The sequence below is a fragment of the Stigmatopora argus genome, chromosome 17, assembly GCF_051989625.1.
Source record: "Stigmatopora argus isolate UIUO_Sarg chromosome 17, RoL_Sarg_1.0, whole genome shotgun sequence".
Lineage (NCBI taxonomy): Eukaryota > Metazoa > Chordata > Actinopteri > Syngnathiformes > Syngnathidae > Stigmatopora > Stigmatopora argus.
In genome coordinates, this window is record NC_135403.1 from 7,776,442 (window position 1) to 7,839,815 (window position 63,374).

Genomic DNA, 63,374 nt, shown 5'->3' on the forward strand with positions numbered 1-63,374 from the left:
ACCAAGATTAATCTCAAAGAACACCTTTCGAGACAAGAATAACACGAGATTATCTGCGCAATTGCAAACTGCCAACATTCTTCGGAACATTAACTATCACAATTTTTCATACCCAGATAAAGAAATGTTGCAGCCAAAACTGTACTTATTTTGGACGTCATGAAGATTTCCAAAAAAGAATGCTAACCTAAGATACACGTGGAAACCAATCAAGACATTGTTTTGTTTTAAACATGTGGCTTTCACACCAAAGACAGAATGAACAGAAATACTATCTCCTCCCTCTGTCTATAGTATGTGGATGATAAGGTCACCCTTCACACACCTTACTCCAAACCCAGCGGCCATCCATATGAAACCAATTAACTGTTGTTCACTACTGCTGTGAAATGACAGCTAGGGGGAGAAAGGTAGTAGTACTTGATGATTTTCCCAGCCTCACGGGCCCACCGCATGCTTTCTCTCTTGTAGCCACTAGCTTGGAGGGCGAGTGTCAGGTCTGTAACACAGTAGGGGTGACCTGACACCTGATGGGTAAAAATGGGAAACTTTTCAAAGAAATGTGAACACAACAACAATAGAAGCACAAGTGACTATCAACCTGTGACAAGGGACAAGTGCCCACCCTTGCCAACACCGTCCAACACAATCAGAATGATAATGAAATTGCACACAGCAATTTTCAGAATTGACTCAATTTGACAAGAAAAAAACAATGTGTGTACAATTATCCAAGCAAATATAAAAAATCGCTTCCTCAAAAGAACTGCCTAGATTACCCACAGAACTGCCCTTTAAGTATTGCAAAAGTTTATGACTCAGCTTGCGATTACCCTGACAAGCAGATGTTTCAGCAGATGTTTTTTTGCCTTAATAATGGACTTTCACTTGTATACCCACAATCCCAAGTAGGTCTGACCACTAATGGTTTACCTTGTAACCCCTAAAATCCTTATGAAGTCCATCCAAGGGTTAAGAGGAAAGCCCAGGCTTTCCTGTCTCTGGTCAAGTCTTCAAGCTCCAACGTGACAAAGTCAAGACATTCAGAAGTGTGCTTTTAAGTTTCTCCAGATTGTGGTAACCCTGTTTAGACATCCCTGCTGCCCAGGAGAGACCAGTACTGGAACCACCACCTCAAATGACTCCTTTGAATCTAGAGGTGAAGTAGGGCTGTTCTATTCCTCTGTCATCTTCCTTGGCTACAAATTTGACCTCCTTTGTACTTCCCGACAATTTCGCTCCTCTTTTACCCTCCACCTTCTCGTCCTCCGTTTCTGTCTTGCAACCTTCGGTTCCAAGGCGTTTAGTCAATCGGTCCCCCAGTTCTGTAGCTCTCTACCCGAGAATCTTCGCCATATAACTTCTGGCCCACTTTTCAAACCCGGACTCAAAAAGTGTCTGTTTAAATTATCATGTGCAGGTTAATCATCTGATCGGTTCTTTCCTATTATACTTTAATTTAGCTTTTAATCTGCCCTTTTGTTTATTTCACTCTTGATCTAAATTGTCATGAGCCTAAAAGTGTCTTGTTTCTTTCAGTAACTTCCCATTGTTTATAACGTTCCTTTGAGTTGTTCGGGGTATTAATTCCCTCAAGGTAATGATGAAGTTGCAGTAATATTGTCCTCCTTAGTAGTGAAATTGCAACACAAGGAGGCCTTATTCTGTGAACTAGCAATCCTGTTTTTGTTTATGCACATTCATATTGAGTCTTTATTGTTCCTTGGAGAAATGATTGTCAACAGCACCGACTTCATTTAACATACAGCAAGTTTTGTTCAGGAATGCTATGGCAGTACGAACTAAGCCCAATAAAGTACGGCCAAAGAACTTTCTTTAAAAGGTTTTAAAAGACAAGTTGAAATTGTTCCAGTTGTTTCAGACATACCTGCATTTGATTCAACCCTAGTTGTATTTCATTCACACACAGAAAGACAAGTCTGCTTTTATGATAAATGCTAAGGAACAGTAGTCTCATTGTTTCAAAGACACGGGTTGACTTTGTCAGTTTTGTTGAAGGCATAGACGTTTCATAGTAGATTTTCACAAAGAACTGAAATATTATTGAGGTAGTGTTGTTCTAAGGCTTCAGTTGAACGAGTTGATTCAACTAAGGCAGGTTATTTTGGTCTAAGTACTGTTAAAAGTATGCAAAGAATACCTTTTCAGATTTCAGGAGTTTCTAGCTCTATTTTTATCATAACATTCCACAATACTGGAATTGGTTGATTATATATGAACTATTTTAAGTAACTTTCTGGCCTGATCAATCTACTGCTAAGCGCCCAGTGTTGATGACAAACTCAATCCAGAATTTTCAAATTTAAAGTAATTACTTTTACAAATGTTAAAGGTGTTATTTGAATCTCAGGTGTGTCACATGACATCTGCGTTTCATTTTGCTGAGACTATTGTGTAGATGTTCCTTGTCGATGACATACGTATATCCCTGAGTGTATCTAGACGCTTGTGATTAATGCTCTTTTAGCAAAAGCTGACAGCGGATATAAAAACCTCACACACAGACGCAATCATCTTAAATATGGTTATCATCCAGTAATGAAAGTCTTGCCGACTTTTTCTCCAGATGACAAAGATATTGTCCCATAGTGGAATAGTTTCCTCCAAAGACTAACAAACCTCCTTCCCTTCCCAGTCATCTTTTTTGTCTCACCTCATCATCCTGTCATCCTCTGAATATGCAGTAGTTTAACTGTTATTTTTACATGGCTGATTTAATGCTTCTGAAGTTCTATTAATGTTTTCCTTTCAGGGAACGATTGGTATGTTTCACAAGGTTCAACCTACAGAGTCATCACCATAAGCTACCAATTAAAATTGTATTGTTTTGTTATAAGTCTTTTCAGAACTCTCAACACATTATATACTGAACTGTCGTATTTACTTTTAGTGGACAATTTACATGAACTAATATAAAATATAAGGAGACGGAACAAAATCCAAGCAATCTTTTAATCTTTATATCTTGTACTGACTCAAGAAATACCTCAATCCCAATGTCGCAAATGCACAGTACTTTCCTTCGTGTGCGGTCGATTGGTCGCCGGTCTTTTGGTCGCCGTCTTTTGGTCGCAGTCTTTTGGTCGCCCCGACCGCAATAACGGACGACCAAAAGACCGGCGACCAAAAGACCGACGACCAAAAGACCGACGACCAATAGACCGGCGACAAAACAAGGTAAAACAACACGGTCTACGCATCAATAAAAGCCAACAATGGCCATGAGCAGTTTCACTGAGCCGACGTGTGAGTGTATAAGAGTTTGTATGTAGTACATGCGTTGTCCTTTTAAGAAGCTACGTCAGTCAGGGTCTTAACAAGTTCTCCAACAAAAAACAATAAAAGTCCGGGAAATTTGGAGCTTTTCTTTAGCCTAATAATTACTAGGGCATTAAGTATGACTAAATAGTAATTCGCAGTTTGTATTTAGGGAATTTGAGCAACGATTTAAATGGTAATTATCACTTACCTTCCGGGCGACCAAAAGACCGGCGACCAAAAGATCGGCGACCAAAAGACCGGCGACCAATCGACCGTGTACCCTTTCCTTCCCCTATTCTAATCTTAACAATGAGTGGGTTCATGAAACAAATGTAACATGATAACAATGGATCTAGACAGCATTTTAAGTGAACATTACATTTTCAAAATGCTTTGTAATGTCACAATTTAGTATCTGAACATGAAGGTGGAAAATGATCATGTGTCATGTTTCTCATTTGCTGCCCTTGAGTGCCACTCAAGTTGCACTTTACTTCACTAAGTTTAAATTTCAGAGAAACCCCACTAGGTCCATCTCTCAGCTTCCCCACAGAGTTTTAGTCTAAAATTCACTTTAACGTAAACAGAGCTGACACCGTTCATCTTGTAAATGGTAAAAGAAAACGTACATTATATTCCCGTCACTCGCCTGGCGTCCATCTGCATTCAATCTAGAAAATACAATAAATATTTATCCTCTCAAATTATCTTGTCATTCATCTCAATCTATTTTTAAACTGAATTTTAGTTTAGGACTTTTTGTTGATGTTGTTTTTCTTTTTGGGGGTGAAATCCTTGACTTAATAGATGCAAGGAGCAGATTTATAGTCTACTAAAATGCCCACCAGGGTATAAAGCAGACCCCTGTCTGATGAGTCCCCCCAAAGAAGAAAATCCCCGCACTTGTCACTAGACCAACTCGGGTTGTCTAACCTTCACATTTCCCCTTTTCACAGTGCTTACTTTGATGGCTGTGTGGATTGTGAAGGGGGGTAACTGATGAACTCAGTGAGGAGGAAGTTGAAGAGAAGGTCAGGAGAAGGTAAAAACACTGAATTATTTATACTTCATTTCATATTCTTGCTTTGCTTTTCATTTATACTGTGTTCCCAATTAGGATAGCAATTATCTTCTTTAGGATTTAATTCGTTCATATGTGGCACTTGTCTTAATATTTCAAAACATTAAAGAAACATTTTGTTGAATTAGTTCTAACACATATCCCAACAAATAAGATTATATTTTTCCATTTTAAAAGACAATTGTCGACGGCAGGAGATATTGTTTTGATTCTGTCATGTACCAATAGAGCAAATACATCTTACTCCAACATATATGTATATATTAATATTTTAATGCAATTAGAGGCTCATTCATTTGAAGTTGTCTATGCAAACCATAAAACAAATGAGGACCATTACTCTCTGAAATAACTTGCTTCTGAGACAAATGTTCTTCTTTCTTTTTCAATGTGTTACTCCTTAAAGTGTAAGCAAGCGTGTGCGTGAAGCTCAGGAATAGATTCTCCAGCTCAGACATGGATAGCAATGCTCATCCAATCAAAGAGCAACGTCTGCCCATTTCTCTTTCATTCCAAAGACTCAAATAGTCCAACATAATGCCTTCTGTATTTGAAGATTTATGTTAAGTAAAGTTAAACCTTAGTTGCAGATGCTGGAGTTTTATGTTACCCGTCTCAAACTGCAGAGGGTCTCGTAATCCGGGGGCACCTATGCTATTTTTGCAACAACTAAATCTATTGTTTAAGGAGTGATAAAAGACAAGAATAGGATTGGTCGAAAAAAAGGCTCAGTGGCAAAGTTTTTCAGGTAAAACACTACAGTATTGTAGTATATTAATTACAAAACATGACTTTCCTTTAAAAGAGAATAAAAAAACATGTCTCTGTCTTAAATTGCAGTGTATTTAGGGGATAAAATCCAACATTGATTACAATTACAAAAGGGAGCATTAGGCAATTATCTCAACCAATCAAAACCTTTAACCTCTGTCAAATTCATTTTAATTAATACACACACTCTAAAATGTTATTAAATTTGCTTTCCTTTGGAGGTCGGAAACTTGGTCTCATGGGCTTCAGATCAGTATATGCATTCACCGCAGACGATAGAAAAATGTTTCTTCTCAGTGGTTTTGAAAAGCTTTCACTCTGATAGGTTTCCATCAGGGCTTCCATTGGAACATCTTTGTGCAACTTCAAATCCAACACATGCGAATGTAAGTACCAAAACATTGTTTCTCCATCATTGAGCTCTACGCCATACAAATGGAATGTAGTTGTATGTCCAACAAGGCTATAATAGTCCAGCAGCAATGTCCCTGTTGACCCAGTGTCTAATGACAATAAGTGGATTACAAGGAGGCCCAGGTCGCTGGTCACTAATATTTAGTCCACTAAAGTAACCTCCATGTGGTAGCAGCTATACCACAAGGAATAGAGTGTTGCGCCTAAGGACAACCGAGTAGCCATTTTCTTTACAGAGTTAGAGAAGTCAATGGTAGCCAAGATCGAAGAACTAAAATTCAATTATTTTTCATTTTCAAGTGTGTGACCTTCTGTTAACAACATCTTGTATGGAAAATATGCAACAGTTTTGATTTAATCCGTGGATAACTATAATACAACTTAGAATCATCAAATATTATACAATTTTCTGCTATGAATTTTTCATAGAATTGACCTGATTACATTTATTTTTACCATCATTTTAACCACTACCTCACTATATTGCTATGATAATTAATTTTTTGCAATATGTAGGTTTATACTCAGTACTTTATTCTTTTTAATGGAGAAGTGAATTTTTGAAATATGTATAAATCAGATATAGTGTATCAGGGGTTTCAGAGGTTTCTCAAGTGATTTAAAGCATTTTAATCAATAAAAATAATAGCAGACTCCTTTTATTAATCAAATTAATGTAGTAATGAATATGGTATTTATCTTGGCAGAGAGCCTTTTTAGCGTACATGCTGTTGTCACTTTGTTTTTGGCATGTTCAGGGAAACATCTTGACACATCAGTTGGAGGGGCTTGTAGAAAATTTGAATCATCGCCATAGGGGGGCTGACAGGGGCTACAACTTGACCATGACAGTTGCAGATGTATTCGTTAGACCTGGCCTCCCCTATGATCGGGCCCATGAACCTACATATCTCATAAACAATGTTTTGACACACTGTCAGTCAGTCAGTACACCCCCCTCCCCTTTTTTAAAAAATGTAGTTAAGGTGGGGCCATGTTTAGATATGAGATGGAACACCAGGTGGCTGCTCGTGTGTAAAACCTTCTGTGGCTGTTTATGTTTCTAATCAAGCACTATTTAAGCCTTGATAGCCTGGATTTCCCACCTGGGGTCCGAGATGGGACCCCATGCGATTCACAGAATAAAGCAAGCTAAATTATGATTAAAAAGGTTTCATTTGGGTCCCAAGACTCAGTTTGTGATGATCAAGAAATGGCTTGATGGCAAGGTGATGTAATTTAGCAAGCCAAAGGTGACATTAGGATGGCAGTGCTATGACCAATCACAAGTCGGGCCCAGATCAGGCACGTTGGATAGAAGACATATCTGCAAAAATGTCCACACAACACATTAAACTGTCAATGTGGTTGTGACTCATGAGAAAGAAACCATGTGGTGGGGCTCTAGGCAAACAAACTATAAAGTGGTTCACCTTTGCCAACTAATAACAGTTAGTTTAACACTCAAGGGTGATTATTTTGGGATATAGAAGTGATTTTTTTGAGGAAATGCAGTACAAGGTCATAAAGAAATTGTGAATAGATATGCTTCTGACAAGTGCTGAGGTTTTTCTAGAGAAAATGGTCCAACCTAAGTTCTCATCTGAAACTTTGCTTCATACAATATGTTAACAGGTGTTGATGGGTTGGAGTGTATTGGGGGGGCTATGACGATACAGAGAGCAATCTGAATTGGACTGCAAACAACAGATCCTAATGAGTGATGATGGTTTACAGCCAGACAGGGGCCCAAGAGAAAAGATCATCTCCAAACTGAATCCATCTGAGGAGAGGGAAATGCCCACAGGTCCCAAGTCTGCTTGGATGTCTGGCACAGTGTCAACACTCGCCGTCCTCTGGGAACACCCTGCCTTGAAGTTGGATCAAAACCCTCTGTCTGCACGGCGGATCTCACACGCAGGCTGCAGACAGACTGATTAGTCTGCCGGCCAATATAATTTGACTACACAGTTAGCCTTGGAACAGCACAGTTGCTGCTCTAACTCATTGAAAAAAGCCCACTGAGAAAAGATTTCTTCAAATTAATGCATCTCAATGAAGGATATTATCCGGCAGATGTCATTTTCTGTTGGGAATGCTACTGTTTCGTCATTTTGGGCTTTTCTTCTAGCCCACATGTGTCAAAGTGGCGGCCCGGGGGACGAATCTGGCCCGCCGCATCATTTTTTGTGGTCCGGGAAAGTAAATCATGAGTGAAGACTTTCTGTTTTAGGATCAAATTCAAATGAAGAGTATATATGTACATTTCCTGTTTTTAGTTCAAAAATCATTTTGTAAAATCGAAAAATATATATAAAAATGCTAAAATAAACATTGTTTTAGATCTATAAAAAACTGAATATTCAGGGCTTTTAATCCAGTTCTTTTAATCCATTTATTTAAAAAAAATCTAAATATATCTAAAATGGTCAGGCCCACGTGAAATCAAGTTGACGTTAAAGCGGCCCGCGAACCAACCCGAGTCTGACACCCCTGTTTAGCCTATGAGCCCACCAACCACCTTTTTTTAAATTCATTTTGACCTTTAAATGACCATTATGTGAAAGCTGGTTGCTGAAAGAATCGAAAAATTAAAATTGCTGTTTTTTTTACAACTATGTTAACAGTGGAAAATATAACAAGAAAATGACACTGATTGCGGGTGCACCCACTGTGTGGCAAATGTAACATCGGCCACACTCAACACAGGTAAGCAGTAGCTAAGATAATAGACATACATGCTTTTTTTGGTACCTGTTCAATACAGCAGCCAGAGTGAACAATATTTATGAATAAGAAATAATTGGCACATCTGGTCTAATTCAGCATATGGATTATAAAATTAAAGAAAACTCATGACTTAACATAATCACTGGCACAGTTAATTTTTTATAATGTAAAGAAAATAAACACTTAAAGACCGCTTTAGCGTTCAAACAAATGTGGTGAGCAGTGAATTTTATACTAATAATATTTTTCGCTTTGCAATTATATCTGTCCTAGGTACCTTTCACAAGGGTGTGTCATCATTTCCAAGAAAGGGTGTTCCTCTGGAGTTCTATTTTACGGGAATGGTAGCAAAGATGTCAGAGTGGAAAAAGGTTAGAAACAGTGCCTCCTCAAATAACAGGATCAGCACCAAACCAATTCTAACTCTGCTTGCAGGAGCCAATCACAACCACCCTGACAACCTTCCGCTTAGTCCATTATGTGCCCCCATGTGTTTGTTCGCTTTTTTCCCTTCAATCCTTAACGCAAGCCCACTAGTCTACACTCTGTTTCTTGGGTTGTCCACTCCTTTCTCATCATCATCCCATGACAAGGGAGTGAAGAACAAAGAATCCCTGCGGTCTTCCCGGAGAGAGGTTAAAATGTAAAAGTCAAATTCTGTTACAGGTCCCTCGGTTTCACCGAGTGAGTCACTGCAAAACGTGGAAAGTCTCTCAAATAATTGTACACTGTTGGAGATGAAACAAAGGAGACAGATGAGCAAGGAGGTGAAAGCAACATGGGGAAAAGATAGATTTTCTTAAAGGTGCTAGATGTTTAAAAAAGTAGAACCAGCTGTTATCTTAAAGTGACGAGGAGTGGGAGCTGAGGCGATGTAATGCATTTGGTAACACATTTTGAGTACATTTTGCTTTTTTTTAAGAGGCCTTATCTGTTAGATAAATGTGTTTTTTTTCTATACGAACAACATTAGGAAGGAGTATTCGAGAGAAGAAAAAATGGCATTCAAAATAAAATAATCTGAATCCACTCTAGAGCAGATTTTGGGGGGCTTGAATAAAGAAGGCGTTAGTTATGAGTCACCACATTTGTTCACATATATCTCACAAACTGATGCTCACCAAATGTATGCATTATGACCGCGTATCAGGTTTTAAAATAACCGTTGGACCAAACAAATACATCCATTGTAATCAATGTTCCCTCTAAGCTGCGCGCGTGCGCAATTGCGCACTACTCTCGTCTTCTCTGCGCACAGCAAATCATATGGAGCGCACAAAATAAAATCCCATTTTTTTATTTTTTTTAGCTGTGAGGCCGACGCGCGAACCACTCATCCGCCGGGCCACCCATTCATAGATATTAATCATTACATGTTATGATTACTAAATCATTTACGGGTAGTAGACATACACCTGCTTATAGCAGGTGTGATACTGGTGTGTGCCCATAGCCAGCAATGATGATGTTGCTCACACCGGTACTCAGTGTGCTCAGGGAGGTTGTCTTTCTGCCCAGACAAACAAAAAATTAGAGGGAACATTGATTGTAATTGTCATGGAAGAATTAAATGTGCACAGAGAAAGGGGTATGCATAATATATGAGGAGAGAATGTAGATATTTTGAGAGACAATCATCTATCAGGTCTATGATTGCAAAACAATGTTTTTTTGCACTGCTGTCTGTTACATATTTCTATTGCGCATGTAAAATCTTGACATATATGTTTGACTGAGAGTTAAAAGTGGGTGTGGGTAAGGATATTATTAGCCTTCTTGTCTAAATGTGACTCCTCTATTTCAGTATGACCTGGAAATTTGTAGCTACATCATTTTTTTTTCATTTGTAAAAATAGGAAACTTGTGCATATGCAAGATCAGCAGAAGTGCGTCCATGTAAAAAGGCAACTGTGCGTTTCATGTCTTATATAAGAGACTGTCATTGGTTTTCTACGATGGCTCCCTAGTCATAAATCTTGTCTGTGTTCTATATTTGACAGGCATCCATCCACTCCAAAGAAAGTGCTGGCAGTAAATGATGGTAATTTGAAATACATACACTACACTGGATTTGAAAGCCACAATTGCTGGTTCATACCCGTGCCAGCCTCAGGCTAGTTTATTCCGGCAAAAAAGATATATAAATTTAGCACTATCATGTTTTTATCTACAATCATTGACTATAGATGTTGCTTTAATTAAATATAGTCTTTGTATTGACTATGATGATGAGGTATATTTACAATTTTAGATAACATATTTGAATTAATGTACTGAAAAGCAGTGGCGGGCCGTCAGGGCCTTCAAAGCCTTCTCTGCTGGCCTAAGAAATATCTGAATCAGACTAATGTTAATTATATTTTGTCCATGAATACTTATTAAATAATTCCAAATCATCTGTTAGCTTCCTTTCATTGCTTTTCCCCTGGTTGCACTGCTTACAGATGTGTGTTTTCATATTGAAGCATTTAACCAATCACATTTCAGCTATTATTTGTTGCCAGGATCAGAAATCTGCCTCAAGGCCTTCACAATCAGTTCTGCAGGCTCTGCTACATTAAACAAGCGTCGATAAGACTGTTGCTTTAACCAATCAGAATTAGATTTGGTGACACCAGGCCTTCTCGCAGGCGTAGGGATACGTCATTGCCTTCTCGCAGTCGTAGGGATACGTCTTCGCTTTCACCAACTATGATTGGCTAGTGATTAGCCAGAGCTACCAAACTGTATTTGGAAAGAGCTGCACAAGCAAATATATTGTTGTGTTGATTTAAAGCCATTTTCAAGACGGACTATGCCAGAAATACGACAGGACAGGCTCGACTTTCAGTATTAGCTTCAATGGCGATAGAAAAGGAGGAAAGAAAGGAGGATGGATATTGTGTACAGTTAAAAATGATTTTTGGTGAGTAAAATATGGCTATATTCCTAAATAATATTTCAATTGTATGAGGTTATTATTGATGATTTTTTATGTGTCACAGCTGTAGCTGCAGTAGAGGTTTTATAGCCATAAAATAGTTTTTGAGGGTTGGATTGATTCGTTGAAGGCACTACAAGAAAATGCTCGGACCGCCACTGCTGAAAAGAAATTGTGTGATTCCAGAATGCTGCAACAAGGTAATTGATAAACTACTGTTTCAAATGATATTTAACTACTATTTAATTAAGTAATGAACCAGATATTTCCCCTAAAATGAAGTTATCTCCATTTAAAAAAAAACCTAAGTTTTAACCAGAATAAAATGTTTGGAGTTTTTAGGCTGCATTTTAACAAATAGCAACATGTTCTTTACATCCTAACAGAGAAAGATAAAATGCACATACGAGTGCACATCCTTTTTCGCCTATGGGTATGTTTATTCTTAGTGTTAATAGCCTGTTGTGGAAGTTTATAAGTGGATGCAATCATGATATTCCCTAGTAGGGATGTTAGCATCCTTTGTGTGCTGTTTAATCAAGGACTGAACATATAAACATCACAGAACAGTTTTGTTTATTATGTTGAATTAAGTTGGAAGTTACAAAACATCCAAGGTGCTTCAAATGAATGGATAAATTTGTTTGAGTTTGTAAAAGATCAAAGGAGGGGAAGCGTTTAATTCTTTAACAAACACCAGTCGGGCCTTAATCACTTGCTAATTAATCACTTTTTGTCAAGCTTTTCCCAAACTTTTCCTGTGATTTTCCAAAACAGCACATATCCTAAATTTTCTCTCAATCAACCTGCGGTGCAACCCATGTTCATCTTACTCATAAATAGGGCCCTAAACTTTTTTTTTAATTGCATGATGCAAGTATAGAAAGCTCAAAGTTGTATGCAAATGTTCCATCTGTGTCTGTTTGAATATGAATATGTATGTGAAGATGTTTGTTTATATGCCGTATGTCCAGCCACGTGCTTTGGGTGAAAATTGCAAATTGGCAAAATTCAGCTGGGATAGCTCAACCATGACCACAAAGAGGACATGTAAAGAAAATGTATGGATGATACTCAAGCTAAAAGGACCATTTGGGATTCATGTTTTATTTGTTGACAAAAAATGATTTAAATAAAAAAACATCATCCATATCATCATCCTCCATATCGTCATCATCATCATCCATATCGTCATCATCATCATCCATTTCATCATCATCGTCATCCATATCATCATCATCATCCATATCATCATCATCATCATCATCCATATCATCATCATCCATACCATCATCATCATCCATATCATCATCATCCATATCATCATCATCATCCATACCATCATCCTCTATATCATCATCATGCTCATCCATATCATCATCATCCCTATCATCATCATTCATATCATCATCATCATCCATATCATCATCATCATCATCATCCATATCATCATCATCATCCATACCATCATCATCCATATCATCATCATCCTCCATATCATCATCATCCATATCATCATCATCATCCATATCATCATCATCATCATCCATATCATCATCATCATCCATATCATCATCATTCATATCATCATCATCATCATCCATATAATCATCATCATCATTATTACTATTATATTATCATTAATAATAATATTAACAATACTACTACTACTAATAATAATAATAACAATAATACTAATTCTAGTAATAATAATAATAATAATTGATAATAACGAAAGTTGTACATAGGGTACATAATGCAGCATACTAGAATAGATACACAACAGGCATAGGATAATTGTGAACACTAAACAGCCATCATCCACACTACACATGTAATGGAATAACGCTTCTTTATGACGTCAGATGAAGTCAGTCCATGATCATGTTAAATCCGGACTCCAGTTGCGTACCTTTACTCAACCTTACGGTAAATCCGTCACCTGCGTCTATGGTGACTGAACGGTAACAGGAAGAAGTGCTTGAGTCAATGTGAACGTGTTTGTCTCAAAGTAAGCAATGTTTGTTTTTAGCATCGTCCGTGTTCCTATAACTTAATGCATGCTAGATAATAAATGCATAACTTTGCACGTCTTCGTTTTAGCTATACGAAAGCTATACGTCGATATCTTTCGAAATGTTTGTGCTGTTCGCCATTGAAAAGTTTGCTCTTGGGCTCATTCACGTGCTTTTAATTAAATCTACGGTGCCAATCGATAGATTCTCCATTAAGTATCATGCAACGTATGATGTAATTATCCTCCCTTTTTCTCTTTATTTACCTGTATCCTAGCAACGAGGGTCCCTACACTTGGGAAATGTTTGGATGATGGTTTGTTTCATTATCATATAGACAAGACATTTAAGGTAAGTGTCCGCTGCCGTATATGCACATCAAAATATATTTTTTCCTTCTCATTGATGCATTTGTTTATTTTAAAATATATTCCACAGGATAATGGGGTTGACACTGACAAGAGCAGCGAAGTGGTCCTCATCGGGCAAACTAGATTCCACGCCAATAAATAGTCTGGTGCTGAAAGAATTATCGGCCTTTGTAGAGGACTTTAGTTCCCTGCACGGTCAGGAGGCTGAGCACTTGTTTGAGGAACCCCTGGAGTGGAAAACGTCTTTAGAAGCATCCGAATTTGAAGAAGATTATACAATCAAGTCAGTCTGATTTTGAGCCTTTGAAATGTGCCTCTATAGATCAGCTATTGCTGTATGTTTGTGTATGTCAGGGGTGGGCAAAGTATTCCACAAAGTGGGTGCAGGTTTTTATTCCAACCCATAATGAGGACACCTTTACACTACCCCTGGGTTAAAGGGTCTGTTCTGGATCGGTTGCACCAAAAACCTGCACCCACAGCGAGTGTGATTCTCTATTGGATTTAAAATGTGAAGCTAGTGGTTATATAAGATGACTAAAAAAATGAAAAATACTTTTTCTGTCTCATCAGAGGCTCAGGCGAAGTGGAGTCCAATGAAAAAGATGAAAACGGAAAACCTACATTAGTGCTCTCTCCCCCAACTATTTCTGTCCGTAACTTCAACCAGCTATCAAATATAGTAAATCTGGAAAATGGGAAGAAATTACATGAAGTTCAGGCATGTGTTGAAGGTAAGTGCTTCCACAATCTGTTGAGGTTTAAATTGGATTAGTACACAAAACATTTGGGCTACCAACATAGATCTTGACCATGGATTTTATTCATCATCTAAAATCATGTTATTGTTTTTTCATCAATCTTAACGGAATATTTACTTAAGGTCATGTTTATAGATTATTTGAGCTTTGAAAAAAATTAAACGGATGGATTGAGAGCATGGGTGGCCCGTTCTGGGGTCGTGGGTTCAATCCCAGGTCAGTCCTCATCGTGTGGAATTTGCATGTTCTCCATGGTCTTGTGTGGGTTTTCTCCAGGTGCAGGGTAGGGTGGTTGACCACTCTAAATTGCCCCTAGGTATGAGTGTGAGCATTAATGGTTGTCTGTCTGCCCTGGGATTGTCTGGCCACCTGTTCGGATGTCTCCTGCCTGGCCTGCCTTAGCTGAGATAGGTACACGGTCGATTGGTCGCCGGTCTTTTGGTCAACCGGAAGGTTATTGATAATTACCATTTAAATCGTTGCTCAAATTACCTAAATACAAACTGCGAATTACTATTTAGTCATACTTAATGCCCTAGTAATTATTAGGCTAAAGAAAAGCTCCATATTTTGCGGACTTTTATTGTTTTTTGTTGGAGAACTTGTTAAGACCCTGATTGACGTAGCTTCTTAAAGGGACAATGCATGTACATACAAACTCTTATACACTCACACGTCGGCTCAGTGAAACTGCTCATGGCCATTGTTGGATTTTATTGATGCGTAGACCGTGTTGTTTTACCTTGTTTTGTCGCCGGTCTTTTGGTCGCCCGTTGTCGCGGTCCGGGCGACCAAAACACCGGCGACCAAAAGACCGGCGGCCAAACGCCGGCGACCAAAAGCCGGCGACCAAAAGACGGTGACCAAAAGACCGGCGACCAATCGACCGCACATGGATGAGATAGGCTCCAGCACCCCACTCAATCCTTGTAAGGATAAGCGGTCCAGAAAATAAATGAATGGAAAAAAAAGATTGGAAGCATAAGTATACATCGTTGAAGGTATAGAGTTTTGGTGCTTATTACAATTCTTGCAAGAAGGACAGAAGGAGTAACCTGCATTCTGCATTTCATTTCTACTTTATGTTCAGAAAATAGAACTCCTGTCACAAAGATTCTTGGTCCCAGTTATGCCAATATGAAAAAGGCTGCAAAATGTGACAAAGATAAATCTCAAAGCGACCGTATTCCAGACCTCAAGATGCAGCTACTTCGCGTTCTACTAGATTTTGACAAGCAGGTTCTTTTCAAGCTCCTCAAAGAAGTATCAGAGTGTGTAAACCCTCTTTTCGTTGTTTTTGTCAAGTTTAGCCAAATGATGGAAATGGAAACGTTTTTAATTTGCCTTTTTCAGAAAGTTCCGCCTCAATCCTGCCTATGTTGACAATGAAGTTGAATATTTACAGAATTTCTGCGGAACAGGAGACAATATGGTGTTAAAGTCAGTTCAATACACATCAGGTTTGAATTACATTCATATTTCACTTGGACTCAATTGCTCTTAACAGAAATGCCAAATATAACATGTCTCATTATATCTGTGAAGTTTTTTTTTTCAGTTTCTTGTGCATGCAACTTTGACATGTAACCTTTGTGTCTCACCTCTCAGAATATGAATATCGAAATAGATGTCGTGCCCCTCTTTGGAGACAGTTACAAGGTGAGATGTGTTACCTTGTGATTGAGACTTATGACACAGAGACGCTCCACGTCACCTGCAGCAGTGCGGGAGTTTTTCTCAACATGGTAAGACTAGTATCATTTTCAAAATGTGCTAGAATTAAATCTAGGTACATCTTACTAAATATGATAAAGAATCGACTTTCTTAATATATATAAATATGTATTAAGAAAATATATTTCATAAGAAAAATATATATGTTTATAGTGTATATGTATGTGTGTATGTGTATGTATATATATTATATATATTATATATTCTATATATATATATATATAATACACATACAATATATATACACATATATATATATGTGCGTATATGTGTGTATATATATATGTATATATGTGCATATATATGTATATGTGCATATATATGTGTGCGTATGTATATATATATATATTATATATATATATTATATATACACATATATATATATGTGCGTATATATGTGTATATATGTATATATGTGTGCATATATATGTATATGTGTATATATATCTATATGTATATATATATCTATATGTATAGATGTGTGTGTATATATATATATATATATATATATATATATATTCTATGAATAAAAAGCCTTAAAATCCTCGATACAATGAATTTGACTCTACAAAATTAATTCAGAGGACGATAGAGTTACGCTGATGGTTTGTTTTGGAAAAATAAAATTAAAAAATCATCTGCTTTTTTATGTTTGACACTAGTCGCGCATTAGACAATGTGGGCTCATGTTATAATGATGACTTGACAATTTAAAAGTACTATCAGGAACCTGAAAGCCTTCCACACACCGAACGTTGACTCCCTTCAAATCTGTTTTCAATCATTTTCAAAAGTTAATTTGCACGCTCGCTGCAGCGTTGACTTTCTCTCTGTGACTCTGCTGACAAGCCAGAGGTTTCCTGTCTCTGTTTCTACACCTGGAAATATTTCAGTCAAAGTAGAGGGGTTGGGGTGTAGAAACTCCAGGCTGGCACCAAACGGGTGACATTGATGCAAATGAAACCTCAAAATTCGGTAGTGTCTTAAACCTAATTTAGCGGTTAACATGGCTTTACACTTCCCTTCGGAGGCTGCCTGCAGATTCTCTAAGCGTTCTTGGCCCCCGCGCTACTCCACAACTGGCATGTGGGTTGGATTAGGATTGTGGGTTTTTAGTATTAACAAAAGTGTTTTTTTTCCACTATGTGCTCACACAGGGTGTCACAAACGAAAGGGACGATGATTCCTATCAGCAAACCAGTGAAATTTTCAAGAACCTGGTTGCTCTCCTGAAGAGCAAATCTCAACAGTTTGCCGATTGTATGAACGTACAGGTACGGACGACACACACCTGTTAGAATATCTGGTTTTCCATGGTCAAATACAGAGGAATAAGGATCAATTTAGGACCCCCCCCCAGAAAAAAATCCCATGTGCGGTCAATTGGTCGCTGGTCTTTTGGTCGCGGTCTTTTGGTCGCCCGGACCACGACAACGGGCGACCAAAAGACCGGCGACCAAAAGACCGGCGACCAAAAGACCGACGACCAAAAGACCGGTGACAAAACAAGGTAAAACAACACGGTCTACGCATCAATAAAAGCCAACAATGGCCATGAGCAGTTTCACTGAGCCGACGTGTGAGTGTATAAGAGTTTGTATGTACATGAGTTGTCCCTTTAAGAAGCTACGTCAGTCAGGGTCTTAACAAGTTCTCCAACAAAAAACAATAAAAGTATGGGAAATTTTGAGCTTTTCTTTAGCCTAATAATTACTAGGGCATTAAGTATGACTAAATAGTAATTCACACTTTGTATTTAGGGAATTTGAGCAACGATTTAAATGGTAATTTTCAATTCCAGGCGACCAAAAGACCGGTGACCAATCGACCGTGTACCAAAAATCCATCCCTTTTCTCTTGCAGTTTTCCTCTAGCTTAGTGATGTTGCTTCGGCATGGCAGTGTTACCATCAGCCAGAAACAGTCGCATTTTAAGTGCATTAACAGCAAGTGTGTTGTCATGGTGAAGCAGCCACCAATAATGTGCAGTACCATTTTTTTTTAATATACATTGGTACCTCGACATACGAGTAATTTGAGATACGAGTAAAAAATTTAGCAAATATTTATCTTGAGATATGAGACAAATTTTGATTTACGAGCAAACAGCGGACGCGAGAGGCTGCTCATAAGAACATCATGGGCACTGTCTTTCTGGTCACAACTCCCTCGTGTAATATCTCTGCGAGCACTGGGCGGAGCGTTGCATTTTTTCCGTGTTTTTTTTCCCGTTGGTCAGTGCGAATGGTGTATATACTACTTCTCGTTGGCAAGTGGTCGTGCGTTATCCTATTGTAAGGACATTTGTGTGCATCATTTTGGGAATATTTTGAAGGGAAGATAAAAGCAAACAACCCTCGATAGGTTACATCTAAAAGTCAGGGTGGAGGCGGGGTAAATAGAGGTATCAACATTTAAAACAAAATTAGAATACAGTTTAGTGTAAGGTTAGATTACATTTATTTTTGAGTGTGTGCATCGTAATCCAAGTTCATTTAAATTTGTTTATGTTATGTTACGAGCGCGTTGCCGTGCAAAAAGAAAAAAACGAGAAAAATCAGCATACGAACTCAGTCCCGGAACGCATTAAGCTCGTATCTCGAGGTACCACTGTATATAAAATCAGACATAGATGGTTTTTGTTGACACTGTAGGAAAAGAATGACCCATTTTCTTGACTTTTGTCTCTTAAAGCAAACATGGTCCATTGACAAGGGCCTTCTCTGTAGAACTGATTCTGTGTGACTCACATGTACAGTATAAACAGTGCACATTGTGTAATCAGTGTCTGTGCTGCTCTATGCTGGTGAGCTAGTGTCTACTTGTCAGTATGTTGAAGTACATTTGATCCAACATCAAACAGCTTCACACACTGCACAACCACGCGCACACGCACACAATAGGGCACGCTTCCAGACATAAAAATCGGCATGATTTATTCAGGAGTACTGCTTCCTGCTATAGTAATTTGATGATATAACAAATTGCCTCGGTATTCAACACCATCTTAACTCAAAAATCTGTTAATAATTTGAGGATTTTTTCTCACCTCATTTTTCTTATTCTAATTTTTATTGGAAAATGTGTCATCATCGCAAGTTTTTCAGTGTGTTTGCACCATTTCCAGCAGAGTGAAAGTCTGTTTTTTATCAAAGTACATGGAAATAATATTTAGGAGTTTGGCTAATTTTTTGACTCTTTTTTTGTCATTTACATCTACACTGTGCACTTGTTGCCCCTTATCTAAGATAATTGAAATTATATAAATGATAGAATATTAAGTATTATACTGTTATGACCAGTAAAGTATAATCTGGCCCATAACGTTACTTTATCAAAATGAACATTTCTAATCTTACTAGGATTGTAGTGTTACACTTTCTATTATATGTTTGTATGTTCTTTGCAATTGTACGCATGTAAAATGTAACGAAACAACAACAAACATAATCATTATGGTGAATGACGTTATAACTGAATGAGCAAATATTTTTATTTTAACATTTCTAAAATAAAAATCCATCAATTCAGTGCAAAATCGAATAGTCCTACATATTTGCAATCTTTTGACATTTAACAAGCTTGGGAAAATGTTAAATACAATTTTCAGAGTAAAATGATGTTCGAGCTCTGAGCAGGAAAATAAGTTGGTTTGGCTTTACAGCTATTGGTTAAAGTATAATCCAAATATTTCTATCATGATGTGTCCATGTTTCATGTTTTCATTTAAAAAAAATAGTGCAACTAAAGAAATTAAATTCCTCCATTTTCCCTTTAGCTCAGATTTGCACTAAACCATTAATGTTTTATCGTTGGCAAAGTTTGTGAATAAAGATGAATAAGCAGACAGTAACAGACAGACAAATATTATAAATGACATGGAGCCCTGAAGTAGGAAACAGATTTTCCCTCTACATTTAGTGTTTTGGATTCATTTTGACATCTCAGCAAGATTGGAAATTGGGCATGCTGCGTATTTGCAACCCCCAAAAAAAAATCTCAAAATTAATACCAACTGTTGCATGCTGGAATCTGTGGTAGGAAAGACTCACAGTTGTTTTCTGTTTAAAGGCAGTCAGAGGCCTGTGATTTACAACCATGCTGATTTTGCATCAGTGAAGTAGCCTTTGAATACTACAAGAAAAAAAATCTGTAGAAAAAAAATGTCAACAACTACATTTCACCTGCTAACAATGTATAGATTCACTGTTGCAGGCGTCAGTACTGCTTCATTTAACTTACGCCTCTGGACTTCTACTGTTGTTTTACTTGCAGTAAGTCACTGGTAATGGTCCTTTTTATTGAGGCATGTCAAAGAAATTTGAATGTTCCCTTCTGTGAGAGCATATGGACTTTGTCCATTACACATATAATGGAATTAAAGAAGGTCAATTAGTTTGAATAAAGTCAGAATGCAAGTCTGTGGTTAGTTGGATTGACTTGGATATTTCCAATAGCTGGTCACTTTATGTTTAAGCAAAAACAGGTCTTTGGAAAAGTGATTGGGCATGCTTGGCTCCAGCTCGTAGGTGAACGTAGTTCTCTAAAATACATCTTAATTCTTTTCCGCAGCCCTTTAAAATGTTAAGACCCTAACAACCGGTGACAGTCTGAGCTATTTCTGCTGGGCAGGTGTCTGTGATTAAAACTTTTCAGCAATTCACATGTGTCTTACTGGCATGCATTCGTGCATGCATGTGGTTTTAAATATATTTTTGGGGAATACAGACCCTCCAAATTTAACTGAAAAATAATAACGGAAAAACTGTGACACACGGACTCTTGTTTTCTGCCAAGGCAAACCCAGTTTTTTGGTGTAAAAGCATACTAAAACAATAACTTGTGATATTTTTCTCATAGAAACATGTTAATTTCTATGCAAAACAGACAATATTACACTGATTTATCCGTACTCCAACATTTTAATATTAGTTCGAGAGGTCAATAAACTGCTTTAGGCTTCACAATAACACATAATTTCAGTCATTATATAATACATTAGTATCTTTATGTATGATGGAGGAAAAAGGCTTGTTTAAATCATCTAAAATATTCAAGGGTTGATTCTTCATTGTGATGATTGACAAAATCCAAATTGTCTTTTTGTTTATAAAGCAAATCCTAATTTTGTTTTAGCAATCAAAAGTTTCATAAACTATACCCAACAAATGTATTTTCCCTTTTCTCTATTAAAAAGGATATTCAAGAGGCTCCACGTTCCAGAAAATTAGTGGACGCTACGACACAACTGTCACTGAAAAGGATTAACAAAAGTGCTGTGTCCTCGCAACGGTAGGATTTTTGTCCTCAACTGTTCACGTGCTGTAATTGTGAACGTCCTCAAAAAAGCAGTAATCAACTTTTTGGAAGATATTGTGTGAGCTTGAGATAAAAGTCATGCTTCAATCCAGGTGCGCTGTGTAGCTTCTTAAAACGGTTTAAGGGCAAGTGGAAATACCCATGATTATACAGTCATTAGGACTAATAAATGCAGTCGCAGCATGGAAACCCTTTCTGCCTAATATGACCCGCAGTGAGGAAATAGTTTTTAAAGTAACACTGTGTGCTATTCAACTTGAAAAAAAATCGATTCTAAAACAGTTTGATGGTACACTGGGTTCAAAATAAGGATTCCCAGTCATTAAAATGCTGACCCAAGATCACGTACCAAAGGCTGGACATGTCCTATTTTGATATTTGAATTATTAATCACTCTATTTTCCATATCTGGAAATTTTGAAGCAAAGCATTAGTATAAAAAAATTGCGATACATTAAGCAAGAGATGTTTAGAGATTTTTTTTCCAAAACAAAAATTAAAATTAATATAACTATCTGAAGGAGTCTGGCCAACTGAAAGTCATTTTGGAAGGGTCTCCGTTGCCATCAATAGTAATTCATGGACAATGATAATTAACTGTAACATTCCAATTTCCTAATAAATTTGCATTGAGTTTACTTGTCAACACGAAATCGTGTGTTATTAATGTGTAACATTTAATGGAAATGTTAGATTTTTTTGTACTGATCACTTTGGTTGCAGCATTGCTTGCAAGATTAAGTTTAACTTTTTAATTTACAGTTGAGCATAAGAAATCTTTTCATGTCATTACAGTGAAGAAGACAAAACATCTGAACTTGATGCCCAGAAAGGAACTAGGAGCAAGAATATATCACGTTTCTCCGAGTCCACTTATGCCGACCAACTATCCTCTTTGAGACTGTGAGCATCTTTTTTTCATTTTTCTTCATAATAAAGTCAGATCATCAAACATAAGTCTTTCTCTCAAAGAAAACAGAACACTGAACGCAGAAAACTGAGAATTGGGCATCAAAAAGCACAGTATTTGAGATCCCAACGTTGGACAGAAATAGTATGGCTGCCTTCGCTGGTGACCTTTTCTCTTCCAATCTCATTAAAATGCAATTAACAGTTCAATTATTGTACCACAACTATTTAGTGAACATAATAAAGTACATCCAGTTAACAACTGGCTTGTGACTGATGGAATATTTTGTGCATATAAAGTGCAAACATAGTTTGGGATTTTGTATTGGTGTTTTATCCACTGTGTTCACTGCTAAAAAATAAATAAACTCATATTAACAAATGTAATACATCTTTAGGTACTAATTGCTGACAAACTCTTAACTTACATTTATCCCTTTCCAGGAATAATGCATAGTTGTGAAGGTAAACGTCACTTTGGTAAATTAAAAAATATATAGTATGTAATACAGGTCCATTCCAAAAGCATGATCCATTTAAAAAAAAAATCCATCTGTCTTCTTGGACTTATGGCCAAAGATGCATGAAAACGCCCCCATTAATCCCATGATATCATTTTCTTCTACATTTTCCTTCTGTTCAATTTTGTGGAAGTTCCTGACCCTAGCACGTGGTCTTTGGAGGTCAAAATGTCATATTTTCTGCTTGTTTCCTTTTCAGCAAGACTCAACTCCATCCAGGGGAGGTTTTCAGCGAGACGGAATCCGATAGCAATGAGAGCTATGAGGAAGAGGAGCAGCCGACGCGTCGCACACGAAACACAGATCAGCCATCAGAATACTGGCAGATACAGAAACTGGTCAAGTACCTTAGGGTAGGGGAAAGTCACACCACACATCACTCATGTCTTCTTCCGATAGATTTCAACCTCAAATGGAGATTAAAAAAAAAGAAGATGGGCAGGCACACAGACACAGTTGACAGGTAACAGATGATCTGTTCTTTTTTCCCTGTCATCTGTGCAAGAACTTTGATGCTGGAGTTCCAGTTCCTAGCCACAAGGTCGTATTAGAACCCAGCAAGATTTTGGAAAGGGATGAACATCCTTTCCTATAATCTGATCTGTCTCAGTCAAATTCAAACTGCTGATCAGGAAGTAATGAGGATGACGTATAAAATTAAAGGCGATGCTTCTTTCAGATTGAAGTGGTTGGCTGGGCTTGTGGATTCCTAGTGTGTGAGACAGGCCTGTTCAGTTGCCTGTGTGAGTCAAGGCAGAGGGGAAAGAGCTGTCTAACGGCACCAGCTGTACGCAGTGTTTGCCCACACCGCACAAGTTTAAAATGAAGCGCGCTTGAGACAAGCCTGACAGGGCATATGGTGAATATTAATGTGTCAGAGGGGAAATGAAAGGAAAAGAGACAAAAACTGCAGGTTACCCAATCCGGGTTAGAATCCCACTGAATACTTGAGTTCAGAGATTGCCCAGCCGTGATTATTAGATTTTAATATTTGCTTATCTGGAGCAGAGGACAGAGAGATTGCAGGCATTTTATTCAAGTGAGATCGAGGTCTGAGGCTTGTATTTTGAAAAAAACAACTCACCCTTTACACAGTTTGATAGTAATTATTATTCACTTTGGCAATTGCATTCCACTTATGAACTATGCGGTACACGGTCGATTGGTCGCCGGTCTTTTGGTCGCGGGTGTTTTGGTCGCCGGTCTTTTGGTCGCCCGGAAGGTAAGTGATAATTACCATTTAAATCGTTGCTCAAATTTGCTAAATACAAACTTTGAATTACTATTTAGTCATACTTAATGCCCTATTAATTATTGGGCTAAAGAAAAGCTCCAAATTTCCCGGACTTTTATTGTTTTTTGTTGGAGAACTTGTTAATAACTGACTGACGTAGCTTCTTAAAGGGACAACGCATGTACATACAAACTCTTATACACTCACACGTTGGCTCAGTGAAACTGCTCATGGCCATTGTTGGCTTTTATTGATGCGTAGACCGTGTTGTTTTACCTTGTTTTGTCGCCGGTCTTTTGGTCGCCCGTTGTTTGGGTCCGGGCGACCAAAAGACCGCGATCAAAAGACCGGCGACCAAAAGACCGGCGACCAATCAACCGCACACGCACTCTGCAATTAGAAAAAATGCATAACTGAGTGGTATTACAAATTAATTTGCAAGTATTTTTCATTCTGTAAATTTGACTAAATAGTTGATGCAAATGAGTCAGCATAATTTGCAAGTCATAAAACAATCCACATCCAAACAACATTTCTTGGAATAGTGCCAAGTACCAATTTCTGAATTTAGCAAATACAAAATCAAGTCAGCACGAAGGAAATGTCCCAAAAACGGGATGAAATAAAGTTCCAATCCAATCAAATCTTGCAACTTATTCATCAAATCAACAATGTGTATATATGTTTAAGATTCAAATATTATTTTCAAAATAGCCAGTGTTGGATTTGCGCCTGCTTCAACCATTTACACAGTGGATTGGCCAAATAACAGTAATGAGGAAAAATACATACTGCACAGGTCTATTCAATGTATACTCATATTTTAGTATATTGTAGTGACAGGTCATGCTCACTGTAAAATTAGGAAGTTGCTTCATTCAAAAGAGAGGCAACAGGAGGTGTCGATAAATGAAGAGAGGAGAGAATTCAGTCAGGCAAAAATCAATTTCAAAACCCTAAGTGGGTTTGTATATTTTATACTTTCAGTTGTATTTTGGTTTGCGAGCTTTAAGGTTGTATCCGTGTGTGTGTGTTCCTGTGTCAACAAGCAGCTATGCAGCAGGAACCAACACACCCCAGCTATCTATCTGTCTTTAAACCACACTGGGTAGTTATTTATGGGCTTTGTCCAGTACTCATTTTTATAATATCATTACCATCAGACGTTGAAACCTACCAAGAGCCAAGTTAAATATCTGTTTTATTTTAGGGAGATCATTCTGCCCTGCATTATAGACAGATGTTTGTACTGCAGGAAGTTTAATACTTTCTTGAAGCCACACACTGTTGGTCTGTTTTGTATTTTATGCGATTTTTGTTGGATCGTTTCACCACAGATTTTTTTTCTTTACAACCACACGACTGCACGCCAATCCATGTCAAATGATTACATGGTTTACGCAAAATCCAGTATTTGAAGTTTGTAATGATAATGTACAACTGTATTAGTATTTGTTCTATGGGGGAAAAATGCAATATTTGGAAGAAATCCTTAAAAAAATAAATCAAGGGTGTAAGTGCTTTTATACACCCGTCATTCATCCTGATTTGAACCACAATGCCGCGTCGATCTGATCAACATTAAGTTGGTGGAATCCAATAGATTTAAGGCATGTGAAATGAGCATTGTAGTCGGCATAATGGACCTCATAAAATACTAGTTGTATTATATTAGTATTAATTACATGAGTAAAAACGAACAAACAAAACAGGCCAGACATTTTAAACCTTTTGTTCATAAAGGCCAATACATTTACTATTTTGGCCTTTTTTTTACACTTGTTGAAACCTAGATTGTTTTTGGTTATCCTGCAATGACTTTGCGACAAGAGCTTTTAGTCAAATTCGGCTGAGTTGGCCGCTTAGTTAGGAAACATATTGTGACTCTCAAATACCGAATGGAATTATATTTTCCAGGCCGGTGACCAGACAGCCACTTTGTTGACACTCTACGCCTTGATGGACTATGACCTGACACATGAGACGTATCATAATGCCATCCAGGACTCAGGTGGCCTAAAGGTTCTCACTAACATTCTACATTTGGATGAAGTCAATCTCCAAGTGAGTCATAGACAGTCAAGTGTTTGGTGCAGTGTCTCGTCTTAATGTTTTTTTGTCCTGCAATTTTACTCCAGTTTGTCCTGTATAAATGTCAGTACTTCTTCAATTGTTTTTAGCTTGGATCTCTGCGAATCATGAAAGAGATCAGCCACAATGCCCAAACCCGCCGAGCCATTGTTGACAATGGAGGATTGCGAAGCATCGTTAATGTCCTGGACTCACGTAACAAAGACGTCAAGGCCTTAGCTGCTGAGACGATTGCTAATTTGACAAGCTTCCGCAGGGCAAGGAGAACTGTAAGAAAGTACAACGGCATCAGTAAACTGGTAAGGACAAACAAAGCTACTGGTCCTTGTACATGATTGTGATTGTTTGCCACATTTATGATTTATAGAGATTTTTCTCCGTTTAACGTAGCCTTTCGGTATCCAGTCTTCCCCAAACACTAGATTGCGTGCTAAGGCCAATCAGAAAAAGAACACCCCCTAACATTCTATGACCTGCATTTTTGTTTGTTGACAGAGCACCCTGTGATTAAAGCCTGTACACCTTTGTATATTTTCCTCAGAGCCAAAATCGGATGTTTTAAAGTGCAGGTCACACAAACGGGGAGATTAATTTCATGCGATAGTCCAAGACCACCTTTGAACTGGACAGGGAAAGCTTTGCCTGCTCTGTAGAGATTAAGAGTGAATGTTGGTCAGGAACTAAGTAGCGTTCAGATCTAACAGTATCCAGAAGATTTTTTGAGAAGTAAAACACAATACGGCTCAGCTGCGACATTCACTTGTTTCGTGTATATGTTCGCTCAAACTACATGTCTTTCTTATATTCTGTCTTTGCTCAGACAAAGCTGCTGGACTGTGCCCCTGATTTATCAAATGTTGATCCAAAGCATGAGAAAGATGTTGAGGTAGCCCGCTTTGGTGTTTTAGCACTCTGGAGCTGCAGTAAGAGTCCCAAAAACAAAGAAGCCATCCATAAGGCTGGCGCGATTCCTCTACTAGGACGTCTCCTCAAGTCCACCCAAATGAATATGCTCATCCCTGTTGTGGGAATTCTGCAGAACTGTTCTGATGAGGTGAACAATTTATCTTCAGATTTGCAAATTATTGATATGAATTCGATTTTCTTGTGGCTCTTTCATTGGTTTTTGTTTTTAAATCACAGGAAATCTGCAGAAATGCAATTCAAACTGAAGGCATAATTAAAGATTTAGTCCACAACCTCAGCAATGACAATGATGAACTACGAATACATTGTGCAAATGTCATCTTCAAGGTAACCATTTAATCTGTTTATAAACTCACACATACCGTATTTTTGGACTAACAGTCAAAATATAGACATGAAAGAGAATATATAGGTCGCACTGGAGTATAGGTCGCATTTTGGGGATTTTTTTTTAATCTTATCAGAAACCAAGAATAAAAATACATTAAAATAACTATTGTAAAATGGAGGACAACATGTTAAATAGGCATTTGGCAACATAACAAATAACTATAGCCTAAAATAATAAACTGTCGGTGGTCAGAGAGAGTGAAAAAAAGTGGCTCTTGAGTATTAGTAAAATAAAAAAGTGCAACTTATAGTCCGGAAAATACGGTATATAAAATACAAAATGTTTACTATTAATTTTCCTAATCCCTTTGTTTTGCAATGAAATATCACTAATATATTTTGAGGTTCCTTTTTTTTTTATGTTTGTTTAATTGCAGTGCGCAGAGGACAAGCAAACCCGCACCTTAGTGAATGACAACAAAGGTCTACCGTCCTTGGTTTCACTTCTGGGCAAGACAGAAAATAAAAAGCTCATGGCTGCCACCACTGGAGCCATTTGGAAATGTTGCCTGAGCTCAGAGAACCTGGATGTGTAAGCTTAAGACAAAGTGTCTTCTTATTTTCTCCCACTAGTACACACTTCCATATACACATGCGTTATTGTCATCATCTCATGGCATTTAGCTTTCATAATAGTGGCCTAGATGTGTCACTATTTCCACAAGCATGGTGATTTCTTTACTATTTTACCCGAAAGATGTAATTTGCTGAATAGTGTTGTTCTCTGGTCGTAAGCACCATGAACCGAACATAATTTGGCCTTGTGTGAGAATGATACAAACTTTAACTATCTCAGTTTTGCTACAAAAGTAGGCACATTCAAATTATAATCAGTGCAATTAATTATTATAATGGCCGGGACCTGACGCACACTCTTTTGTTCCATTGCTTGTTCCTTGGTCAGCATGACATCATTACTACTTTGCCAATACTTGTACCCTTCTGTGAAGGCTCACACAGAAATATATGAATAGATATATATATAGATATAATAGTCAAACTTTGATAAGAATGAATAATTTTGTATACTAAAAGGCCATTAATCTTTGAAGTGACATTATCTGAATATATTTTTCCGGCTTCCCAAGAGAATAGTTCAATGGGAGAGAAGAATTTATAGAAAAAAAATGAGTTGCTCCTAAATACATCTTTCTGCACTTCATATATCATACGTGACAGAATGATATCCTACATTTAAAGTCTAATTTAAGTCTTCCCTCAGTGTAGTTGAGTGCATCCTACCAAGTGCACAAAGCTTGCTTTACATAGGGAAAAAAGTCACAACATGCTTCAAGCTATTTTGAAAAGTTCTCAAAAGTTTAAAATGAAGATGGGAATAATTTTAATTGCTTGTTGCTAAGCAATGTTTTAGGAAAGGGCTTGCCAAGTCTGAATCCCCTGACCACAGTTTAGAACACTGTGCCAAGATTTGTCTTGTGCCATCTGGTCTTTCTTTTAAAAATAGGATGTAGCTACTATTGATAGGAGCAACAGGAAAAAAATCAATTTCTTCCCCATTTCACTTTCTACAGCTCATTTAGTAACATGCATAAGTACAAACACCAAACTGCCTGTTTGCCCTCACACTAAATCACACTGTCACAAAGTTATCTTAATGATGGTGCCACAGGACCAAATATGAATTGACCCCTCATTTTGTAGCTTTTGCGGAGAGTTGGGTGTGAATAAAGGGTCATGAGGTCACCCCTTCACTTGGAAGTCAGCATGGTGCAAAGCAAATATTTTTAGGTTTCTTTTTTTCCCCTTTTTTCCTTTTTTTTAACTGCCTGGGTCATTTAAATTACTTAAAATGTTGAGGTCAGACAAGAGTTTCATGAACTCAGGTGACCAAGCCATTACTGTCAGAGGGAAAGGCTGTTTATGGGAACCAGGCTAGAATTAAGTCATTTTTTTAGTTTGTTTTGCAACTGCAAACATAAAAGGAATATATATATATATATATATATATATATATTTTATATATATATATATATATATATATATATATATATATATGCATATATGTATGTGTATATATATATATATGTATATATGTGTGTATATATGTGTATATGTATATATATGTATAGACATGTATATATGTGTATATATGTGTATATGTATATATGTATATACATGTATATATATGTATGTATATATATATATATATATATATATATATATATATATATATATATATATATACATATATGTATGTGTATATATATGTATATATGTGTGTATATGTATATATGTATATACATGTATATGTGTATATATGTATGTATATATATGTATGTATATATATATATATATATATATATATATATATATATATATATATATATATATATATATATATATATATATATATATATATATATATATATATATATATATATATATATATATATATATATATACTTTTTTTAATTTATTTTTTTACTTTATTTTGGTGCTCATCTTTTTTTAAGTGCATGCTCAAGGGAAACAGTCCTTGGTCGTCACTTTTTTTTTTAACATTGCTGATGTTCCCCATGGTCTGGATAATGTACTAGTCTAGGGGAATCACACTTAAGACAAGAGGAAGCATGTGTTAGCTATTTTGTCTGATTAATGTTTCATCAAAGTGTTTATTTTAAGACAATATTGTCTACCATAAGCTTATGATTTTTAACGAACCTGCCAAAGCACGGCCAATGTGGGCCAAGATTTTATGTAGTTTGGGGAAAGGTTTCTTCTGCCAGTGATGTGTGGAAACAAAGGAACCTCATTTGATGCAGATTTATGAATGCGTCAATATGTGACCCAGTCAGGCTGTACACAGAGGTGTTAAAGACACGTGTGAATCTGTTAACAAAAAATGAGTGAAGGACCGTACTAATGGAAAATTAGGACTGCCAGGTTTCGAAGTAGAGTCATATATGATCTCTTAATTGGTAATCAGAGGACTTTGATTGCAACAAATTTTAACCCTAAATATTTCCCAGTTGTCACCATATTACATAATTTTGTCACTTGGGATTGTTTTGACAAAAATAAACACACTACGCACATGGCTACTTTATGTCCATTGTTATGCACGTGATTACATGATATACTGCAGTCCGTTGTTCACACTTGGCTTGTCTCAAAGCCGAATTTCGCCCAAGTTAGCTTTGGCAGCTTGTCTGTTCATTAGGCATGTTTTTTCTTGCAAAAATAGGTTATGCGTCTATGGACCTTGACCAAACCGAAATGACCTTGGCCCTGTACAATAGCTTAAGCACCGCCATGCCAGCAACCGTAACTGTGAATAAAGATAGTGAAACTTAACTGTACTTTAAGGGGTTTGTTGAGGTTTTCTTTGACCACATTATATCTCTCTTAAATGTGTGCTGTAGTTTACTTCTCACTCCCACTGGAAACAAAGCACAACGTATTAAAATTGTGAAGGAAAGTTTCCACACTTTGAAATTAAAAGAACATTGGGAGGACGCCTGGCGAGAATGTGGTCATGATCAATTATTGGCAAATTATTATCTCATTTTCACTTCTGGTAGTGTTCTGAATCATACTGTGGTCATAAAAGAATGATGTAACTTTTGAACACTCTTTGACCCCTTTTAACGTGATTAATAAGTCGTAAATGTTCTGCCCAAATTCCAAAGACTCATACAAATTCAACTGGGATAGTGATAACTGGGATTAATAATCTGAACGAGAACCAAAAAAAATGAAGGTAGTATACAAGTTACGTGATCGAACCCCCCAAATAAATTGTTCTTTTCTTTAACCTTAAAAGGTTTCAAGATCACAAAGTCCTGGAGACCCTGATTACCCTGCTGACCAATCAGCCTGAAGAGGTGCTGGTTAATGTAGTGGGAGCTGTGGCAGAATTCTCTCAAAGACCCGCAAACAAGATCACCATCCGCAAGTGTGGAGGCCTGAAACCGCTGGTGCAACTTCTTGTCGGAAGAAACGAGGCATGTAACCTTTTCTGAAATTTATTTTACCTTTTAAAGTCTATGAACTGATCACAACTTCCCCACCAGGAACTCTTGGTCAACGTAACTCGGGTCGTGGAGGCTTGTGCAACCGATATGGACAATATGGCGTAAGTAACCGAGTTTATTTTCGTATACCGAATATCCTAATCATCTTATTTGATGTGGCCCCATTGTTCACGTGAGGTGGTGTTACCCAATGAATCTTTTTAGCAGCTTACTCATGTCACCACTGAAATAACTACACTTTTGGTCATTCAGTTCCGATGACAAAAGAAAGACAAGAAAATGCTGGAAGGAAACAGTGTGTCATTATCTCGTCACATGTTGATGTTTGAAGAAAGCTATGGAGCTTTAATTTGTATTTTGCAGATATATTTCTCTTTGATCCTCAGTTTAATAATAGTTTTGTTTAGGCTCTGCTTATTTTACCTGCTGCTGTAAATACAGCTTGGTTTAATTCCTGGTGTTTTACTGTAGCTTTGTGGCCACTGTCAGGACAAATACATGTAAAGCCTTTCCATTTCCAAGACAACATGGCCAGGAATGCACAGCGACCCACAGTCAAATGGAGTATTTACTCGCTTTTCATTTAAACAGGAGCACACTGTGGCCCTTGCATGGGTGCCTCATTGCTTTTACAAGCTCGGGGGGGACCGCAGGACACTTCTGAATTAGGACACAAATAAAACTCCCAACTCTTGAGTTCACATCGTTAAAATCTGGCATAATTGTACTATTATCCATTAGTATATGCGTAAGATACTGTAGTTATTTTGAAGCTCAAGCCAAGGCACTAAAAAAGTGGATTGGCTAAAAAAGGAAAGGTTCATGGTTCTCCATGTTGTTTTCTCACAGTGCACATATTTAGGATTTAATGATCATATTTGATCTAATTTACTGTTAGAAATTTAAACAAAATGCTAGCTGTGATTTATATTTTAATAAATGAATAGACAGTATTTTGCAGACCAATTAACATCAATTCAATTTGTTAGTTTCCAATGATAGAGCCAGAATATAGCAAAAACGGTACTCGGACGTTTCGTCGAAAGACGTTTGGTCCCCGGACGTTTGGTAGAACGGACGTTTGGTCGCCGGGTTGTTACTGTTGAAACCAGCTCTCAAAATTATAATCATAAGAGAGAGAGAGAAATAATTTAATATCTAAATATCTAATATCAAAATATCAACAGTAAACTCTGTCATAATTTGACAGCGAGCGAACCCGGCGACCAAACATCTGTTCTACCAAACGTCCGTTCTACCAAACGTCCGGTCGACCAAACGTCTTTTGACGAAACGTCCGGTCGACCAAACGTCCAGGGACCAAACGTCTTTCGACGAAACGTCCGGTCACGAGCAAAAACTACCCCAAGCTACCTCTGTTTTTAGAGTTTGTGAACAGGATTCAGGAATTCGTGTTCCTGTCATGTTGACACTTTCACGCAAATCTATAGTTCAACAGCAGAGATATATCACTTTATTAAACCTTGGTTTAAAAACACAAAAATAAACATTCAAGTGATTTGAATTACTTCTGTTGCACTTTCCCCTTGAATACTGTGTTGCTACAAGAGAGAACACACACTGTTTGATACCTCCAGGGTCTGCGGTGGCCTCCTCTAATCCATCAATGTCAATTGCAACTTCTAGGCTAATCTCTTTCATACCTGCTTCACAAGCAGACAGTTGTTTTGGCGAATGATATGAAGCTTCCTATTTTGTTTTTTGGTACAGATTAAGGAGGCCCTGCAGACTGGTATTTAAAGTTATGATCATATGACACTAATTTATTTGCAAACAGAAGGCAGATGGTGCCAGGAATGCCTCTGATGAGAGGTGATTACAGAGTGTTCAAGTCATTTTGATAACATGATAGCACGGGATGCATCTGTTATTTACACCATACAACGGGTCCACTGTGATGTAAATTCAATGCAGTAGGAACTTTGACTATGAAACAGAAAACACAACTATTGCCAAAGTAAACTACACACAAGCGCCATGAAATATAATTCAATCTGTACTATCCGGTTTGGTTTGATATGGAAAGGGATTGTCTTTTTTTGTCTGGTTAAAATGCATCGTAAGAAATATTTTCTGTGTCTATATCTAAATCTGTGTATGAAGTTCTTCACACAGATGTCAGTTGACCTCTAACCTGAGCTTTTCCGTAGAGTGGGATTTGGTAGAAGCGCAGATGAGTGAGTTTTACCCCTAGGGAGGAAGTCAGTAGGACTGGAAATGTGTTGTGGTGACTTAACGATGCTGAAATTGATCAATTTTTATGGAGTCTGCAGCTAGACAGGTGAAGAAAGAAGTAAATGAAGTGTACGTTTACACATTCATATTATTAACATTACATTAGCTTCTTTTTGGGTGTCTGCCCAATGAAATTAAAAATATTTTATTGATGTACATTTTACTAAATTATGGCTTTTAGTGTATTTTATTTGTCTATAACCAAGAACAAGACTTTGGGACAGTGCCACCTTAACTAAAGCATCTCCTGACTGTGACTAAGACATGATTCATCATTTTCTTTGTTTATTTTCTTGTTCTATTTTCTCTTCTGTACTTCTTACACTTGTGTTTTCCTTCCTAAGGATCATTCAAGAGCTTGATGCAATCCGTTGGGTATGGAGTTTGTTGAAAAACCCAAGTCCACAGGTTCAGTCCAGTGCTGCATGGGCCCTTTGTCCATGTATTGAGAATGCAAAGGTACAGTGACTATAATATCTTCTTAATGCAAATGTATGTTATAACACTTTCTGTTAGGATTGGTTGCTTTCTTCGTCGTATTATTGAAGTACTACATCGCATGTTTCCATGAAAAAATGGATAGAAAATATGGAATTTTATGGTGATTTTACATCATTCCCCCATAAACACATGTAGGTCAAAATGAGTACTTAAATCCATGAATTTATTGTGGTTTTCTGTAATACTGGCCAATTTCCAGTGTTTATTTGTCCCTATTTTTCCATCCTGTCACCTTGGTAGTCGCATCAGGTTGGTTACCAACTCACTTTTTAAAATTCAAATAATCTGTTCTTGCATAATAAAATATTATGTGAGAATTAAAGTACACTCACATATTGAAGCAGCAGCTCCTTTTTTATCACAATGCATGTTACACTGCTGCTGGGAGATTAGTAAGGCCACGGCGGTATCAGACAGGGCTTACATGAACTACAGCCTAATAAGAAGCAGAACAGTTTCTTTGGCACGCTAAAGTTTTTAGAGTGGGGAAATATGGCGAGAGTAAAAGACCCAAGTTGTTGCTTCTTATTGTCGTGCGTCCTGTTAATCAGATGCCTCTACAGCATTGCACTTTGAATTTGTTTTGAACTTTAAATGCTCCACATCATATAACCTGCATATAAAATACTATTTTATAATGTCTAGCTGCATATTTGCTTAATGTTTTTAATGAAACTTTACCAACAATACTTCTTACATACTTACGTACTTTGCGTGCAACCCACAGAAGTATGTAATCTCTTTTTAATGAATGTATGTTGTGAATGCTACCTTTTGAAGCTCTCAACAGACATTAATTCGATTATGAGCCAATGAATAATTAAATTGCATTTCATAATTAAGTGTATGGTAAGTCCATTAGCCACATGATGCCTATAGCGCAATGTTAGCTGTTTTTGGAAGAAACCAGTGCACACAACAGATCGTCTTATCTACTCCACTTGGTGTTTGGTTAAAAACCTCATTATACAGCATCTAGGGCTCCCATGAAAGAGCTTCAAGGGCAGTCCCATTGCAGCTGGTGGTTTGAGAGTGCTTCCGCTGTCGCCGGGACTCCCAGCCAGCCATCATCAGTATTCCTGACGGAGTGCTTCCTGTGTGTATTTAGAACCGTTAGCTACTGGCCTTGGACTCCATTACCCGCTCCCCACTTTTCTACCCCTGACTGCACACATTGCTCATCCCCTGGCAAAGCATTAGAGGGCCCATAGACGGCATTCTGGACAGAATTCAACTAAAACTGATGTTGGGCTCGAAAACAGCAGCACCACGCGCAATGATCTTAATGTAACTAGACACGACAGTGATTTAGATTAGATTACATTAACCTTTATTCATCCCATATTCTGGAAATTCACTTTGTTGCAGTAGCAAGATAGTATACAGACACAGGAAAAGACATTGTAGACCTAGATAAAACTGGAACCACACACAGAAAGCCTGCATGGCTTATTTTCTTTTTAAAAAATGACCATGTATAGTAAGGCTTTTTTCTTTAAAAATGACTAAGTATAGTAAGGCTTTTTTCTTAAAAATGACTAAGTATAGTAAGGCTTTTTTTTCTCAAAAATGACTAAGTATAGTAAAGCTTTTTTGCTTTAAAAAATCACCATGTATAGTAAGGCTTTTTTTTAAATGACTAAGTATAGTAAGGCTTTTTTTCCTGAAAATGAGTAAGTATAGTAAGCCTTTTTTTCCTTAAAAAATAACCATGTATAGTAAGGCCTTTTTCTTTAAAAAATGATCATGTAAAGCAAGGCTTTAACAATAGCACTTAGTATGATCATGTAAGTTGAAATAGATATATGCAATTTCTCCACCATATTGACACATCTTAATTCCGAATTGACATAAATAAATGTTTGCGGAATATTCAATGTTAGGCTTATCTGGCACCAGTGGATAATAAAAGCAATTAATTGAACGGGTTGGCTGGCAAAGACTTTTAGAACTCTGGTCTCCCCTTCGGAATGAGATTTTGAGCCCCTCTCAACATGTTAAGAATGAATGAGTAAACGTCTCCAGGAACACTCTGAGACACTGTTCTACGACAATCTAGCGAGTTGTAATTTTAAAAGCTTGCCCTGATCTGCCAAGCTCTACACAAGTCTATGCCCCTGCCAACTCTTCCGCTGTGGTTCTTTTTAGTACTCCCTACCAGACTCTTGTTTGGGCAAAGTATTGCTCCATAAGTGGGTAAGAGCCTTTGCGGTACCTGCCAAGGCCATGAATTTGAATAGTGACGCTTCTCTCACAATTCAACAGTTCTCTGGGGGAATGATCTATAAATGTCACCTCTAAGCTTTAAATTCCATGTGGCAACTTGTGGAGAGTGCTAAACAATTTGCAGAATATTTCGGACTAAAACAGTTCTATCTAAAGAATGCAAACAAATGGTGTGGTGGTGAGTGATGTATTTATTTAGAGGGGAAAAATGGCAACAAAACATTGGAGACTTTTTTTAAAAAAATGGAACATCTAATAACTCTAAAGGTCGCCATCAAATATAATCACTGTTTGTCTTTAGGAGGCAGGCGAAATGGTGAGCTCCCTGATGGGTGCCATGGAACTGGTCATCGATTTGCTAAAGTCAACCAACGATGATGTCCTGGCAAGCATGTGTGCTGTTATAGCCAAAATCGCCAGAGATAAGTACAATTTGGCAGTTCTCTCTGATTACGATGTGGTCTCGCTGCTGGCCAAGCTGACTGACAAAGTAAGTGCAGGCTAGTTTGTGTTCTTTTCTTAACTTGTGTAATTACTCTCAAATAAATCACGGCTCTCAGGACCATTGACGGTTGCTCTTTTGTGTCCTGTATCGCATCAGCACAGCTAACAAGACATGCATTAGTAAATGTTACAGAATGTGTTGCTTGGCAGTGACTGGCTTTGTGTTCCCTTGACTGATGTTGAAGTGCTAATGGTTCCCCACACAGCCCAGTGACCTACTTCGCTGCAACCTGGCTCAAGCCATCGCCCAATGCTGCACATGGCGCAACAACAGGGCGGCCTTTGGAGAGGCGGGAGTCGTGCCACAACTGGTGCATTACTTAAAATCACAAGATACGCAAGTCCGTTACAGTACGGTGATGGCCCTGCACCAGCTGTCCAAGGAATCAAACAATTGCATCCTCATGCATGGTGAAGGAGTGGTGAAGGTCAGTCACAAGATGTTTGGGGCATGGTTTTCTGTCGGGAATTTTTTTGCCAGTCCAATTGACAGGATTTCATGACAAAGTACGAACGAGTCTTTGCACCACACTTGTTTTCAGTCATGTGGGAAAAGTCATACACTAACACCGTGACTATTTCTCTATCCTTGGGCTGACGAACCAGAAACAAAAGTGTTTTTTATTCAGCAGAGGAAACACAGCGAAACTTTCTAACTATCATGGGAATTCAGTAATGCAAACATCCCAGTGTGTGCAAAGTGTCATTTCTCTGGTAGAGCCTACATGCCATTACAGCACAAGTCAAAGGCTTGTAGTTGGTGGCAACGGTTGTTAAGGCCGGTTCCTGGACATCAGGATAGAATGCCACAGCTTTGGCTTTGAAAGACAACACTATTTTCTTTTGAAATATTTGGTTCATCTCATATGGTTCCAGAAGTTGAAACATAACATAGTCAACATAAAGATAATTGTACAATCTCATGACTTGAATATTAAAATTACATGTCAGCATTTTAAAGCTTATGTTTCCAGCCTAACACTAATCCAAACTTCTTTTTTTAACCATTAAATATATCAAGTTACGTTACACATGTTTTTTTTATTTTGTTATAATGTTAGTTGGGGCATTGGATTTCAATTCAATAAAACAGCAAAAAAATATTCAATGACATGCAGGTTGTTTTCAAGACTTCCCATACACACAGTATGTGGCATACAAAGGTTTTTCATTTAGAACATTTAACATTTTTTTTACTATTTACATCCTTGCCAAGGTTAAACATTTTCCCTACATTCATAAAATTGCTGTACTTTATGCTGTTAGTGTCTTTAGTGGTTACGCACTTAACTATAATTGGTTTACCTACTTCTTTGAACATTTCGTGTGCCGAAAACAATTCTGTCCAATTTGCAAATTTATTTGTGATTTTATTACGCACAATATGAATTGGGCACAGCTTTTTCTTCATTCTGTCCGTACATTTTGTAGAAAAGTCTCTCGGCAAGTGTGCGCAATGCAATCCTTTGCAGTTGCAGAATTTGACCTTATTAATGTACCGGTGAATGATTGCTACAATGCCCCATAATGTATCTTTTTGGACATTTTAAAGAGCTTAAATGCACAAAGTCTTGCATTTGTTTTGTAATCTCCGACACGGAAAGCCACCACAGGCGGCCTGATTGTTCAGTTTGGCTTCAGTCTCAGCCAGCATGAAACGTAGCCGGCTGACCCCGAGGAGACGTTAGCGTTTGAGAGCATGTCAATCACCACCAGACATGGGGCACTGTAATGATCTGCATGGATGACAAAGAGACACCCCATAGAACATTTTTCTTAAAAAACAACATCATAAGTAGTTTATTGACTATTGATATCAGGGTTAGTATCTAATTTATGGTCTTGTGTAAATTTATAGACCACCTCTCGTGTTATTGTAGCAGTATTTCAGTGAGACTTTCTGTGCCGAGGAGAAACTCTCCAAACATGTTCACCCACGTGTAGTGTACGGTTTCAAATGAGCCCAGATTTCTTTTACTGCAAAGCTACTTTAGAACGTAATGTTCATGCTGTAGCGCACTTAATGATGTGTGTAGCAGCACCCCGAGGCTCGCAAAGGAAATTAGGCATCCAAAAGAAAGCATTTTGTTCTGGAAAATCGATTTAGCCGCCTTTGTCTTAGTTGTTTTATTCGTTTCTAAATGCTCAAATATTGTGCTTTCATTTGTGGTAATGTCGTGGATGCATGTTTTCTTTCGCAAAGCTTTCAACGCGGATGCTAATGCTTCCTGTGAAAATATTTTCCATGGAGTCTGCTGGTCTTGGTACATCAATCAAGAAGCAGGATCCTCTCAAAGGAAATTCATTGAGAATTTTCAACCAGAGGACTGCATTGTCCGTTACCGTTTGATTTGACATCTACTCTTGATTTTTCACAGGATAGCAGGGAAGAACTTCTTTTTGTGTGATGCCCAGTATAGTGCTTTATATTACTTCGAAAAAAAAAAGGCTAGGTTGTTTGCTCAAATAATAAATTTTCATGTATGCTTTTAGACAGGTTTGTTGCCCTTTCCTGGGAAAATTATGAAATGGGCCATATTTTGGTAGCCATTATCAGTGGTATAAAAGTCCCCAAGTATGATGAAATAGCCAAACAGTTCTAAGATTTAGAGCTCTGGTCTTCCTGTGTGGAGTTCACATGGTCTCACCTTACCTGCGTGGGTTTTCTCCAGGTCAGTTCAATTTCAGTTCAACAGTCAAATAATACAGTTAAAACTGTTTTTCTTTGGAAATGTATGTACAAATGATGTCATTTTTTAGCAAATTGAAAAATAGTATGTAATCATATACATCATATTTTTTTATTTACATTTAAAGAGCGGATATTGCTAGTGTTGTATTTCTGCGTGGTGCATGCTTAAGTGCAAGACTTGTTTTGGGAGTTAGGGTGGCTACTTCCTGGAAACACTAATAATATTTACGTTGTTCTGCATTATTACACATCAAAACATTTAAATTATTTTTGGAGGAGGGTCAAGTCAAAAACAAGATTATTTCTGGTGTTATGCACATGAAAATGATGTTGACTCTCTCTTTAACTTGCTTATTTAAAAGCACCACCTTGCTTCATTGTCTTTGCAAACAGACACTCTCTGGCTTACTCGAGGATGCAGAGAATGTTGTTTACCTTGAGTTCCATTACCATCTAGTCTCCGGTAGACTTGTTGTTGGTACTCGGACGTTTGGTCGCCGGATTTTTGGTCACCGGACGTTTGGTCGCCCGGAAGGTTATTGATAATTACCATTTAAAATTGTTGCTCAAATTCCCTAAATACAAACTGTGAACTATTATTTAGTCATACTTAATTCCCTATTAATTATTAGGCTTAAGAAAAGCTCCAAATTTCCCGGACTTTTATTGTGTTTTGTTGGAGAACTTGTTAAGACCCTGACTGACATCCCTTCCTAAGGGGACAACTCATGTACATACAAATTCTTATACACTCACACGTCCACTCAGTGAAACTGCTCAGGGCCATTGTTGGCTTTGATTGATGCGTAGACTGTGTTGTTTTACCTTGTTTGGTCGCCGGACTTTTGGTCACCGGACGTTTGGGTCCGGACGACCAAACGTCCGGTCACGCTTGTTGTTCTAGCCTGTTGGTCACTACACATTCTGAATCATTGCAACGCTGGTAGCTGATGGTGCCATAATGCAGGTGAAAGTCTGAACTACCTGCAGATGGTCAAAACAGAGCACACTTAACACTGTGACACCTACCTAGTACATGTGCAATAGGATATGCGCAATGCAATATGTGTACAGCCCTCCCAGACTGCCTTAGAGGAGAGGAAGAAGAGGGTTATATGAAGCGTGTACACTTCCTTTCCCTTTCGTCTTGGAGGTCACTGGAGTTCTGTAAAGTGCAAAAACCTCAGAAGAACACGATTCCCAATTTCAAACGTTGCGGAAAGTGTTCGCCACAGTCGGGGAATATCCAACAAGTAGTGTTTTATATTCGACAAGATCCCAGCTGGGAGGGTAAGCGCAAGCTTGAGGGGGAGAAAAGGGGCCAGCAAAGAGAGACACGCTTATCTTAGCCGAGCCGCGTGCTTCGGGTGAACTTATTTGGCGACTTCTGAATAACATGCAGTGAAGGTGGCAACATCCCAGACTCAGGCACTTCTCAGGCATCCTCTCTTCTCACAAAAGAGACTTGTTAACACGCTGCATGTTTTCTCCAACCCGTGGATGCAAGTTTGCACAACGAGGTGTTTTGGATGCTATTTTAAAATCATATAAAACCAAAGGGCAAATGTTTCTCATATTCCAAAACACTAATGTATTGACATGAGCTGACATACCTGTTTTGCTGTGGAACTTCTGTGAGTTGAAGTTATGTGTAAAATTCTTGCAAAAGGAGTCATATGATTGTTTTCTTTCTTGCCATAAGGATTTTAGGAAGAAGCACACAGTGAATATATTTAGCCTCATCCATTGCGCCAGAGTATTCATGCTTACATTTACTTTTATTTTAACTCAATCCCACAAACGTAATGTAGTAATTTCACTCCAGATAAAACAGAGGGGGGAGCTCATCCCCTCAAATCACACAGCACTCAACGGTGGTTTCTATTTCTAAATATAGTAAGATTGTTTCTTTTCACTTGCTCTTACATGACAAAAAAAACTAAACAAAACTGAGCAGTAAGCAAATCTCTAAGCTGGACATTTTTGTGTGTGACAGAAGCTGTGGAAAATGCAGGAATTTGTCGCAGTGCTATCTATAAATTATTCCATTATACAAGCCACTAATAGCCAGATAGATATAGTAATCTAACCCTTGGAGAGGCGACAAGAAAGCCAAGTGATGTGGTTTATTCTCAGGTTTTAATGTCAAGCCTTCTTTACGTGACTTTCATAAACACGCAAAACACGCACAGTTCATTCGGTGCATTCATTGGTCTGCTGCAGACAAGTGCGTTTCACTAAAAGTGTCTCTTTCAGACGAGTAGATTCCAATGTATGTCTGTGTTCCCCGTGCAAGCCAAACCTCTCTCTTGTGTACTCCTTGCAGCCTCTGATACACTTCATGGGCTCTGATGATGAGAAGGTTCGCAATGCTGCCGCTGACTGCGTGCGCAACATTCGTCTGCTCTTCCCAGGCCAGTCCAGGGCCAAAAAATCAACAACATGCATGTAATTGAACCATCTGGCTATGCATAAAATGTTATGATTATATCTAAAACTGGGTTTGTATTTATTTGTGATTGTGCTTCATCTTTTTTTTCGGATGCATTACCTCATGAGGATGAGGTAATGCGTGAAGCAATGACATCATCAAGCTAATTGTTACACATGTTTTTGCTATCATTTACCATGTCCACTTAAAAATTTCACAAACTGGATGCGTGCATTTTGGTGTATATTTTTATTTCATAATTTAAAGCACGAGATGGCCCGGTGAGTAAGTGGATGGCATTGGTCTCACAGTTCTGGGGTTGTGGGTTCGATCCCAGGTGGGTCCTAACATACCAGTGGTGCAATGTCAGGGTCTGCAGGGGTTTCTGTGCTGTCTTAAAAATATCTGAATCATAGACTGATGTTAATTATATTTTGTCCATGAATACTTGTGAAATAATTCCAAATTGTCTGTCAGCTTCCTTTCATTGCTTTTCACCAAGTTGCGCTGCTTCCAAGTGTGTGTTTTCATATTTATGCATTTAACCAATAACATTTCAGCCATTATTTGTTGCCAGGATCAGAAATCTACTTGCAGGTCTTCACAATCAGTTCTGCAGGACCTGAAAAAAGCGTCGAAATAACTGTAGCTTTAACCAATCAGATTTCGAGTTGGCGACACTAACGCTTTCATCACAGCGTAGGTACGTCATCGCTTTCACAAACTATGATTGGCTAGATAGTGGACGTGCCAGTGATACCAAGCTAACTGTAGCAAACTGCACTAGCAAATATACGTATCCTAAATAATATTTGAATTGTATGATGTTATTATTTATGTTTTTTTTTATTTGTGTCGCAGCTGTAGCTGCAGTAAAGTTATTATTGCCATATAATATTTATTGAGGCTTGGATTAATTCAGACGCAGAAATACTGAAGGCGTACATGTGAAATGCATCATGGGTGTGGACGAGGTCAGAGTTCAATTGGCCCGCCATTTTAAAAATGGCGGATGAGGCAGGAGACAGTACGGCTGTGGACTGCACAGCAGCTCAGAAGTCACGATTTTGACGATTTACCGAAGAAAGACCGGACAAACTTCTCACAGGACTATGCAGTGCTTTGGGTACGTTGTCATTTGGGGATTTCCAAGCCCAAGATCTCATTTTAAAAGTGCTTTTCGCCGGGACTGTGCTACGTTAGCGTGATGTAGCCCCATGTGTTTGGAGACAGAAAATGTTTGCAAACAAATTGGCTACATCGTGTTTAAGAACAAATCATGCTATTGTGTGTTTCAGTTCCTCAACGAACACAGAGTGCTGAATCACCAGCTACTCCTTTTTGGTCGTCTTGATGTTTTCAAGACGACCAAAAACGAGTAGCGTGTCGACACCATGACGAGCTGTTAGCAAAGGTGAGTCGTTTTTCAAATACTAGTTTCTATTTCCTCTCCGCGTAATAATTAAATGTCAGCGTTCAAGGCCATGCTCAATTACCTTGTTTATCATTATGATGCATTCAATTTTTGAATGAAAACACGAACTGATCTGGTGTTGACTTTTATTAGCAATAACCTGTGTGGATAACTCCCCCCACAAGTGCTATTAGTGGCAGTGTAAGAAATAAATAGTACATCTATAGAATATATACCAGTGTTCTTAACCTTGTTGGAGCTGCCGAACCGTACTTTAGTGTGAAATAAAAAATAGAAAAAAAATCAAATTTCTTGCAGCACTGATTGGCCAAGCAATGTCACGTGATTATATGCAGCAAGTAATGGTTAAGTGGGAGATATCATGATGAATCTCTGGCAGAGGCTCCACCGATGTATGTCTCAGGTTATTTATTCTATTTCATGTCTTGTTTACTAAACCTACTCGTTTTGTATCTTGCCTCGCTTCAGGGTCCACCCAAAGAAAAGGTGAATGATGCAGTCTTGGACTCAAAACATCCCAACTGGCCGCCAACTCTGGCTTGAGGGCCCCTGTCCATTGTCTTCCATATGTCCCACCACATCCGAATCAAATAATCAGTAAGCAGTCCAGGAGCTTGATCATGATCATTTGATTTTGGTGTGTTGGAAGACATGGCAAATAGACTAGATAGGCACCCTCGATGGATGGAGATCCCTAATTATAATGACTCTTATTTTTGAGTCTCTCTGCTGTGGCCAAAAAGTAAGTCATCAGAGGAATGTTTAATATTTCCATTTGCTTCCCCTCTTGCTGACTGAAGGAGAGATGGCAAAGTATCCTTTTAATATTAATTTAAAATACCTAACTTATTTTTACTGACCTTGACTAGATTGTTTTTTTTTAGTTGCTTGACTTGGTGTATTCGACATTTTACTTTTTGTTTTTCAGAATTCCAAGATGCTGTAGAGATTTCTCGTCGGACCATCGCACTGCTCTTTTTAAAAATGCTGGAGGGCCCACTACAACCTATCTTTGGACCCCCAATTGTGAGTATGGGACCCCTTTAATTTTTTTTTAGGTCAAATTTTGACTTGTTGTAAGGGACCCTTTTAATTTGTTTTATTTGTCTTTCAGAATTCCAAGACGCTGGAGAGATTTTTCGTCCATTTACCGTTGGACGAACGCACTGATTTTTTTAAAATGCTGGAGGGCCCACCCGATCAGTGAAAGCCCCAATTGTGAGTATGGGTCTTTTTTAATTTTTTTTAGGTCAAATTTTGACTTGTTGTAAGGGACCCTTTTAATTTGTTTTTATCTTTCAGAATTCCAAGACGCTGGAGAGATTTTTCGTCCATTTACCGTTGGACGAACGCACTGCTCTTTTTAAAAATGCTGGAGGGCCTACCCGAACCCATCAGTGAAAGCCCTGTTTTTTGTGGAAAAATAAAAGTTTTTAAATTGTATACATGTTTTATCCTTCATTTACCTAGCAAAAGAATGCAAGAAACATTAGAAGTTGGCATCACATTTGTGTTGTTTGGTGTGCTGTCTTTTCTCCACCTGCAGACAAAAGCAGAAGTACAGTTACACATTTTTACACTCTTAGAAATATTTTTTAAACCTAAAACGACTAATAGAAATACTTAGAATTAAACTGGGAACAAAACAATTATGCTTGGGAGAAAACACTTAGAATTAAATGAAATTGGGAAAAAACAGACATGAAATTATACTTAAGGAAAATTAACTTGTACTCTTGCATTAAATGTCTAATGCCATGCTGTGGACTTTATGCGGGGAGTAACAACAGTGAAAGCTCACCATGGTGATAAATATCAAATGTTACATGCTTTTATTTGGATATTCTGTAGAGTTTAGTGACACCACATCTTCAAGCAGGCAAATAAGATCATTTAGAGTCTGGACATTGGCCTGGAAAATAAGCAAAAGTTACCATATAAAGAGACAGGAGATTCAATAGATAGGCTTGTTTATTTTAAACTAGTTTTACCTTGATCTGGCCCTGTAACCTCAAGGGTGAGTGTTCTGGGCATGCAGGAAGAGCTGCATTGCTGATCTTAAAGAGGGAAAACTTGCAAAAAAAGAAGCAAAAGTTATATATAAAAACTGGAGATAAGCTTTGGTGTTTTTTTTTTTTAAACTAGTTTTACCTTGATCTGGGCCAGACTTCTCTCCTGTAAACTCAAGGGTGAGTGTACTGGGCACGCAGGAAAAGATGCACCTGGATGTAAAACAGATAACTTGATTTAACCAAACTATCTGGGAGTTACCAAACGATTATTACAGGCAAGAGAAATCTTACAATAAATTTAATAAACAGTCAAGATAAGTTAATGAGTGCTCCATGCTATTTTCCCTTTTCCAGACAAGGCGACTGAAAATACAGAGTGACGTTAACAACGAGGAGAAAGTGGTATTAATGATTTTTTGGGGTGAAAACAGAACAATTAGAATTACAAATGGGTGTTTAGCAATCGCAGTGAAAACTATCAATACAGAACCCACCAGGAGCTAAGTCGCATCTCTTGATGTCATTTTGAAGTGAGCCTTTACCCAACAAAATATCCATTGATGGCTTTGTTTGATTCAATTCAAAAGACACACGACTACACGACTCAATAATGGAGAGAAAACGGGCACCATTCAATTTTAAATCAAATTAGGAGTGTCGTCGTGACGCTAATGCTAATAGCTAGCTAGTCACATGCGGCACACAGCCAGTGGGGGAAAATGACTCCAAACTTAACTTGTCGACGGCGTGTTGAACCTGGCATTAAACTAACAGATTTGTTGGCGTTTGGGGCTCAATAGAGTCCTAAACAATATCCCGGTAGCGTGATAAAAATGCACTAAATGCATGAAAGTGCTCGACGCCTTACCTCGTCGTGCTAGTCGTCCATGAGCAGCAAAAACGCTGTTGGAAGGGGCGAGACACTGCGCATGCGCTTAATTTACGCAGTAACGCCTTCAGCTGTCTGAATCAACCCAACCCTCAAAAACTATTTTATGGCTATAAAACCTCTACTGAAGCTACAGCTGCGACACATAAAAAATCATCAATAATAACCTCATACCATTGAAATATTATTTAGGAATATAACCATATTTTACTCACCCAAAAAACTTTTTACCTGTACACAATATCCATCCTCCTTTCTTTCCTCCTTTTCTATGGCCATCGAAGCTAATGCTGAAAGTCGAGCCTGTCCTGTCGTATTTCTGATATACGTTTTAATTCGATTTAGTGCTGAAAATGTTCCTTCCCAGGCTTGCTTGCTTTGGGGTTGTCCGACCTTTCTTAATGATGCCCAGCTTTTTTTTCTTGAAAAGTCTGTCTTGAAAATGGCTTTGACAGTAAATCTGCAAACAAATCCGTTTCTTCTCCTCCTTCAGCCATTGCGGGTTGACAAAACCAATATTAAATCAACGGTTGGGAATCATTTTTCCCTTACATAGAAACAACCTTGTGTAGTCAAGACTTTCCAATAATGCCAAGGTAATGTGTGGCCACTTCATAGTGTAGAGCAGGGGTCTCGAACTCAATTTACCTGGGGGCCGCTAGAGGCCGAGTCTGGGTGAGACTGGGCCGCATCAGGATTTCCACAAGAAAAGCACTGATAAAACTTTCCAACGTTATAAAATATCTTTATTTTTTAACAAAAAATAATGAATTAAATAAATTAACTTAAAGATGAATAAAAAATAAATCAATCAGTAATATAAAACCAAATAATACTAATGAGCATACAGTAGATATACACTGGCTGGCTAAGTAGAGAAAATGAATTATTTTTATTCCGTTTCAAATGTCTGTATTAACAGCTCTTTAACCTTTAACTTTCTGAACTTGAATGGAACATTGAACATGAAATATTCTGAACACGGCTTCTTTTGCCTACTCGTTGCTGCTAGAGACCTGGCAGCGCTTCTTCTCACATAGTCACATTTGGCTTGAGGGAGGAAGCAGTGGAGACCCTCAGTAGAGCTTGAAGATGCTCATCAGTAAGTCTGGACCTGTACTTGGACTTATTGAAGTTCAAGGTGGAGAAGAGCTTCTCACACAAGTATGTGCTCCCAAAAAGGCACATGGTCCGCTTGAACCTTCGGGAAAGTTCAGGGAAGCTGGGGGTCAACTCTCTCAAAAATTGCCCAAGCTTGTCTGCTTCTCCACTCACCTCCCTGAACTTGGCTTTGAGTGCAGAGTTGCACTGCAGGTCAATGAGCTCCATTTGAAGCTCAGGAGGGGCATCTTGCACATCAAAGGAGAAGGGGTCCGCAAAAATTTGAAATGTGGCTTTGTGTGTCTTGAAGTCTGCAAATCTGCTTGCTTCGAAATGGCCTCAACATACTTCTCACCACTGAATGGTGTGCCTGCATCCACGAGAGCCTTGCATGCTGGGAAATGGCAAAGGTTTGTCTGAGAGAGCTGGGCTTTCCATAACACAAGTTTAGTGCAGAATGCTCTCACGTTGTCATAGGCAGCACTGACAAGTTGCCCCTGGCCTTGTAGCTTCTTGTTCAGTACATTAAGCTCATGTGTGATATCAACAAGAAAAGCCAAGTCCATGAGCCATTTGGGATCACTTAGCACAGGATCAATCAACTCACAAACGGCGTAGCTAGCTTTGACTGCTGCATTACTGTCTTTGGTAGCCTTCTTGAAGAGATCCTGTTGCCTCAGAAGACGTGTTTTAAGACTGGCAACCTGGTTGGCTCTCTCATCTCCCTGGTATTTTTCGTACTCCTCAGCATGTCTCATAGTACAATTACGTTTCAAATTGTATTCCTTGTGCACCGCAACTTTTTCAGTGTAAATGAGACACGTCGGGGTGCCCCTGTGTTCAACAAAGAAATATTGCACTCCCCACTTTTCTTGAAACTGTCTGTGCTCATCACCGACCTTTCTCTTCACGGCAGGCTTTGAAAGAGACATCTCTGGGGCTCTGTAATATGTTTTTCCACTTGGAATGAGTCTCGGGTTGATCTTTCACATTCAGTCGCGCGGGTTTGTGGCGCATGTGCACTTTCGCTCTCCGTTTCAATCGCGGAGATGGCTACAGACACTGACACAGGCTGGATCACGGATCATAGCGCCTCATTCAGTTCTATGCTGAGAGCAGCGGAGGAGTGTGCGCGCCGAGCGGAGTGATCGGCCTCACGGCTTCTCCTCCGCCCAGCTGATTGGAGGAATGAATGAGTGAGTGAGCGAGGGACTGGACAGCCCGGCCGATGTCCCGCCCTCCAGAGCCGTATACCTCACCGTGATTGGTTCATTCAGCTCCGAACCAAAGTTCCCTCTAATTTTTTGTTGGTCTGAGCAGAAAGACAACCTCCCTGAGTGCACTGAGTACCAGTGTGAGCGACATCATCGGTACTCGGATGATTCGCCTAAAGACGTTTCGCCGACGGACGTTTGACAGACGGGCAGGTCGCCGAATGGACGTTCCACCGAACGTTCATTCGGCCGAACGGAGGTTTCGCCGAAACGGGATTCGAACGCTCGCCCCGCCGGATCGTGTGTGTACAAGTTTTTCAACCTCGGCCCGCGGGCCATATACGGCCCGTTAGGATTTTTAATCCGGCCCGCCGCCGGTGTTGTCCAAATTATAGTAAAAATCAATGTTCGTCTACCATCAATGGCAGTCCGGGAATAAGCACTCTTGGGCAGGCAGATGTAGCAGAACCGAGCCGTAAAATGACAGCAATCGGGTCAAATCCATCCTAAAACAGCATTTAATGATTAAATACAAATACTGGATGATATCGCGATGGAGGCAAAAAAACGTCTATAGACGTCCATTCGCCAAACGGCTCAAAATGCTCTCAAATTCGGTCAAATACAGCTGAAAACAGCGTTTAATGATTAAATACAAATGCTAGTATTTGTATTTAATCATTAAACTAACAAATACTAGTACGACCTGTCCGTCTGTCAAACGTCCGTCGGCAGGTGCATGTCAATGTTCCCTCTAATTTTTCATGTAAAACATGCTGTAAAACAAGAAAAACATGAGTGGACAGAGCTACTGCCACTGGCTGCCACTTAAACGGCGCCATCATGGGGAAAGGGGTAAAAAAAAAAAAAAAAAAAAAAAAAAAAAAAAAAAAAAAAAAAAAAAAAAAAAAAAAAAAAAAACTTTCATATTAGGACGGGGGCCGCAAATTATCGTCCCGCGGGCCGCAGTTGGCCCGCGGGCCGCAAGTTTGAGACCCCTGGTGTAGAGGTTTGTTCACCTGACTGCCATGCCGGCATGTGTGGTTCAAATCCCAGGTAGGAATCATTTTTCCCTTAAATAGAAACAACCGTGTGTAGTCAAGACTTTCCGATAATGACAAAGTAACGTGTGGCTACCATGGTGTAGAGGTTCACTCACCTGACTGTAATGTGGGCAGGTGTGGTTCGAATCCCGATCTGGAAACATTTTTCGCTTAAATAGAAACAACCGTGTGTAGTCAAGACTTTCCAATAATGTCCAAGTAAAGTGTGGCCACCATGGTGTAGAGGTTCACTCACCTGACTGTAATGTGGGCAGGTGTGGTTCGAATCCCGGTCGAGAAACCTTTTTCCCTCAAATAGAAACAACCGTGTGTAGTCAAGACTTTCCAATAATGTCAAAGTAAAGTGTGGCCACCATGGTGTAGTGGTTCACTCACCTGAATGTAATGTGGGCAGGTGTGGTTCGAATCCCGATCTGGAAACATTTTTCCCTTAAATAGAAACAACCGTGTATAGTCAAGACTTTCCAATAATGTCAAAGTAAAGTGTGGCCACCATGGTATAGTGGTTCACTCACCTGACTGCAATGTGGGCAGGTGTGGTTCGAATCCCGGTCTGGAAATATTTTTCCCTTAAAAATAGAAACAACCCTGTGTAGTCAAGACTTTCCAATAATGTCAAAGTTAAGTGTGGCCATCATGGTGTAGTGGTTCACTCACCTGACTTCCCTGTGGGCAGGTGTGGTTCGAATCCTGGTCTGGAAACATTTTTCCCTTAAAAATAGAAACAACCGTGTGTAGTCAAGACTTTCCAATAATGTCTAACTTAGTGTGGCCACCATGGTTTAGTGGTTCACTCACCTGACTGCAATGTGGGCAGGTGTGGTTCGAATCCGGGTCTGGAAACATTTTCCCTTAAATAGAAACTACCGTGTGTAGTCAAGACTTTCCAATAATGACAAGATTAAGTGTGGCCACCATGGTGTAGTGGTTAACTCACCTGACTTTGCTGTGGGCAGGTGTGGTTCGAATCCTGGTCTGGAAACATTTTTCCCTTAAGTAGAAACAACCGTGTGTAGTCATGACTTTCCAATAATGTCAAAGTTAAGTGTGGCCACCATGGTATAGTGGTTCACTCACCTGACTTCCCTGTGGGCAAGTGTGGTTCGAATCCCGGTCTGGAAACATTATTCCCTTAAATAGAAACAACCGTGTGTAGTCAAGACTATCCAATAATGTCAAAGTAAAGTGTGGCCACCATGGTGTAGCGGTTCACTCACCTGACTGTAATGTGGGCAGGTGTGGTTCGAATCCCGGTTGAGAAACATTTTTCCCTCAAATAGAAAAAAACGTGTGTAGTCAAGACTTTCCAATAATGTCATAGTAAAGTGTGGCCACCATGGTGTAGTGGTTCACTCACCTGAATGTAATGTGGGCAGGTGTGGTTCGAATCCCGATCTGGAAACATTTTTCCCTTAAATAGAAACAACCGTGTATAGTCAAGACTTTCCAATAATGTCAAAGTAAAGTGTGGCCACCATGGTGTAGTGGTTCACTCACCTGACTGCAATGTGGGCAGGTGTGGTTCGAATCCCGGTCTGGAAACATTTTTCCCTTAAATAGAAACAACCGTGTGTAGTCAAGACTTTCCAATAATGTCAAAGTAAAGTGTGGCCACCATGGTGTAGAGGTTCACTCACCTGACTGTAATGTGGGCGGGTGTGGTTCGAATCCCGGTCTAGAAACATTTTTCCCTCAAATAGAAACAACCGTGTGTAGTCAAGACTTTCCAATAATGTCAAAGTAAAGTGTGGCCACCATGGTGTAGTGGTTCACTCACCTGACTGCAATGTGGGCAGGTGTGGTTCAAATCCTGGTCTGGAAACATTTTTCCCTTAAATAGAAACAACCGTGTGTAGTCAAGACTTTCCAATAATGTCAAAGTAAAGTGTGGGCACCATGGTGTAGTGGTTCACTCACCTGACTTGCAGGTGTGGTTCGAATTCCAGTCTGGAAACATTTTTTCCCTTAAATAGAAACAACCGTGTGTAGTCAAGACTTTCCAATAATGACAAAGTACGGTGTGGTCACCATGGTGTAGTGGTTCACTCACCTGACTGCATTGTGGGCAGGTGTGGTTCGAATCCCGGTCTGGAAATATTTTTCCCTTAAAAATAGAAACAACCCTGTGTAGTCAAGACTTTCCAATAATGTCAAAGTAAAGTGTGGCCATCATGGTGTAGTGGTTCACTCACCTGACTTCCCTGTGGGCAGGTGTGGTTCGAATCCTGGTCTGGAAACATTTTTCCCTTAAAAATAGAAACAACCGTGTGTAGTCAAGACTTTCCAATAATGTCTAAGTTAAGTGTGGCCACCATGGTTTAGTGGTTCACTCATCTGACTGCAATGTGGGCAGGTGTGGTTCGAATCCGGGTCTGGAAACATTTTCCCTTAAATAGAAACAACCGTGTGTAGTCAAGACTTTCCAATAATGACAAAGTTAAGTGTGGCCACCATGGTGTAGTGGTTAACTCACCTGACTTCCCTGTGGGCAGGTGTAGTTCAAATCCCGGTCTGGAAACATTTTTCCCTTAAATAGAAACAACCGTGTGTAGTCAAGACTTTCCAATAATGACAAAGTTAAGTGTGGCCACCATGGTGTAGTGGTTAACTCACCTGACTTCCCTGTGGGCAGGTGTGGTTCGAATCCCGCTGTCGGGAGATATTTTTCCTTAGTTGTTTCTATATGTTTGTAGTCAAGACCTTCCAATAATGACAAAGTTAAGTGTTGCCACCATGGTGTAGTGGTTAACTCACCTGACTTACCTGTGGGCAGGTGTGGTTCGAATCCTGGTCTGGAAACATTTTTCCCTTAAATAGAAACAACCGTGTGTAGTCAAGACTTTCCAATAATGTCAAAGTTAAGTGTGGCCACCATGGTGTAGTGGTTAACTCACCTGACTTCCCTGTGGGCAGGTGTAGTTCGAATCCCGGTCTGGAAACATTTTTCCCTTAAAAATAGAAACAACCGTGTGTAGTCAAGACTTTCCAATAATGTCAAAGTTAAGTGTGGCCACCATGGTGTAGTGGTTAACTCACCTGACTTCCCTGTGGGCAGGTGTGGTTCGAATCCCGCTGTCGGGAGACATTTTTCCTTAGTTGTTTCTATATGTTTGTAGTCAAGACCTTCCAATAATGACAAAATTAAGTGTGGCCACCATGGTGTAGTGGTTAACTCACCTGACTTCCCTGTGGGCAGGTGTGGTTCGAATCCTGGTCTGGAAACATTTTTCCCTTAAATAGAAACAACCGTGTGTAGTCAAGACTTTCCAATAATGTCAAAGTTAAGTGTGGCCACCATGGTGTAGTGGTTAACTCACCTGACTTCCCTGTGGGCAGGTGTGGTTCGAATCCCGCTGTCGGGAGACATTTTTCCTTAGTTGTTTCTATATGTTTGTAGTCAAGACCTTCCAATAATGACAAAATTAAGTGTGGCCACCATGGTGTAGTGGTTAACTCACCTGACTTCCCTGTGGGCAGGTGTAGTTCGAATCCCGGTCTGGAAACATTTTTCCCTTAAAAATAGAAACAACCGTGTGTAGTCAAGACTTTCCAATAATGTCAAAGTTAAGTGTGGCCACCATGGTGTAGTGGTTAACTCACCTGACTTCCCTGTGGGCAGGTGTGGTTCGAATCCCGCTGTCGGGAGACATTTTTCCTTAGTTGTTTCTATATGTTTGTAGTCAAGACCTTCCAATAATGACAAAGTTAAGTGTGGCCACATTGGTGTAGTGGTTAACTCACCTGACTTCCCTGTGGGCAGGTGTGGTTCGAATCCTGGTCTGGAAACATTTTTCCCTTAAAAATAGAAACAACCGTGTGTAGTCAAGACTTTCCAATAATGTCAAAGTTAAGTGTGGCCACCATGGTGTAGTGGTTAACTCACCTGACTTCCCTGTGGGCAGGTGTAGTTCGAATCCCGGTCTGGAAACATTTTTCCCTTAAAAATAGAAACAACCGTGTGTAGTCAAGACTTTCCAATAATGTCAAAGTTAAGTGTGGCCACCATGGTGTAGTGGTTAACTCACCTGACTTCCCTATGGGCAGGTGTGGTTCGAATCCCGCTGTCGGGAGACATTTTTCCTTAGTTGTTTCTATATGTTTGTAGTCAAGACCTTCCAATAATGACAAAGTTAAGTGTGGCCACCATGGTGTAGTGGTTAACTCACCTGACTTCCCTGTGGGCAGGTGTGGTTCGAATCCTGGTCTGGAAACATTTTTCCCTTAAAAATAGAAACAACCGTGTGTAGTCAAGACTTTCCAATAATGTCAAAGTTAAGTGTGGCCACCATGGTGTAGTGGTTAACTCACCTGACTTCCCTGTGGGCAGGTGTGGTTCGAATCCCGCTGTCGGGAGACATTTTTCCTTAGTTGTTTCTATATGTTTGTAGTCAAGACCTTCCAATAATGACAAAGTTAAGTGTGGCCACTTCATGGTGTAGAGGTTAACTCACCTGACTACCGTGTGGGCAGGTGTGGTTCGAATCCCGCTGTCGGGAGACATTTTTCCTTAGTTGTTTCTATATGTTTGTAGTCAAGACCTTCCAATAATGACAAAGATAAGTGTGGCCACTTCATGGTGTAGAGGTTAACTCACCTGACTACCGTGTGGGCAGGCGGGGTTCAAATCCCGGTGGCCGCTGACTTACTGGTGGATGAACCATTTTGCCATTAAAAAAGACTAAGTCATCTTTCCTTAAATAAAAGCACCCAATGACCACATATAGGCGGGCCGCCTCGTGGTGTAGTGGGTTAGTCACCTGCCTGCCATGTAGTAGGCGAGGGTTCACGTCCCGGTGTCGCCAGTCAACGACCGTATGGTGTCGGCAGTCGGCCGCAGGCCGACTGTCGAACACCACCAGGAACCCCCTCCCCCCAACTGTCTTCCGGTCAGCCGAAGGCTGACCGGAAATAATTGTTTTGCTGAAAAAAATGACTAAGTCTTTATTTTAATGGAAAAAAGTTATTCCATATACTGAACTACATAGTGTAGTGTTCAGTCAAACGACAGCGGGAATCGAACCCCAGCTGCCCACATAGCAGTCAGGTGAACGAACCTCTACGCCACGAAGTGGCCACATCTGACTTTGTCATTATTGGAAGGTCTTGACTACAAATATATAGAAACAACTAAGGGAAAAAGTTTCCTGACTGGGATTTTAACCCAGGTTGCCCACATGGCAGTCAGGTGTGTGAACCTCTACACCGCGAATTGGCCACTCTACTTTGTCATTAATGGAAGGTCTTGACTACACATATATAGAAACAACTAAGCACCACTAGCAACCCCCAACCCATCTGTCCCCAAGCAACTGTCTTCCAGTCAGCCGTTGAAAAATTGTTTTTATGAACGCTTGTTTAATGCAGCAGAGCCTGCAGAACTGATTGTGAAGGCCTTGAGGCAGTTTTCTGACCCTGGCAACAAATAATGGCTGAAATTGATTGGTTAAATGCTTCAATATGGAAAAACACATCTGGAAGCAGAGCAACCAGGGGGAAAAGCAATGAAAGGAAGCTAACAGACAATTTGGAATTATTTAATAAGTATTGATGGACAAAATATAATATATGATTCAGATATTTCTTAGGCCAGCAGAGAAGGCCCCGACGGCACACCACTGGTGTATACTACAATGAAACCCTAATGCATATTTAAACTCAAAGAATACAGGATGAAATAAAATTCTGATCTACAGTAACTATAGCATCCCTCTTTGAATGAATGAACTATAGTAAAGTTCAATCATTTTCTGGACCGCTTTATCCTTACTAGGGCCGCGGAGGGTGCTGGAGCCTATCCCAACTTACTTCGGGCCAGAGGCGGAGGACACCCTGAATTGGTGGCCAGCCAATCACAGGGCATAAGGAGACAAACAACCATTTATGCTCACACTCATACCTAGGGTTAATTTAGAGTGTCCAATCAGACTACCATGCATGTCTTTGGAATGTGGGAGGAAACCCACGCAGGCCTCGGGAGAACATGCAAACTCCACACATTTGGAACGAGCTGGATTTGAACCCAGGTCCCCCACTGTGAGGCAGACGCGGTAACCACTCACCACTGGGCCACTCTTAAAAAATGACTATGTATAGTAAGGCATTTTTTCTTTAAAAAAAGATGATCATGAAAAGTAAGGCTTTTTTTCTTTAAAAAAATGACCAAGTATAGTAAGGCTTTTTTTATTTAAACAATTACCATGTTTATTAGTAAGGCTTTTTATTTTTAAAAATGACCATGTATAGTAAGGATTTTTTTCTTTAAAAAATGACTAAGTATAGTTTGTCTTTTTTTTTTTAAATGACCAAGTATAGTAAGGCTTTTTATTTTTAAAAATGACCATGTATAGTAAGGATTTTTTTCTTAAAAAATGACTAAGTATAGTTTGGCTTTTTTTAAATAACCATGTATAGCTTGGCTTTTTTTCTTTTAAAAATGAGCATGTATGGTAAGGCTTTTTTTTCTTTAAAAAATGAGTACAACACTGGAACTACATGGCCCGAAATCTACATCAATCTTTGAGGTTTTAACCACTCCCAGCTGTTAGATGGGGTCAACTGAAGGAGCATAATACATGGTGGGCAATGATAGATTGAAGCAACTTCTTCCCCATTCCAAAATATACCAGTTTCTAAGTTGTATGAACTTTAGATAAATCCATGAGTCGTTAAAAATAAAATAAGCCCAACGTTTTTGATTGTGACAAGTATATGGTAAAAAGCTATTCTATGACAAAATATTTTATATATATATATATATATATATATATATATATATATATATATATATATATATATATTTAAAATATATTATATATTATATATATATATATATATATATATATATATATATATATATATATATATATATATATATATATAAAACTGGCCTAAAAATAATGGGTGGAGACGAAAACCTCACAATATGATACACAAATGAGGGAATTGAAGGTAAACAAAGCAACATGATAATAAACTAAAAATTTAAGTACAACCGTAACCCAAAAAGCAACCATGAAAATAAAATGCACATTAAGGAGTTTCCAAGGTGTAAATTTGACCAATTTTTGGCTATCCAGGTATTATCAATAATAAGATAACAGTAAAAATTAAAGCCTCATTTTTTAACCATTTGATCTAAATTTTTGGCCAAAAAATGTAATCATTCAAACCAGGTGTCATTGATAAGCCATTTAAGTAATTAATAATTAAAAAAAAAAATCTAACATATGCAGCAGTCTATATTTTTTGGTCACCATAGTGACCTGTGCATTGAAAAAGGTTAACATTCAGGCTGTAACAAAAGAGTTTCACTTGGCTCTGTCAACCTGATGTTGAATCTTGTGGATTACCAAATACTGGGAGGATGTAGTAAGGTGATCACATCGCCTGCTCCCTTCAGTCCCTTTGGTCTTAAAGCCACAGCTGAGCGTATTAGTTGGCCCACAAGCCCTCTAGAAAAGAAGGTGCCACTTTTTCTGCCTTGCTGTCCAACACTGCAACATTTTTCAAGGGAAATTAGAGGTTAGGCCTCTACGCTTCAGCATAGGCAGCAATTACGTCCAGCACTGGCCTTCCTGGTCACCTTTCAACATCCCATGTTTCTCAGTTTTTCACATGGAAGTACTGTCGGGATATCCCGATTGTCGTTGACATTCACGTTGCAGGAAAAAATAAGTTCCACACCCCTTTGGGTCGACTGCCATGTCTCACCACTGGTCTGACCTTCACCTAGGGTTCTAAAGAGGACATTTCAACAGAGCAATTTTGGACTCCCTGTGTGAACGAGTCGAAGATGCTCGTTTGATTTTTGGACTTCATGATTATCTTTGATACTTTAAGTAGAATTCCATCACATTTGACAATTATACTGACATTACAGAGTTATTAACTAGTCATTCAGATACTCCTACTCAAACAGACTTGCAATGTTCTTAAAATCCTGGGGTTCAATTTGTGTATTGCACACATGAGAAGCTTTATAACCAGGAGAAATCCTGAACCATGTACAGTGGTACCTCGACATACGAGTGCCCCGACATACAAGCTATTTGAGATAAGAGTAACATTCTGAGCAAATATTTATCTTGAGACGCCGGTCTTTTGGTCGCCGGTCTTTTGGTCGCCCGGAAGGTTATTGATAATTACCATTTAAATAATTGCTCAAATTCCCTAAATACAAACGGTGAATTACTATTTAGTCATACTTAATGCCCTAGTAATTATTAGGCTAAAGAAAAACTCAAAATTTCCCATACTTTTATTGTGTTTTGTTGGAGAACTTGTTAAGACCCTGACTGACGTCGCTTCTTAAAGGGACAACGCATGTACATACAAACTCTTATACACTCACACGTCGGCTCAATGAAAGTGCTCATGGCCATTGTTGGCTTTTATTGATGCGTAGACTGTGTTGTTTTACCTTGTTTTGTCGCCGGTCTTTTGGTCGTTGGTCTTTTGGTCGCCGGTCTTTTGGTCTGCGGTCTTTTGGTCGCCGGTCTTTTGGTCGCCTGGACCGCGACAACGGGGGACCAAAGACCGGCAACCAATCGACCGCACACGGTCTCTCCCCGCAACTCCCTCTTTGTAATGTCTCGGTGGTTGCAACTCCCTCTTTCTAATGTCTCTGCGAGCATTGGGAGGAGCGTTGCATTTCTTTTTTTCCCCCGTTAGTCTGCGAATGGCATATATACTACTACTCGTTTGCAAGTGGTCGTCCGTTATCCTATTGTGAGGACATTTGTGTGCATCATTTTGGGAATATTTTGAAGGGAATACAAAAGCAAACAACCCTCGAAAGTCAGGGTGGAGGCGGGGCAAATAGAGCCTAGAGAAGGAGAAGAAAGGTATCAAAATTTAAAACAAAATTAGAATTAAGTTTAGTGTAAGGTTAGATTAAACATATTTTTGAGTGTGTCTGCATCGTAATCCAAGTTTATTTAAATTTGTTTATGTTATGTTACGAGCGCGTTGCCGTGGAAAAATGAATCAGAGATGATCAAAGATTACATGCAATTTGTCAGATTCTGCAACCCAACCTATAGGTGATCACGTGTTATGACACGATCTTTCAGGTGTGTGGGCTGACCAAGTATAGCAAGTTTTCTTTTGAACTTAGCCACATTTCCCTAGACGCTCTAGAGAAATATTTCATAAAAGTAAGGAGATGTTTTCGTCAAAATCTTAGAAGCAGCTTTCTGTTCCCTTTTCAAAGTCATTTTAATATAACATCACAGCAGTTGGCAGCAGTGTTGTCTTGCTGCATTGCCATAAAAAATATACGTGCACACAACAGCCTCTCAGAGCTCCATCCAAGTTGAGAGAAGCAGAACACATCTCCTGTTCTCCACCCTTAAATTAGCCTTTCTATCATTTCATGAAGTTCTTACCATAGCAGGTCTCATAGCGGTAGCGTCTGGTGTCGTGCTCACGCACTGTTTGCTCAGCGGTCATGTATCCGCTTCCTCACAAATTCTAAAGAATCCTCAGACTCCTAATGAGACCTGATATCCCCTTTTTACATTTTAAAATGACTTTTTACGCCAAGTATGAATGCTGACTTTCACTTGCATCGAGACTAAATACCAAGCAGGCCTGACAATAAATAAATAAATACATAAATGAGAGTGCAAACACCACAGCATTTGGGTCACATTTCAAGGATACAAATAGCTCCATTTAGGCCTCAGTAATGTTTGTTATTATCCCGCTAAACATGACGGTTTGGGTCTTTAAGTACAAAATCAAGCTATTTATGTACAATTTAGACAAGCCTTTTCACTCATGATGTGTTAGTATACCATGTTTGGTGAGTAGAAATTTGTGTTTACATATATTTGAAATTGCTTCAGTGCTAAAATTGATTAATTACGGTATTATAAAAAAATCTGTATTCTGTTTTAGGTTTGGACTCTGTTGTCATCGACTGTCTTCTGTAGCCAATTACTGGATTTTATAGTATACATTATCTCAGTAATTTTATTAATGCAAACCAAGCATCTTAAAAAGTTTCTTGTTAAAGTAGTTTTTAGCAGACGTCAATATACAAACTAAGAAAATCAAAGAAATCTGTACTTAAGTCATTTAATTAAGTAGATTAAAATATTGCCTTCACATCCCAAGTCAAGTGAATTCCATTTTTTTCTGTTTTTTGATGACTCAGTAAATATTTCCATGGTTTGCTTATGAAACAAGTTATTTTTATGCAGTATGTAATGTTCGTAGGTCTGTAAATTAAACTTTGACTTGCCATGCACCTGTCAATTGTGACAAAACTATATATTTAGTTGATTGTGTTAACTTTTAGTGTGATTGAACTGTTTTTTTCTAAAGGAATCAAATGACCAGACAGCATTAGGTCAACATGCACAATGTAATGGTTGCTTTCGATGGATTTGCTCCATCCAATCAGCGCAGAGCATTTGATACAGGACTTTTGTTCACGTTTAAAAAAATTAAAGTTTTCAGTGAATCATTCTAGCTTTTCTGTCTACATCTTTTTTCTGATTATGGTATCAGGCTTTAAACGCCTGTCAGCTATGTTAACATATCACATCTTTTCTAACGCACCTGGCCATGAAATTGGGAAAATTGGGAAATTCAAGACGGGCTTTGATTTGACGATTCGCTGATTATGACTGTTACTTGATTGCCCATAAGCTTTTTAAAGGGCAACAAAATGCATGGGATCATCTTCCTGTTTACAACATTACAGTACATTAGTAGACATAGAGATCCAGTGTTTTATTAGTGGAAGATCGCAATGGTGGTTACGTTCACTTCCGTCTTTATGAGCAAGATCACAATTAAATTTACATAACCAACTTTACCGCAAGCAAAAAGCGATTACCTTGGGTAAGGATACTAAGTTTGTGAATCAAGCAATCACATGAGTCGCACAGAACGGCCTTAAGTATCACGACTAGACATGTTGGGAGATTTGTACTCTGCTGAGTATCACTTAAAATATCTGCGTAGATACAAATATAAGCGTTCCTGTCATGAATTTATAGCACACTAGTAAGGGAACAATCTTTAACAACTGGGGGTTTTATGGACTGAATTTCCATAAGCGTAAGTAAAAATGTTGTCTAATGTTTCTTTAACATGCCAAATTTTCTGTGGTGGTATTTGCTCATGTCATTGGAAATTCCATTTAGTTTTACATGTTGTCCTCCACACTCAAGTAGATATTTCACAAGGCCTAACGAGCAAAAACCTCAGTCGACCAGACTTAAAGAAGTGGTGACATACAAAAAGCAGAAATGTTTCACATACTTCTTTACAGTGTCAGCTTTATGAATGACTTCAAATTTCTCGAATATGAGTGATTAGTACCACTATGCTCCTAAAACACGTTTCTTTAACTTGGACAGACGTGCGTGAAAACGTCATGGTCGGCTATTCAAAGAAAGCACGTTATTTCACACATGCATCCATCAGTTTTGGACACTTAAGTGCTTTCTTTTACAGAATACATGTGTTTGGAAGTCAGTTAAGTGAATAAAGCCTTAAATAAAAAGACAACATAGAGAGGACGGGTTCCATGTTCAATGATAGCCGACGATAAATTTGAAGCGGCAAATCAAGAACATTTGTTTTGACTTGATCGCTTACAGTGAACAGACATGGCGCACCATTTCACTCACCGATTTGTGTCCCAAATGATTAAAACCGTCTGAAAAACAGTAATTGGGTCATTTTAAACAACCTGCAAATTTCTTCTGCAGTCACATTTTCCACCATCGCAGGCAAGTCAATGAACAAATACGTCTGTGGCTTTTAACCAGTAAGTCTGTGTGCTGCAATGTATAATTCCAGCTTGGTTTACACAGACTTAAGTCTAGAGTAAAAACATCACCTTAATTGAGGGTCACATTGTGGTACTGAAACTAGCGATTAAAAAAAATGATAATTGGGATTTTAATGCCTTGGCGAGGTGAGATTGCTCCTGCTTTTCATAGACCAATTCTTAAATGATTAAATCACATTGAACTATCTCAATTCCCGAGTAAACAAGTATGACAAATAACAAATTTTTGCCAAGTTTATAACTACTAACTGTCTATATAACCTCAGGTTTATGCTTCACTATTCTTATTTGTCTGGTATGGGAAAGACAGACTTTTTTTTTTAAGCGATCCATCTGCTAATGAAAGTTCACATCTCGCCTAGGTCGTTTAATTGTGGTAACACTGTTTCACCTCTGGTTTAAACAAATACAAGACCTAACTAAAAAGGCCATGGAGTGCATGCATTCCATTATAAATTTTGCTATAAAGCTTGAATGAGTCCTCCTCTCTAGGGAAGGTCGTGTCAGGTAAAAAGTTCACGTCAGGTAAGAAGGAAAGCTTCGAAAAAGTTGAGAAAATAAACCCTCTCTGACCTTAATTAAAATGATTGCTTGAGTTGATGGAGCAGAAGAGAACATATTTGCACAAGCTGTTAGTAAAAGTGAACTTCCCCGTTAAATGAAAATAAACACAAATAAACAATAATTACACAGATCCCCCACTCGTCTTATGGGTCCTGGTTCTTAGTCACCTCCTTCGAATCACTACTTTGGATAAACCCCAAAGGAACACAACATTGAGGACCTCGGAGCTTATGAGTCATGAGCACATTACGTGACAGGTCTTAGAATGGAAGTCAACGAGAGGGTTGATCGGATGTAATCGGGACCCCCACGGTTATGAACAGCAAGAATCCATATTTTCGGAATGTTTAATACTGATGGAATAATTTATTTTGTCTTTTATTTAATCCAGCATTTTCTCTAATTAGTCATTAAGGCTAAGAATTGCAAGACAATAAGGATTTTCACTAAGGAACACAAAATCTATGGTGTGGTAGGGAGATTTAAATGAAATTAAACACCTCACTGATTTTGTTTTAGCTAGCTCTTCTCCTAAAATGACGGATTATTGCTTAAAGTTGCTCCAACAATGTAATAAATAGTCTTGAGAGGAGAGTTTATCCAAGTCAGTGCATCTTTAAATTCAAATGCTTCATAATTTATCTCATTGCATGTCAACAACTAGTCATCACGTGTACTGTTATTCCGAGAGACAATTACAACCTGTTTTTCCTATCCCAACATTACCAATAGCCATCGACAATCTGCAGTCTGTTGTAATCTGTAACTTACTATATTACTAGCAACATACAGTATTTCTTACACATCTTGACCAAACAGTATAATGTCAAGAAATAGGCAGATAATATCTCTTGTAAAGTAAACAATTGGCAAGGTGTAACGTGTCTTCCAACCAATTTCACATAGGAAAAAGTATTTTTTAATCTATCAGAAACCAATAACCACATTATACGCTCAAGCAATAGTAAAATAGACAACAACCAACAATAATGGCACCTGTAATGTAACATATTAACAGTTTTGGGGGATAACCATGGTCTAATCCGAGACAACATAGCACATTGGCGGTACGAGTGAAAAAAAGACAAGTCGCACTTGAGTATAAATTGCAGGCCAGTCGAACTATAAAAACAAAATGTGATTTATAGTCCGGAAAATACATGGTCCCATTACTGACGATTGTTCTGTCGCTGTATACAGTAACGATGTAGG

General features: G+C 38.6%; 2 protein-coding genes and 2 long non-coding RNA genes across 13 annotated transcripts; 2 read left to right on the forward strand and 2 right to left on the reverse strand.

The window, feature by feature from the left end:
- Window positions 1–4,238: 4,238 nt before the first annotated feature.
- odad2 (outer dynein arm docking complex subunit 2) lies at window positions 4,239–42,140 on the forward strand. Of its 10 annotated transcripts, none has more exons than XM_077623863.1 (27): window positions 4,239–4,324; window positions 5,460–5,520; window positions 8,176–8,257; window positions 8,552–8,649; window positions 10,279–10,319; window positions 11,263–11,398; window positions 13,491–13,564; window positions 13,652–13,867; window positions 14,158–14,318; window positions 15,436–15,616; window positions 15,699–15,805; window positions 15,954–16,090; window positions 17,237–17,353; window positions 21,276–21,370; window positions 22,193–22,300; window positions 23,027–23,180; window positions 25,979–26,125; window positions 26,242–26,451; window positions 26,973–27,206; window positions 27,296–27,406; window positions 27,847–28,001; window positions 31,254–31,434; window positions 31,504–31,565; window positions 34,065–34,179; window positions 36,749–36,937; window positions 37,158–37,379; window positions 41,970–42,140. In XM_077623863.1, the coding sequence occupies exons 8-27, from the start codon at window positions 13,656–13,658 to the stop codon at window positions 42,093–42,095; spliced, it is 3,024 nt and encodes a 1,007-aa protein (XP_077479989.1). In that variant the 5' UTR covers window positions 4,239–4,324; window positions 5,460–5,520; window positions 8,176–8,257; window positions 8,552–8,649; window positions 10,279–10,319; window positions 11,263–11,398; window positions 13,491–13,564; window positions 13,652–13,655; the 3' UTR covers window positions 42,096–42,140. The 10 variants fall into 10 exon arrangements, with proteins under 10 accessions (XP_077479989.1, XP_077479990.1, XP_077479987.1 ...); XM_077623864.1 differs by having other exon boundaries at window positions 11,329–11,398; XM_077623861.1 differs by adding an exon at window positions 11,585–11,631 and having other exon boundaries at window positions 8,552–11,398.
- Window positions 42,141–43,975: 1,835 nt separating this feature from the next.
- LOC144091495 (uncharacterized) lies at window positions 43,976–44,952 on the forward strand. Its single transcript, XR_013305733.1, has 4 exons — window positions 43,976–44,106; window positions 44,438–44,535; window positions 44,624–44,727; window positions 44,812–44,952. It is a non-coding gene; the product is annotated as an uncharacterized LOC144091495 (long non-coding RNA).
- A 372-nt stretch (window positions 44,953–45,324) lies between these two features.
- LOC144091661 (uncharacterized) lies at window positions 45,325–50,480 on the reverse strand. Its single transcript, XR_013305798.1, has 5 exons — window positions 50,447–50,480; window positions 49,745–49,798; window positions 45,661–45,731; window positions 45,501–45,566; window positions 45,325–45,421 (listed from the first exon to the last, which is right to left on the reverse strand). It is a non-coding gene; the product is annotated as an uncharacterized LOC144091661 (long non-coding RNA).
- A 2,054-nt stretch (window positions 50,481–52,534) lies between these two features.
- On the reverse strand, window positions 52,535–54,450 carry LOC144092121 (uncharacterized). The gene is made up of 8 exons (XM_077624910.1): window positions 54,436–54,450; window positions 54,098–54,133; window positions 53,956–54,009; window positions 53,673–53,726; window positions 53,531–53,584; window positions 53,248–53,301; window positions 52,684–52,737; window positions 52,535–52,597 (listed from the first exon to the last, which is right to left on the reverse strand). Exons 1-8 carry the CDS (start codon window positions 54,448–54,450, stop codon window positions 52,535–52,537), a joined length of 384 nt encoding a protein of 127 aa, XP_077481036.1.
- Window positions 54,451–63,374: the final 8,924 nt, after the last annotated feature.

Coding starts and splice junctions, on each gene's coding strand:
- odad2 (XM_077623861.1), top strand. CDS start 13,656: ATGGGGTTGACACTGACAAGAGCAGCGAAGTGGTCCTCATCGGGCAAA. Junction 27,407..27,846: donor GTGCAAATGTCATCTTCAAG/GTAACCATTTAA, acceptor GTTTAATTGCAG/TGCGCAGAGGACAAGCAAAC. Junction 36,938..37,157: donor TGGCCAAGCTGACTGACAAA/GTAAGTGCAGGC, acceptor TTCCCCACACAG/CCCAGTGACCTACTTCGCTG.
- LOC144092121 (XM_077624910.1), bottom strand. Junction 53,585..53,672: donor CCTGCCCACAGGGAAGTCAG/GTGAGTTAACCA, acceptor TCTATTTTTAAG/GGAAAAATGTTTCCAGACCA. Junction 53,302..53,530: donor CCTGCCCACAGGGAAGTCAG/GTGAGTTAACCA, acceptor TCTATTTTTAAG/GGAAAAATGTTTCCAGACCG.